This window comes from Haliotis rufescens, unplaced genomic scaffold (assembly GCF_023055435.1).
Source record: "Haliotis rufescens isolate VD_foot unplaced genomic scaffold, xgHalRufe1.0.p SCAF_78, whole genome shotgun sequence".
Classification (NCBI taxonomy): Eukaryota; Metazoa; Mollusca; class Gastropoda; order Lepetellida; family Haliotidae; genus Haliotis; species Haliotis rufescens.
In genome coordinates, this window is record NW_025964370.1 from 136,409 (window position 1) to 197,356 (window position 60,948).

At 42.1% G+C, this 60,948-nt stretch overlaps 2 protein-coding genes across 2 annotated transcripts; both read left to right on the plus strand.

The window, feature by feature from the left end:
• Nucleotides 1-33,299: 33,299 nt before the first annotated feature.
• On the plus strand, nucleotides 33,300-36,222 carry LOC124121587 (cytochrome P450 3A19-like). The gene is made up of 6 exons (XM_046484605.1): nucleotides 33,300-33,497; nucleotides 34,125-34,253; nucleotides 34,540-34,628; nucleotides 35,062-35,199; nucleotides 35,592-35,742; nucleotides 36,094-36,222. The coding sequence occupies exons 1-6, from the start codon at nucleotides 33,300-33,302 to the stop codon at nucleotides 36,220-36,222; spliced, it is 834 nt and encodes a 277-aa protein (XP_046340561.1).
• A 22,108-nt stretch (nucleotides 36,223-58,330) lies between these two features.
• LOC124121588 (NFX1-type zinc finger-containing protein 1-like) lies at nucleotides 58,331-59,194 on the plus strand. The gene has a single exon (XM_046484607.2). It carries the CDS (start codon nucleotides 58,331-58,333, stop codon nucleotides 59,192-59,194), a length of 864 nt encoding a protein of 287 aa, XP_046340563.2.
• The last annotated feature ends 1,754 nt before the right edge of the window (nucleotides 59,195-60,948 follow it).

The window sequence follows — 60,948 nt, forward strand, 5'->3', positions numbered from 1 at the left end:
TCAGTAAATCTGGTAGGCTCGGTTATGATATTGTGTAGAATTTTCCTATTTTGTAATTCATTTACGTTTAAGCTCCCAGGCGATAACATATTTTCATTCATGTCACCAACACAGTAATCTTGCACGAAATATCCAGGGCATTTCCAATGCTATCATCTAAGCGGGTCCAAATATTCACTGAATTATGTTCCGGTCTGTTGACAGAGCACAATGAAATTGAGCTTTGAGGTACATGTAAGCATATTTGAATCCAAATCGATTCATCTTGCATGTTTTCTAATTCATGTCTTCTTTTAAAAGATAACAGCTTATTTACATATATCATGACACCACCTCCGAACATATTTCTGTCTTTTCGTACCGGGTTGTCAAAATTTTCCCAGCTCAAGTCTTCATTTTTAATACTGTCATCTAGGTGTGTCTCAGTAAAACAAACGACGCTGTAATCTGAAAGGTGTTCACTCAAATAAGAGAGTTTGTTACGTATACTTCTAGCATTTAGGTAAAATATAGACAGTGACTGGTCAGCGTTGTCACGGTTCGGTGGTCCAGGATTTGGATGTACGTTCCGGCTAGCATCAGCAACAATAACAATACAATTGTTACATTAGCGCTTCTGATCTGAGCTTGCATGAAACAAAGAAATACAAACACACTGCACGCTCTGCATTCGACATGCAATATATCACACGATTTGTAAAATTCGCTGAGAAAAGATACAATGAATGATGCACTACTTAGGCTGACTTTATGTGCGCAACGCAGACTCTTTTGCCACAAAATACAATTGAAAACCCCGATCACCACACGGTGTTGAATTATATCATTACCCATTGGGTAAGATGAATATATACATACTTCTCATAGGTGTGTGGTTGTGTGATCGGGAACACTAACAATAGTAAGATAACTGCGAGAACAAACTATCGTGCATATTTAACAAAACCGGCAATGTAGATCTCGACAAGGAACTATGGCAAGGATAGTTAGTCATCATAAAACTGTGTACACCAGAAAGCAGTAGGGAAAGGATACAGGAAGGTTTCAGAAGGAATACATAGGAAAGCTGGCAGAAAGCAGAGACAAAAGTAAGCTTGTATACAAATATAGTACATGACTTAACTAACAGCAACAACAGATACATGGAGTGTTTCCCGTTGTGTTGACATGTGTCAGTAGTTAGTTTTGATGACATTACTTTAAATATGCTTTGGCGTATCCTTATGTATCACTGTTGCATCGCAGTATGAATCACTTGGAACTCAAGCTATAAAGTACAGGGTACAAATCTGATGTAATGTAAGTTCTCTTTAACATCAACGATATCTGTCCAGGTCAAACTCGCACTGAATCACACTCATAACACCCTCGGGTTGTTCCTCAACATACACTCGGCCATCATAAGTCTACGTGGAAGAGATTAGTTGTTTTGCTTTTAAGTCTCGGGTCAGTTTGAACAGTTTTCTTTGATGCTTGGAAATGTCCTCGTTTATAGAGACTGAACTTCTATTTTGTCTCAGCATTCTTCTCTTAGAAATCACGTTGTTCCTGTTTCTATAGCTGACGAATTTTACGATGACCTGTCTGTTGTTATCCATGTTTTGCTTACCGACTCGGTGGCATCTGTCGATGTCCGATGCTGTAAGGTCAGGATGTAAGTATATGAGGACCCCCATCACTAATGCCTCTGTGTTTTCTAACTTTGATCCAGGTAGGTCACTAATTCGTAGAGAGTTTCTTCTACTGTACTGTTCAAGATCATCAGTTTTCGTCTCAAGTTCATGTCGAGGATGAATGATTTCTTGCTTTAGCGGTTGTACAATATCTCTGGCTAGGCATTCGATAAGATCCTTTGCTATACTCTCAAATAACTTGGCAAACTTGTCTTGGAGTTGGGGCAACATGAGATCTCTGCTGAGTTTAGTTGTGAGAATGTCAATGGAAGCATCATTAATAAAGTTAAATATTGTTGATGGATATGAGATATCCTTCTGATTAGCCGACACTTTCATAGAAAAACTGTCCTGTGAGAGATTTTGATTTTGATCACAGTGTTGTTTCCCCCTTACCAGTTCAGGGGTCCAGGTTTTCAGCTGTATGTTCAGGTGTACTGGCTTCAAATGTAAAAACGGAAGGCATCTGTATAGAAGACTGTACTATCTGCCCTGGTGTTTTCGGTGGAAGAGAATCTGTAGGTGACCCCGAAGGCTTCTGTTTCTCACTTGTGCTTGCCTGCTTGCCGGATTTCCTCCTATATCTATTTCGAGTTGGCATTTTCTCCGCTGTACCACAAAATACAAATGTACAACAGCCCGTATCTATTATGTTTATCTTTAGTTCTTGGGAAAGACGTATCTGCTTCTTCTCATGTTTGCTTTGTCAAAGATTTACGAAAAATCCGCACATTTGGGAGAGCGCTCTCATGCGTCCAGCTTGGGCCGCCATATTGAGTGCTTGTCAACGACATGTACCGAGGCTTAACTGAAAACCTCACTCACTAACTCACTCATTAATTATTTCCCCTAGAAGCGGAAAACCATGACAGGCACAGTCAGCCCAGCTGGACGTAATTGATGGCACTCCGACATGCGTATGTCGGCCCAGTGAAGTCTTGCAACATTGACCTAATGAATGCCGAGCGTGTCATTCTACCTGACACGGTCCACACATAGGAATAGCATAATTTAAATTCAACATTCAACGAACATTAAGAACCCAAATCAGCACTAAATTTAAACTGAAAGCGTGAATGAGTGAGAGTTTTTATGATGCTTGTAGTAATATCACATTATTTTGACGAAGACAGCCCCCACTATGAACAAAAGAGGTTTATGCCACTGGTGACAATATTTTATGAATACCATTAAGGAGCTAGTAACCATTTTCTTCGTGGAATCAATTTAAGGACAATTGAATATCCAAAATGTAATTGTAAATAAAGAGTCCTATGTCTCCAGTCTTGACATTTCCTTGCCACGCCCATTGTGTCACGTTCACTCTCGATGGGCTTCACATGGTTTCAAAACAAGCTCACGATCAGTGTCTAAACATGTTCTCCGGTTTGGAAATCGGTGCTGAGTGAGGGAACTTGGGTTTATTCAAAACGTAAGGGTCAGAGAATAATCGATGTCGTATATGGGCTAAAAATCAAACCAGTGATTATATGAATGGATCACTGAAAATCGATGATGACACCATTTGTTGGCGACAAAAGTAAACATGTCCTTCCTACCGGTACGACCCTCACTCACACTGTGTTCATTAAAAAAGAAAAAGAAAGAACCCTTTATTAATGGTTCATGAAAACTCCCTATAAAGATCATAGAATGGGATAGCATCGCACACCATGATGACAAGCGACGTGTTCCATTTAGTAAATTCATCTGAATGAATGTCCCCAAATTTCTGCAATAACTTAACCAGACTTTGATGGTGAAACATTGAACAAAAAGCTCTGTGTGTCTTCCCTGAAATTTGACTGTAATGAAATGTAGACACAATAAGCTGGAGCTGATAGTATATTGCTAGACAAGAAAGGGAGAATGGCGATAGGATTATCGAAATCCTCCCGTTTGTCATACAGCTTGAGGCACCAACACTGACCAATCAACAGCCACACTCTCTTTGATGACTCAAGAATTCACGACGGACATCTGCCCACTTGGATTATCTGGCGAGCAACATCACCTTCGGGTTGTTTTCTTGACCACAGAATAATACATGAATGTTTGCTTTAGTGTATGTAATTTTGTATTAATGTGCATACAAACAATGTGTCATATGCAAGCCATACGCATGTAGGTGTATGCGTAATGAAGCGTCTCTACATTCCCTACGGATATATCACCCAAACTGTAACTCTAAGCCATGTTGTCGTTAAACCGGTTCCTCATTAACACGCCCTATGCAGCAGTGAGAGGAATGACACCCGGCGTTAACTACACATACCACGCCCAACCCACAGAACACCTCATATGAGCAGGCACGTCCCGACATATTGTACTGGTGGTTTTACGCAGCTGTCAGTAATATCAGATGTCAGAGGGACATACCAACAACATACTGTACATATTGTACCCATATTGGAAATATAGTTTTCGTAATGCAAGTTTAGAATTTCTTCTTTGGCTGAGTGAATGTTGTTGGTGGCTTCAGTGAGCAATATTTCAGCTACGAACTCCTGTCAATATATCAATGCTATTATCAAAAAGAACACAACGTTGATATCATTGTTTCTCTGTAGCCCTGTGTAGTTGAACTATCATGTTTCTGAATGGCTTGTGTACCAGGTGCCGTCGCACAATACAAACATTCACACATCGTGAATCTGGATCTGACGCAGTATCATGTAACGTATGGCACAACATTAATATGAACATTCCCTGCACATACCGACAGTAAAATGTGTTGGTGTTTTTTTAAGTTATACTGTATTAGGAAGAGCATCAACTGTCCTAGCAGAGAAATGTAAGATATTCTGTATATAAATATACACGTACATCTGCAGTGTAGACCGACGCACGCTCTACCAATGCAAACATAATATAGTCACGTGACGTTACGTAATTACAACAATCAACACCTGGTGGTATCGACACATGTTGGTGTCGTTTCTTTTGCCCGTCAGTTTACTCTGATGTTGCGCCAGAATCCGTATGAACACAGTGACCTAATATTGTGAATCTGCGACTAACGCAATGATATATGGGAAAACATATTACACAACATTAATATTTCCACTCTACACAGTCAATGAATAGATTGTTTGTTTGGTATCATACAATAGCGTCTTTGTTAGGAACCGTTTAAACTGTCATGACAGATACACAATTTACTACACTATGGCTATGTAAAACTTCAACGCCAGAGAATAATCACTCTTGATTATCCAGTGGGCGTCAAAGGCAAAACCGAAGTGAAAATTATATGAATGGATCATTGAAAATTGACGATGACACCAGGGCCTAGATTTTCGAAACGATCTTAGCTAAGATAAGTTTTAACAACTTACGTTCAAAGATAAGATATCTTAAGGTTAAGATAAGAGAGATTTTCGAAACTGTCGTAAACCTGTCGCAGATCGTTCAGAGTTACGATACTTATCGTAAGTCTGACAAGGAACTCATTTGTGTTAGAGATTGAAAAAGCGGGGTGTTTCCCAATGACGTCACGGGGATTTCCCAGCTGCTGACAATAACAACAACATAGATAAATGACACGGAATTCATGATCACATTGTCAGGTCACATTGTTTACCATGCACATATTTGAGTGAAATTCTGTACAATCCTACATGAAGACGTTTTCTTCTTATGATAAATGATGCCATAACTATTGACTACCCGAACACAATTAGCATTCGTGTGTAATGCAATAGCATTTTTCAAAACCAATAAATGTTATGATCAATAAGTGTAGTGTTACCACACTTTAGCTACTAGCATTGAAATAATGTGCGAAAAGATACTTCACGATTTTCCCCGTCAAATGGTCCACTCGTGAGCGCGCAGAACTGTATGATATAAACACATCGCGTACAAAGTCAAGGACGAAAGTAAGGGACGTTATTCTTAATGACATTGACGAGTCCTTTGATCGAACTGCATATGCGTTCAACATTTAACATGCGTGTTCAAGTCTGATCTTAAGTGATGTATACTGTATATGTTTGTGTTTATGTCAAAAGCTAAGTTTATATTTGTGTAAACACCAACATTATACGTGGAAACACTCCAAACAAAAATTGTTCAGGAAGCAGCGCACCCACAAGCAAGTTTTTATAACAATCTAAGCTTGTTAAGTTTGTTTTGTTATTTATGTATCCAATATATTTCACGAATTAGCCAAGTACTTAAATACAATATCAAGCTACTAGTATTTAGATAATGAAATTATTTTTGTATCTATCTAGATCCATAATTATTTTCAAAATTTAAAAGTGACACTAATTTTTGTTCGCAAAGAGAGATAATTTAGGAATTGTCAAGTTTTTGTCTAATGGAACACGCCACAAGTTAACGTGAACATACATATAATGTAGTTATTTTCTATCCTTTTAAATTAAGTAGAGCTAATAAACTGATTTGTCTGATTTCATTTAAATCTGGCTGAGGAGCGAAATACTTTGTAATGTGTCAAATCTATTCCAGAACGTAGTTCAATAATGTTTGGCTTGTCTGACAGACTTGCTGATGATCATTTACTAGTATTTGTCCGTTGACACTAAACGTGACAACGATTTTATTGTTTGAATGGTCTCAAGTATATCTATATATTTTTTAAACATAAAACGGGAAGATGTAGACTTAAATATCAAAAACACCAAAATATTTTAAAACCGGTTTATTGAATGCAAAGATTATTGTGTTGAAAATGTGTATTTTATATTGATCAGTAAATTTCATTCAATAAACTTTTTTTTCTGCGAACATATATTCGAAAGTGATTTTGGACAATATGCTACATTTTGACGAGAACAAGAACGAGCATGGGAAGCCATTTTTTATTTGATTTGCCGATACGAAAGTCTGTGCTTAAATTTTACTGTCAAAATTTCAGTAAATTGTTATATTTAATTGAATACATCTATATGCCATTAATCAATGTTTTTTTAAATTTTACTGTCAAAATTTCAGTAAATTGTTATATTTAATTGAATACATCTATATGCCATTAATCAATGTTTTTTAAAGAATGCAATTGTTCATCAGACAGTTTTTAATATTTTTTAAATCAAATATTTGTCTTTCAAGATGAAATAGATAACATAGGTATTGAATTTAATACGAAACAAATTACAATTACTCTTGCAAGAATAATATTAGATATTATATACAAATATTTGATCACATGTATTTCCTTGTTAAGTCAATAAATACTACACTGTATAGTTAAAATTCAATTATTAAAACCACCCGTCCCACACGATTTTAGATGTAAAAACTTATGCGAAACCTTTAAGGTTTTTTTTAATGTAGATTGATATAATTTAATGAAATGCGAAAATAAAGACTAAAACATTGACACAAATGCGATCCAGAAAATATAACAGCGGAACTCTGCGCTTTATGAAAACTGTAACATTGAGCAAGGTGTCCCAGGCGAATACAAAGGGAAACCACTCTCAACTAGAGTTTGAACTAAGATTAGCTCCCCCTGAGTTATCAATAAGGACACTGTCATTACTGTAGCCTGCCGACACCTTCCGTTTTTATCCTTCCCAAATCATCGAAACGGTATGTTGTTTCACACTTCTTCAGCATGGACTCGGATAGAAATATATTGTAAGATATCGACTCCACAGTTATGTGGATCGCTGTCGCGATTAAGAACATTTTTGACGTGAAATCCTTGATGCGTTCTTCGTGTTTTCGAAGTGTCAATATGAATCACTCAGTTTTACAAAATGAAATGTCAATGTTTGAACGTAAAGCGGACTAATTGTTTGGCAAAATATCAATGGAAAAGTATGCCGCCATCTTGGATGAAGATAAAATAAACTTACGACAGGTATGGGGCTATCTTAGATTTACGACAATCTTAAGATATCTTAGGGCTACGATAGTTTCGAAAATATGCTACGATAGCCTACGATTTCCTTACGACAAATTTACGATAGTTTTAGGGCTACGATCGTTTCGAAAATCCAGGCCCAGGTGTTCGCGCGAAACGTCAACGTAGGATGCATGTCTCGATTATCTGTCATGCGGCGTGTAAAAGCAAAATAATAGTGAAATCAGTGATGACACCGGGTGCTCGCGAGAAGTGAGTGAGTCACCACTTTTGCGGCAAAAAATAATAAGTGTTTGTTTGTTGCATAAGGCCACAGCCATTTGGCTTCTCTACTCAACGATTTAGCATATTCTAAGGTGGCAGCATGATTCATGATAGGAAGAATGTGCGACTTTAAGATATCATTACAATAATAGTATCTCGCTTAATACCCATACATTTGTTTGTTCTCCAAGTGCGAGAGATCTGAGCACCACCTAATTATGCTGCCATCGTTAAATCTTTCGGTCTCGTTTACAGTCGGTTGTCTCGATCGGGACCGAACACTTGTCACGAGCAACATCTTTGAGCCCATCGATTTGGTGATGTACATGTGACTACTGACGTCACTGTCTTTGAGCCCATCAGTGTGGGGGATGTACATGTAACTGATGACGTCACTGTCTTTGAGCCCATTGCTGTGGTGGATGTAAATGTGACTACTGACGTCCCTGTCTTTGAGCCCATCGGTTTGGTGATGTACATGTGACTACTGACGTCACTGTCTTTGAGCCCATCGGTGTGGTGGATGTACATGTGACTACTGACGTCACTGTCTTTGAGCCCATCGGTGTGGTGGATGTAAATGTGACTACTGACGTCACTGTCTTTCAGCCCATCGGTTTGGTGATGTACATGTGACTACTGACGTCACTGTCTTTGAGCCCATCGGTGTGGTGGATGTACATGTGACTACTGACGTCACTGTCTCTGAGCCCATCGGTGTTGTGGATGTACATGTAACTGATGACGTCACTGTCTTTGAGCCAATTGGTGTGGGGGATCTACATGTGACTACTGACGTCACTGTCTTTGAGCCAATTGGTGTGGGGGATCTACATGTGACTACTGACGTCACTGTCTCTGAGCCCATTGGTGTGGTGGATGTGCATGTAACTGATGACGTCACTGTCTTTGAACCCATCGGTGTGGTTGATGTTCATGTAACTGACGACGTCCCTGTCTTTGAACCCATCGGTGTTGTGGATGTGCATGTAACTGATGACGTCACAGTCCATGAACCCATCGGTGTGGTGGATGTACATATAAATGATGACGTCCCTGTCTTTGAACCCTTCGGTGTGGTGATGTTCATGTGACTTATGACGTCACTGCCTTTGAACCCATTGGTGTGATGATGTAAATGTGACTAATGACGTCACTGTCTTTGAGCCAATTGGTGTGGTGGATGTTCATGTGACTAATGACGTCACTGCCTTTGAACCCATCGGTGTGGTGATGTACATGTGACTAATGACGTCCCTGTCTTTGAACACATCGGTGTTGTGGATGTACATGCAACTGATGACGTCACTGTCTTTCAGCCCATTGCTGTGTTGGATGTATATGTAACTGATGACGTCACTGTCTTTGAACCCACATGTGTAATGATGTACATGTGACTAATGACGTCACTGTCTTTACACCCATCGATGTGGTGCATGTACATGTAACTGATGACGTCCCTGTCTTTGAACCCATCGGTGAGGTGGATGTGCATGTAACTGATGACGTCACTGTCTTTGAACCCATCGGTGTTGTGGATGTACATGTAACTGATGACGTCACTCTCTTTGAGCCCATTGCTGTGGTGGATGTACATGTGACTACTGACGTCACTGTCTTTGAGCCAATCGGTGTGGGGGATGTACATATGACTGATAACATCACTGTCTTTGAACCCATCGGTGTGGTGGATGCACATGTGACTAATGACGTCCCTGTCTTTGAACCCAACGGTGTGGTGGATGTGCATGTAACTGATGACGTCACTGTCTTTGAACCCACCTGTGTAATGATGTACATGTGACTAATGACGTCACTGTCTTTACACCCATCGGTGTGGTGCATGTACATGTAACTGATGACGTCCCTGTCTTTGAACCCATCGGTGAGGTGGATGTACATGTGACTAATGACGTCACTGTCTTTGAACCCATCGGTGTGGTGATGTTCATGTAACTGATGACGTCACTGTCTTTGAAACCATCGGTGTGATGATTTACATGTGACTAATGACGTCACTGTCTTTTAACCCATCGGTGTGGTGATGTTCATGTGACTAACGACGTCACTGTCTTTTAACCCATCGGTGTGGTTGATCTACATGTAACTGATGACGTCACTGTCTTTGAGCCCATCGGTGTGGAGATGTACATGTGACTAATGACGTCCCTGCCTTTCAACCAATCAGTGTGATCGATGTGCATGTGACTAATGACGTCCCTGTCTTTGAGCCCATCGGTGTGGTGGATGTTCATGTAACTGATGACGTCCCTGTGTTCGAGCCCAGCGGTGAGGTGGATGTACATGTAACTGATGACGTCCCTGTCTTTGAACCCATCGGTGAGGTGGATGTACATGTGACTAATGACGTCACTGTCTTTGAACCCATCGGTGTGTTGATGTTCATGTAACTGATGACGTCACTGTCTTTGAAACCATCGGTCCGGTGATTTACATGTGACTAATGACGTCACTGTCTTTTAACCCATCGGTGTGGTGATGTTCATGTGACTAACGACGTCACTGTCTTTTAACCCATCGGTGTGGTTGATCTACATGTAACTGATGACGTCACTGTCTTTGAGCCCATCGGTGTGGAGATGTACATGTGACTAATGACGTCCCTGCCTTTCAACCAATCAGTGTGATCGATGTGCATGTGACTAATGACGTCCCTGTCTTTGAGCCCATCGGTGTGGTGGATGTTCATGTAACTGATGACGTCCCTGTGTTCGAGCCCAGCGGTGAGGTGGATGTACATGTAACTGATGACGTCCCTGTCTTTGAACCAATCGGTGAGGTGGATGTACATGTGACTAATGACGTCACTGTCTTTGAACCCATCGGTGTGTTGATGTTCATGTAACTGATGACGTCACTGTCTTTGAAACCATCGGTGTGGTGATTTACATGTGATTAATGACGTCACTGTCTTTTAACCCATCGGTGTGGTGATGTTCATGTGACTAACGACGTCACTGTCTTTTAACCCATCGTTGTGGTTGATCTACATGTAACTGATGACGTCACTGTCTTTGAGCCCATCGGTGTGGAGATGTACATGTGACTAATGACGTCCCTGCCTTTCAACCAATCAGTGTGATCGATGTGCATGTGACTAATGACGTCCCTGTCTTTGAGCCCATCGGTGTGGTGGATGTTCATGTAACTGATGACGTCCCTGTGTTCGAGCCCAGCGGTGTGATGGATGTACATGTAACTGATGACGTCACTGTCTTTGAACCCATCGGTGTTGTGGATGTGCATGTAACTGATGACGTCACAGTCCAAGAACCCATCGGTGTCGTGATGTATATGTAACTGATGTCGTCACTGTCTTTAAACCCATTGGTGTGGTGATGTTCATATAACTGATGACGTCCCTGTCCTTGAACCCATCGGTGTGGTGGATGTTCATGTAACTGACGACGTCCCTGTCTTTGAACCCATCGGTGTTGTGGATGTGCATGTAACTGATGACGTCACAGTCCATGAACCCATCGGTGTGGTGGATGTACATGTAAAGGATGACGTCCCTGTCTTTGAACCCATCGGTGTGGTGATGTTCATGTGACTGATGACGTCACTGTCTTTGAAGCCATCGGTGTGGTAATGTTCATGTGACTTATGACGTCACTGCCTTTGAACCCATTGGTGTGGTGATGTAAATGTGACTAATGACGTCACTGTCCTTGAACCCATCGGTGTGGTGATGTACATGTGACTGATGACGTCCCTGTCTTTGAACCCATCTGTCTGATCGATGTGCATGCAACTGATGACGTCCTTGTCTTTGAACCCATCGATGTGGTGGATGTGCATGTAACTGATGACGTCACTGTCTTTGTACCCATCAGTCTGATCGATGTGCATGTAACTGATGACGTCCCTGTCTTTGAACCCATCGATGTGGTGGATGTGCATGTAACTGATGACGTCACTGTCTTTGTACCCATCGGTGTGGTGGATGTACATGTGACTTATGACGTCCCTGTCTTTGAGCCCATCTGTCTGATCGATGTGCATGTAACTGATGACGTCCCTGTCTTTGAACCCATCGGTTTGGTGGATGTGCATGTAACTGATGACGTCCTTGTCTTTGAGCCCATCGGTGTGGTGGATGTGCATGTAACCAATGACGTCTCTGTCTTTGAGCCCATCGGTGTGGTGGATGTGCATGTAACTGATGACGTCCCTGTCTTTGAGCCCATCGGTGTGGTGGATGTGCATGTAACTGATGACGTCACTGTCTTTGAACCCATCGGTGTGGTGGATGTACATGTAACTGATGACGTCACTGTCTTCAAACCCATCGGTGTGGATATGTTCATGTAACTGATGACGTCACTGTCTTTGAACCCATCGGTGTGATAGATGTACATGTGACTGACCACGTGACTCTCTCAATTTGCTGATTTGGCAGCCACTTCAGGATATATAAACACGTGCGCGTTATCGAGGCGAAGAAATCAGTCACTGTTCCTGGTATGGACATTCTACGCTGTCTGGGCATACCACCTGTTGTCTGGTATGGAGCGAGCGTATGTTTGCTGATTTACCTGTGAGTATATTCTTGTCTGCAGAAAACTATAGCAATGGAAATTTGGTTCGATTTCTTGACCTTCTTCATATATAACCTAATCAGTGCTAACAAATATTAAGTTTGTTTCTGTGTTTTACACCATGACTCGAAAGTGCCATTCATCGTGCCAGCTTGGAACTACATGCCTTGACGTGAACAGGAAAATATTTGTTTAGTTTAAGTGACTATTGCGGCATAACCAGAGAAGTCCACACAACGGAAAAGAATAATATAGATATCAGATTTAATCCTTCTTCATTATGATATAACTAGAGAATCCTATAAAGAATTTTCTTCTAGAAACTCATGCAAGAAAGTAAACGTGATGTCAGACAACAGCAATATGTGGAATCTGTAGATCTGTAAACCCATGCATCCTTCTCTACAGGTACGGCAAATGGCGACTTCGCATGCTTCTCAACGCTGGGATACCGGGTCCATCTCCAACTATATTCCTTGGAAACTTGAAACAAATGTCCACATATGTAAAATATTTATCATAAAGCTTCAAAAGTGTTGTAAAAGCGAGATCAAAAATAATTGATAGCAGATCAGCTGCAGGATGTGTATCTACTAAGTATGGCATTTACTTGTTCGGTAAATAGAACAGTGTAACTGTTGATACTATTGTCGGCTCACAGAAGACCTACGACAACGGTCATAGAATTATGGTGAGCCCAGTTCCTGCAACGCTGCACAGTTCTAAAACAGAGTCAGGACAAACTAGAGTCGTACTTAAATGTCTTCACCCTCTGGCTTCGTTCAGCTGTAGGAAACTCAATGTCAAGCATATGAGTGATAACATATTACATTCTTGATTCTTCTCTAACAGGGCATTGTTGACCCACAACGCAGACACAGGAAAACCTACGGGAAGGTGTACGGGTGAGTCTAACAGCATAGTAGAACTCCAAACCACACACTACCCCCCCCCCCACCATCCACCCACCCTGCTGATGACTTCCCCTCCCATATTACACACATACACTCACTACATATAAAGATGCACAAACTGCCATTCCTACAATGCTCATAATGTCAATCACATGATTATCATATAACTGGAATACTGCTGATTGCGACGTTGAAGGTAAAAACAAAACAGATCGCAGCCATGTTACATTTATATGACTAAATGATTTCCCCTTTTGCTTTGTAGTCAGTACCTGGGCGCGCTGCCATACATTTTCGTGCATGATTTGGATATTTTGAAGGAAGTGTTAGTGAAGAACTTCGATAATTTCACAAATAGAATGGTAAGCATTGACGACAAGGGAAACAAAACTGTGTTTGAAATATTAACCTGTGAAGAATAATCGCCAAGCTATAGTTAAGGAGTGTCAGTCACTGAGCCGGTGTTCAGTAACGATAATTTCACACAGGGCTACATAGCTGTCACATAGCTACACTCACAGATAGACACACAGCAACACTCTCAGATAGACACACAGCAACACTCACAGATAGACACACGGCTACATTAACAGATAGACACACATCAACACTCACAGATAGACACACAGCAACACTCTCAGATAGACACACAGCAACACTCACAGATAGACACACAGCACCACTCACAGATAGACAAGCAGCAACATTAACAGTTGGACACACGGATACAATCACAGATAAATGTGAAATATGTGTATTTCAGGCCACGTGGCAGTCTCTCAACATGAACCCGTACCCTTTAGACATGGCACTCATCTTTGCCAGGGATGATACATGGTTTCGACTACGCAATATCATGAGCCCTACCTTCACTGGGGCTAAAGTCAAGCATGTAAGTGTATCCCTGTATACCCACAAAGACAGAACATGTGTCGTGTTACGCGGGTAGATCATTCTTCGGAGCAGACCTACCAGTTACTCGATAATTCACGCACCAGCCGACTAACAAGGGGTTGATGAGGAATTGGTCTAACCTGACTGTTTGATAAGCAAGTGCCTTGACGGCATGGAACGTTGCTCATACTATCAACCACTCGACTTCTTGGCGGTTTACGTCTGTGAATGCCAAATTATCGCCATCATACTGATACGGGCAACGACAGGGCAACTGGTGGTCAGCTGGTGCACTCACACATTGACTTGTGAGGGGAGATCCCTGTCAGTTGGATTGGACTGTTTCTTTTGTTGTTATATTTAAACTCCATGAGTTATGTTGCTAATACTCACATGTCTTTAACCCCTTTTCAGAATATAGAAAAGACAATAGAACGAGGTAACGTACAGTTAGCATTGTATGATTACAGATGTTTCCTCACATCAACACAGCGGCAGAGTCACTGGCCAGGAACCTAGCCGAGGCTGCAACACACACAGACGCCAGCTATGTGAAAGAGTAGGTGATAAGTTGATGATAACATACGGAATGGATGCAGGGAGAAAGATCCGTAAGAGCGAGTGTATTGATCTTGTTATCCGGTGAAAGACATTTTGAATTAAATCCTTGTTTATCCTGGATGTGGGACGCGTTTTAGGAAAATATAGAATTTAAAAATGATATCAGCATTTCATAAAAAAATTCAATTTGTAATTTAATATCTATGCAAATATTTTAGATTTTTTGTAGCATTCGCTTTGGACACGATTGCCGGAACAGCTTTTGGAATTCAAATAGACTCTCAGATTGAATTTACCAACCCGTTTGTTGTCAATGCGAAGAAACTTTTTCCAACTGGATTCTTCAATACTATTTGTTTGCTATTTTCTGGTAAGGAAAACCATGGGTGTTTGGATTTTAAGGATAGGATATGTAATGGTAAGGTCTGAATTGCTTGGCACTGTAAATGTGCTCCTCAACCAAAACGTATTGTAAATCCCTGTGAATCTGAACTGTGCAGTTTCAACTGAAATCCTTCTGACCAACCGTGCCTGTGTGGATGAATTGGCTTTCACGCCGCAATTTGTCATCTGATATGGCGACGAGAAACACTAAGAAGTGGGCTCAGACATGGTTTTCATTGGTCTTCAGAATGGGGTTCATACATTGTCTCCATGTGGCGGACAACGGTTTTCAGAATTAGGTTCATACATTGTCACCATGTAGAGAACATTGGTCTTCAGAATGGCGTCCATGTCGACATGTAGAGAACATTGGTCTCCAGAATGGCGTCCATGTCACCATATAGAGAACATTGGTCTTCAGAATGGCGTCCATGTCACCATGTAGAGAACATTGGTCTTCAGAATGGCGTCCATGTCACCATGTAGGGAACATTGGTCTTCAGAATGGCGTCCATGTCACCATGTAGAGAACATTGGTCTTCAGAATGGAGTCCATAGCTCCATGTCGGGACATTGGTCTTCAGAATGGGGTCCATGTCTCAATGTGGAGAACATTGGTCTTCAGAATGACGTCCATGTCTTCATGTTGGGAACATTGGTCTTCAGAATGGCGTCCATGTCTCCATGTAGAGAACATTGGTCTTCAGAATGGGATCCATGTCACCATGTAGAGAACATTGGTCTTCAGAATGGGGTCCATGTCACCATGTAGAGAACATTGGTCTTCAGAATGGGATCCATGTCACCATGTAGAGAGCATTGGTCTTCAGAATGGAGTCCATAGCTCCATATGGGGAACATTGGTCTTCAGAATGGGATCCATGTCTCCATGTGAACAACATTGGTCTTCAGAATGGGATCCATGCCACCATGTAGAGAACATTGGTCTTCAGAATGGGATCCATGTCACCATGTAGAGAACATTGGTCTTCAGAATGGAGTCCATAGCTCCATGTGGGGAACATTGGTCTTAAGAATGGGATCCATGTCACCATGTAGAGAACATTGGTTTCCAGAATGGGATCCTTGTCACCATGTAGAGAACATTGGTCTTCAGAATGGGATCCATATCAACATGTAGAGAACATTGGTCTTCAGAATGGGGTCCATATCACCATGTAGAGAACATTGGTCTTCAGAATGGGGTCCATGTCTCCATGTGGAGAACAGTGGTCTTCAGAATAGGGTCCATGTCTCTATGTGGGGAACATTGGTCTTCAGAATGGGGTCCATGTCTTCATGTGGGGAACATTGGTCTTCAGAATGGGGTCCATGTCTCCATGTGGGGAACATTGTTCTTCAGAATGGGGTCCATGTCTCCATGTGGGGAACATTGGTCTTCAGAATGGGCTCCATGTCTCCTTGTGGGGAACATTAGTCTTCAGGATGGGGTTCATGTCTCAATGTGGGGAACATTGGTCTCCAGAATGGGGTCCATGTTTTCATTTGGGATACATTGTTCTTCAGAATGGGATCCATGTCTCCATGTGGAGAACATTGGTCTTCAGAATGGGCTCAATGTCTCCATGTGGGGAACATTGGTCTTCAGAATGGGCTCCATGTCTCCATGTGGGGAACATTGGTCCTCAGAATGGGCTTCATGTCTCCTTACGGGGAACATTGGTCTTCAGAATGGGGTCCATGTCTCCATATGGGGAACATTGGTCTTCAGAATGGGGTCCATGTCACCATGTAGAGAACATTGGTCTTCAGAATGGCGTCCATGTCTCCATGTAGAGAACATTGGTCTTCAGAATGGGGTCCATATCACCATGTAGAGAACATTGGTCTTCAGAATGGGGTCCATGTTTTCATTTGGGATACATTGTTCTTCAGAATGGGCTCCATGTCTCCATGTGGAGAACATTGGTCTTCAGAATGGGCTCCATGTCTCCATGGGGGGAACATTGGTCCTCAGAATGGGCTCCATGTCTCCTTACGGTGACATTGGTCTTCAGAATGGGGTCCATGTCTCCATTATGGGAACATTGGTCTTCAGAATGGGGTCCATGTTTTCATTTGGGATACATTGTTCTTCAGAATGGGATCCATGTCTCCATGTGGAGAACATTGGTCTTCAGAATGGGGTCCATGTCTCCTTGTGGGGAACATTGGTCTTCAGAATGGGGTCCATGTCTCCATGTGGGGAACATTGGTCCTCAGAATGGGCTCCATGTCTCCTTACGGGGAACATTGGTCTTCAGAATGGGGTCCATGTCTCCATATGGGGAACATTGGTCTTCAGAATGGGGTCCATAGCTCCATGTTGGGACATTGGTCTTCAGAATGGGGTCCATGTCTCCATGTGGAGAACATTGGTCTTCAGAATGGCGTCCATGTCTTCATGTTGGGAACATTGGTCTTCAGAATGGCGTCCATGTCTCCATGTAGATACATTGGTCTTCAGAATGGGATCCATGTCACCATGTAGAGACTATTGGTCTTCAGAATGGGGTCCATGTCACCATGTAGAGAACATTGGTCTTCAGAATGGGATCCATGTCACCATGTAGAGAACATTGGTCTTCAGAATGGAGTCCATAGCTCCATATGGGGAACATTGGTCTTCAGAATGGGATCCATGTCTCCATGTGAACAACATTGGTCTTCAGAATGGGATCAATGCCACCATGTAGAGAACATTGGTCTTCAGAATGGGGTCCATGTCTCCATGTGGGGAACATTGGTCTTCAGAATGGGCTCCATGTCTCCTTACGGGGAACATTGGTCTTCAGAATGGGGTCCATGTCTCCATATGGGGAACATTGGTCTTCAGAATGGGGTCCATGTCTCCATGTGGGGACAGTCTTCAGAATGGGGTCCATGTCTCCATGTGGAGAACATTGGTCTTCAGAATGGCGTCCATGTCACCATGTTGGGAACATTGATCTTCAGAATGGCGTCCATGTCTCCATGTAGAGAACATTGGTCTTCAGAATGGGATCCATATCACCATGTAGAGAACATTGGTCTTCAGAATGGGGTCCATATCACTATGTAGAGAACATTGGTCTTCAGAATGGGGTCCATGTTTTCATTTGGGATACATTGTTCTTCAGAATGGGATCCATGTCTCCATGTGGAGAACATTGGTCTTCAGAATGGGGTCCATGTCTCCATGTGGGGAACATTGGTCTTCAGAATGGGGTCCATGTCTCCATGTGGGGAACATTGGTCCTCAGAATGGGCTCCATGTCTCCTTACGGGGAACATTGGTCTTCAGAATGGGTTCCATGTCTCCATATGGGGAACATTGGTCTTCAGAATGGGGTCCATGTTTTCATTTGGGATACATTGTTCTTCAGAATGGGATCCATGTCTCCATGTGGAGAACATTGGTCTTCAGAATGTGCTCCATGTCTCCTTGTGGGGAACATTGGTCTTCAGAATGGGGTCCATGTCTCCATGTGGGGAACATTGGTCCTCAGAATGGTCTCCATGTCTCCTTACGGGGAACATTGGTCTTCAGAATGGAGTCCATGTCTCCATATGGGGAACATTGGTCTTCAGAATGGGGTCCATAGCTCCATGTGGGGACATTGGTCTTCAGAATGGGGTCCATGTCTCCATGTGGAGAACAGTGTTCTTCAGAATAGGAACCATGTCTCCTTACGGGGAACATTGGTCTTCAGAATGGGGTCCATGTCTCCATATGGGGAACATTGGTCTTCAGAATGGGATCCATGCCACCATGTAGAGAACATTGGTCTTCAGAATGGGATCCATGTCACCATGTGGAGAACATTGGTCTTCAGAATGGGATCCATGTCACCATGTAGAGAACATTCGTCTTCAGAATGGGGTCCATATCACCATGTAGAGAACATTGGTCTTCAGAATGGGGTCCATGTCTCCATGTGGAGAACAGTGTTCTTCAGAATAGGGTCCATGTCTCTATGTGGGGAACATTGGTCTTCAGAATGGGGTCCATGTCTTCATGTTGGGAACATTGGTCTTCAGAATGGGGTCCATGTCTCCATGTGGGGAACATTGTTCTTCAGAATGGGGTCCATGTCTCCATGTGGGGAACATTGGTCTTCAGAATGGGCTCCATGTCTCCTTTCGGGGAACATTGGTCTTCAGGATGGGGTCCATGTCTCAATGTGGGGAACATTGGTCTCCAGAATGGGGTCCATGTTTTCATTTCGGATACATTGTTCTTCAGAATAGGATCCATGTCTCCATGTGGAGAACATTGGTCTTCAGAATGGGCTCCATGTCTCCATGTGGGGAACATTGGTCTTCAGAATGGGGTCCATGTCTCCATGTGGGGAACATTCGTCTTCAGAATGGGCTCCATGTCTCCTTACGGGGAACATTGGTCTTCAGAATGGGGTCCATGTCTCCATATGGGGAACATTGGTCTTCAGAATGGGGTCCATGTCTCCATGTGGAGAACATTGGTCTTCAGAATGGGATCCTTGTCACCATGTAGAGAACATTGGTCTTCAGAATGGGATCCATATCACCATGTAGAGAACATTGGTCTTCAGAATGGGGTCCATATCACCATGTAGAGAACATTGGTCTTCAGAATGGGGTCCATGTCTCCATGTGGAGAACAGTGGTCTTCAGAATGGGGTCCATGTCTCTATGTGGGGAACATTGGTCTTCAGAATGGGGTCCATGTCTTCATGTGGGGAACATTGGTCTTCAGAATGGGGTCCATGTCTCCATGTGGGGAACATTGTTCTTCAGAATGGGGTCCATGTCTCCATGTGGGGAACATTGGTCTTCAGAATGGGCTCCATGTCTCCATGTTGAGAACATTGCTCTTCAGGATGGGGTCCATGCCTCAATGTGGGGAACATTGGTCTCCAGAATGGGGTCCATGTTTTCATTTGGGATACATTGTTCTTCAGAATGGGATCCATGTCTCCATGTGGAGAACATTGGTCTTCAGAATGGGGTCCATGTCTCCATGTGGGGAACATTGGTCTTCAGAATGGGGTCCGTGTCTCCATGTGGGGAACATTGGTCCTCAGAATGGGCTCCATGTCTCCTTACGGGGAACATTGGTCTTCAGAATGGAGTCCATGTCTCCATATGGGAAACATTGGTCTTCAGAATGGGGTCCATGTCTCCATGTGGGGACAGTCTTCAGAATGGGGTCCATGTCTCCATGTGGAGAACATTGGTCTTCAGAATGGCGTCCATGTCTTCATGTTGGGAACATTGGTCTTCAGAATGGCATCCATGTCTCCATGTAGAGAACATTGGTCTTCAGAATGGGATCCATATCACCATGTAGAGAACATTGGTCTTCAGAATGGGGTCCATATCACCATGTAGAGAACATTGGTCTTCAGAATGGGGTCCATGTTGTCATTTGGGATACATTGTTCTTCAGAATGGGATCCATGTCTCCATGTGGAGAACATTGGTCTTCAGAATGGGCTCCATGTCTCCATGTGGGGAACATTGGTCTTCAGAATGGGGTCCATGTCTCCATGTGGGGAACATTGGTCCTCAGAATGGGCTCCATGTCTCCTTACGGGGAACATTGGTCTTCAGAATGGGGTCCATGTCTCCATATGGGAAACATTGGTCTTCAGAATGGGGTCCATGTCTCCATGTGGGGACAGTCTTCAGAATGGGGTCCATGTCTCCATGTGGAGAACATTGGTCTTCAGAATGGCGTCCATGTCTTCATGTTGGGAACATTGGTCTTCAGAATGGCGTCCATGTCTCCATGTAGAGAACATTGGTCTTCAGAATGGGATCCATATCACCATGTAGAGAACATTGGTCTTCAGAATGGGGTCCATATCACCATGTAGAGAACATTGGTCTTCAGAATGGGGTCCATGTTTTCATTTGGGATACATTGTTCTTCAGAATGGGATCCATGTCTCCATGTGGAGAACATTGGTCTTCAGAATGGGCTCCATGTCTCCATGTGGGGAACATTGGTCTTCAGAATGGGGTCCATGTCTCCATGTGGGGAACATTGGTCCTCAGAATGGGCTCCATGTCTCCTTACGGGGAACATTGGTCTTCAGAATGGGTTCCATGTCTCCATATGGGGAACATTGGTCTTCAGAATGGGGTCCATGTTTTCATTTGGGATACATTGTTCTTCAGAATGGGATCCATGTCTCCATGTGGAGAACATTGATCTTCAGAATGTGCTCCATGTCTCCTTGTGGGGAACATTGGTCTTCAGAATGGGGTCCATGTCTCCATGTGGGGAACATTGGTCCTCAGAATGGGCTCCATGTCTCCTTACGGGGAACATTGGTCTTCAGAATGGAGTCCATGTCTCCATATGGGGAACATTGGTCTTCAGAATGGGGTCCATAGCTCCATGTGGGGACATTGGTCTTCAGAATGGGGTCCAAGTCTCCATGTGGAGAACATTGGTCTTCAGAATGGCGTCCATGTCTTCATGTTGGGAACATTGGTCTTCAGAATGGTGTCCATGTCTCCATGTAGAGAACATTGGTCTTCAGAATGGGATCTATGTCACCATGTAGAGAACATTGGTCTTCAGAAAGGGGTCCATGTCACCATGTAGAGAACATTGGTCTTCAGAATGGGATCCATGTCACCATGTAGAGAACATTGGTCTTCAGAATGGAGTCCATAGCTCCATATGGGGAACATTGGTCTTCAGAATGGGATCCATGTCTCCATGTGAACAATATTGGTCTTCAGAATGGGATCCATGCCACCATGTAGAGAACATTGGTCTTCAGAATGGGATCCATGTCACCATGTAGAGAACATTGGTCTTCAGAATGGAGTCCATAGCTCCATGTGGGGAACATTGGTCTTCAGAATGGGATCCATGTCACCATGTAGAGAACATTGGTTTTCAGAATGTGATCCTTGTCACCATGTAGAGAACATTGGTCTTCAGAATGGGATCCATATCACCATGTAGAGAACATTGGTCTTCAGAATGGGGTCCATATCACCATGTAGAGAACATTGGTCTTCAGAATGGGGTCCATGTCTCCATGTGGAGAACAGTGGTCTTCAGAATAGGGTCCATGTCTCTATGTGGGGAACATTGGTCTTCAGAATGGGGTCCATGTCTTCATGTGGGGAACATTGGTCTTCAGAATGGGGTCCATGTCTCCATGTGGAGAACATTGTTCTTCAGAATGGGGTCCATGTCTCCATGTGGGGAACATTGGTCTTCAGAATGGGCTCCATGTCTCCTTGTGGGGAACATTGGTCTTCAGGATGGGGTCCATGTCTCAATGTGGGGAACATTGGTCTCCAGAATGGGGTCCATGTTTTCATTTGGGATACATTTTCTTCAGAATAGGATCAATGTCTCCATGTGGAGAACATTTGTCTTCAGAATGGGCTCCATGTCTCCATATGGGGAACATTGGTCTTCAGAATGGGGTCCATGTCTCCATGTGGGGAACATTGGTCCTCAGAATGGGCTCCATGTCTCCTTATGGGGAACATTGGTCTTCAGAATGGGGTCCATGTCTCAATATGGGGAACATTGGTCTTCAGAATGGGGTCCATGTCTCCATGTGGAGAACATTGGTCTTCAGAATGGGATCCTTGTCACCATGTAGAGAACATTGGTCTTCAGAATGGGATCCATATCACCATGTAGAGAACATTGGTCTTCAGAATGGGGTCCATGTTTTCATTTGGGATACATTGTTCTTCAGAATGGGATCCATGTCTCCATGTGGAGAACATTGGTCTTCAGAATGGGCTCCATGTCTCCATGTGGGGAACATTGGTCTTCAGAATGGGGTCCATGTCTCCATGTGGGGAACAATGGTCCTCAGAATGGGCTCCATGTCTCCTTACGGGGAACATTGGTCTTCAGAATGGGGTCCATGTTTTCATTTGGGATACATTGTTCTTCAGAATGGGATCCATGTCTCCATGTGGAGAACATTGGTCTTCAGAATGGGCTCCATGTCTCCATGTGGGGAACATTGGTCTTCAGAATGGGGTCCATGTCTCCATGTGGGGAACATTGGTCCTCAGAATGGGCTCCATGTCTCCTTACGGGGAACATTGGTCTTCAGAATGGGTTCCATGTCTCCATATGGGGAACATTGGTCTTCAGAATGGGGTCCATGTTTTCATTTGGGATACATTGTTCTTCAGAATGGGATCCATGTCTCCATGTGGAGAACATTGATCTTCAGAATGTGCTCCATGTCTCCTTGTGGGGAACATTGGTCTTCAGAATGGGGTCCATGTCTCCATGTGGGGAACATTGGTCCTCAGAATGGGCTCCATGTCTCCTTACGGGGAACATTGGTCTTCAGAATGGAGTCCATGTCTCCATATGGGGAACATTGGTCTTCAGAATGGGGTCCATAGCTCCATGTGGGGACATTGGTCTTCAGAATGGGGTCCAAGTCTCCATGTGGAGAACATTGGTCTTCAGAATGGCGTCCATGTCTTCATGTTGGGAACATTGGTCTTCAGAATGGTGTCCATGTCTCCATGTAGAGAACATTGGTCTTCAGAATGGGATCTATGTCACCATGTAGAGAACATTGGTCTTCAGAAAGGGGTCCATGTCACCATGTAGAGAACATTGGTCTTCAGAATGGGATCCATGTCACCATGTAGAGAACATTGGTCTTCAGAATGGAGTCCATAGCTCCATATGGGGAACATTGGTCTTCAGAATGGGATCCATGTCTCCATGTGAACAACATTGGCCTTCAGAATGGGATCCATGCCACCATGTAGAGAACATTGGTCCTCAGAATGGGCTCCATGTCTCCTTACGGGGAACATTAGTCTTCAGAATGGAGTCCATGTCTCCATATGGGGAACATTGGTCTTCAGAATGGGGTCCATAGCACCATGTGGGGACATTGGTCTTCAGAATGGGGTCCAAGTCTCCATGTGGAGAACATTGGTCTTCAGAATGGCGTCCATGTCTTCATGTTGGGAACATTGGTCTTCAGAATGGTGTCCATGTCTCCATGTAGAGAACATTGGTCTTCAGAATGGGATCTATGTCACCATGTAGAGAACATTGGTCTTCAGAAAGGGGTCCATGTCACCATGTAGAGAACATTGGTCTTCAGAATGGGATCCATGTCACCATGTAGAGAACATTGGTCTTCAGAATGGAGTCCATAGCTCCATATGGGGAACATTGGTCTTCAGAATGGGATCCATGTCTCCATGTGAACAACATTGGTCTTCAGAATGGGATCCATATCACCATGTAGAGAACATTGGTCTTCAGAATGGGGTCCATGTTTTCATTTGGGATACATTGTTCTTCAGAATGGGATCCATGTCTCCATGTGGAGAACATTGGTCTTCAGAATGGGCTCCATGTCTCCATGTGGGGAACATTGGTCTTCAGAATGGGGTCCATGTCTCCATGTGGGGAACATTGGTCCTCAGAATGGGCTCCATGTCTCCTTACGGGGAACATTGGTCTTCAGAATGGGTTCCATGTCTCCATATGGGGAACATTGGTCTTCAGAATGGGGTCCATGTTTTCATTTGGGATACATTGTTCTTCAGAATGGGATCCATGTCTCCATGTGGAGAACATTGGTCTTCAGACTGGGCTCCATGTCTCCTTGTGGGGAACATTGGTCTTCAGAATGGGGTCCATGTCTCCATGTGGGGAACATTGGTCCTCAGAATGGGCTCCATGTCTCCTTACGGGGAACATTAGTCTTCAGAATGGGGTCCATGTCTCCATATGGGGAACATTGGTCTTCAGAATGGGGTCCATAGCTCCATGTGGGGACATTGGTCTTCAGGATGGGGTCCATGCCTCAATGTGGGGAACATTGGTCTCCAGAATCGGGTCCATGTTTTCATTTGGGATACATTGTTCTTCAGAATGGGATCCATGTCTCCATGTGGAGAACATTGGTCTTCAGAATGGGCTCCATGTCTCCATGTTGGGAACATTGGTCCTCAGAATGGGCTCCATGTCTCCTTACGGGGAACATTGGTCTTCAGAATGGGGTCCATGTCTCCATATGGGGAACATTGGTCTTCAGAATGGGGACCATGTTTTCATTTGGGATACATTGTTCTTCAGAATGGGATCCATGTCTCCATGTGGAGAACATTGGTCTTCAGAATGGGCTCCATGTCTCCATGTGGGGAACATTGGTCCTCAGAATGGGCTCCATGTCTCCTTACGGGGAACATTGGTCTTCAGAATGGGGTCATAGTCTCCATATGGGGAACATTGGTCTTCAGAATGGGGTCCATGTCTCCATGTGGGGACATTGGTCTTCAGAATGGGGTCCATGTCTCCATGTGGAGAACATTGGTCTTCAGAATGGCGTCCATGTCTTCATGTTGGGAACATTGGTCTTCAGAATGGCGTCCATGTCTCCATGTAGAGAACATTGGTCTTCAGAATGGGATCCATGTCACCATGTAGAGAACATTGGTCTTCAGAATGGGCTCCATAGCTCCATGTGGAGAACATTGGTCTTCAGAATGGGGTCCATGTCTTCATGTGGGGAACATTGGTCTTCAGAATGGGGTCCATGTGTCCATGTGGGGAACATTGGTCTTCAGAATTGGCTCCATGTCTCCATGTGGGGAACATTGGTCTTCAGAATGGGCTCCATATCTCCATGTGGAGAACATTGGTCTTCAGAATAGGGTCCATGTCTCCATGTGGGGAACATTGGTCTTCAGAATGGGGTCCATGTCTCCATATGGGGAACATTGGTCTTCAGAATGGGGTCCATGTTTTCATTTGGGATACATTGTTCTTCAGAATGGGATCCATGTCTCCATGTGGAGAACATTGGTCTTCAGAATGGGCTCCATGTCTCCATGTGGGGAACATTGGTCTTCAGAATGGGGTCCATGTCTCCGTGTGGGGAACATTGGTCCTCAGAATGGGCTCCATGTCTCATTACGGGGAACATTGGTCTTCAGAATGGGGTCCATGTCTCCATATGGGGAACATTGGTCTTCAGAATGGGGTCCATGTCTCCATGTGGGGACATTGGTCTTCAGAATGGGGTCCTTGTCTCCATGTGGAGAACATTGGTCTTCAGAATGGCGTCCATGTCTTCATGTTGCGAACATTGGTCTTCAGAATGGCGTCCATGTCTCCACGTAGAGAACATTGGTCTTCAGAATGGCATCCATGTCACCATGTAGAGAACATTGGTCTTCAGAATGGGCTCGATAGCTCCATGTGGAGAACATTCGTCTTCAGAATGGGGTCCATGTCTTCATGTGGGGAACATTGGTCTTCAGAATGGGGTCCATGTCTCCATGTGGGGCACATTGGTCTTCAGAATGGGCTCCATGTCTCCATGTGGGGAACATTGGTCTTCAGAATGGGCTCCATATCTCCATGTGGAGAACATTGGTCTTCAGAATAGGGTCCATGTCTCCATGTGGGGAACATTGGTCTTCAGAATGGGGTCCATGTATCCATGTGGGGAACATTGGTCTTCAGAATGGGGTCCATGTCTCCATGTCGGGAACATTGGTCTTCAGAATGGGGTCCATGTCTCCATGTGGGGAACATTGGTCTTCAGAATGGGCTCCATGTCTCCATGTGGGGAACACTGGTCTTCAGAATGGGGTCCATGTCTCCATGTGGGGAACATTGGTCTTCAGAATGGGCTCCATGTCTTCATGTAGGGAACATTGGTCTTCAGAATGGGATCCATGTCTCCATGTGGAGAACATTGGTCTTCAGAATGGGCTCCATGTCTCCATGTTGGGAACATTGGTCCTCAGAATGGGCTCCATGTCTCCTTACGGGGAACATTGGTCTTCAGAATGGGGTCCATGTCTCCATATGGGGAACATTGGTCTTCAGAATGGGGACCATGTTTTCATTTGGGATACATTGTTCTTCAGAATGGGATCCATGTCTCCATGTGGAGAACATTGGTCTTCAGAATGGGCTCCATGTCTCCATGTGGGGAACATTGGTCTTCAGAATGGGGTCCATGTCTCCGTGTGGGGAACATTGGTCCTCAGAATGGGCTCCATGTCTCCTTACGGGGAACATTGGTCTTCAGAATGGGGTCCATGTCTCCATATGGGGAACATTGGTCTTCAGAATGGGGTCCATGTCTCCATGTGGGGACATTGGTCTTCAGAATGGGGTCCATGTCTCCATGTGGAGAACATTGGTCTTCAGAATGGCGTCCATGTCTTCATGTTGGGAACATTGGTCTTCAGAATGGGATCCATGTCACCATGTAGAGAATATTGGTCTTCAGAATGGGCTCGATAGCTCCATGTGGAGAACATTGGTCTTCAGAATGGGGTCCATGTCTTCATGTGGGGAACATTGGTCTTCAGAATGGGGTCCATGTGTCCATGTGGGGAACATTGGTCTTCAGAATGGGCTCAATGTCTCCATGTGGGGAACATTGGTCTTCAGAATGGGCTCCATATCTCCATGTGGAGAACATTGGTCTTCAGAATAGGGTCCATGTCTCCATGTGGGGAACATTGGTCTTCAGAATGGGGTCCATGTCTCCATATGGGGAACATTGGTCTTCAGAATGGGGTCCATGTTTTCATTTGGGATACATTGTTCTTCAGAATGGGATCCATGTCTCCATGTGGAGAACATTGGTCTTCAGAATGGGCTCCATGTCTCCATGTGGGGAACATTGGTCTTCAGAATGGGGTCCATGTCTCCGTGTGGGGAACATTGGTCCTCAGAATGGGCTCCATGTCTCATTACGGGGAACATTGGTCTTCAGAATGGGGTCCATGTCTCCATATGGGGAACATTGGTCTTCAGAATGGGGTCTATGTCTCCATGTGGGGACATTGGTCTTCAGAATGGGGTCCTTGTCTCCATGTGGAGAACATTGGTCTTCAGAATGGCGTCCATGTCTTCATGTTAGGAACATTGGTCTTCAGAATGGCGTCCATGTCTCCACGTAGAGAACATTGGTCTTCAGAATGGCATCCATGTCACCATGTAGAGAACATTGGTCTTCAGAATGGGCTCGATAGCTCCATGTGGAGAACATTCGTCTTCAGAATGGGGTCCATGTCTTCATGTGGGGAACATTGGTCTTCAGAATGGGGTCCATGTCTCCATGTGGGGCACATTGGTCTTCAGAATGGGCTCCATGTCTCCATGTGGGGAACATTGGTCTTCAGAATGGGCTCCATATCTCCATGTGGAGAACATTGGTCTTCAGAATAGGGTCCATGTCTCCATGTGGGGAACATTGGTCTTCAGAATGGGGTCCATGTATCCATGTGGGGAACATTGGTCTTCAGAATGGGCTCCATGTCTCCATGTCGGGAACATTGGTCTTCAGAATGGGGTCCATGTCTCCATGTGGGGAACATTGGTCTTCAGAATGGGCTCCATGTCTCCATGTGGGGAACACTGGTCTTCAGAATGGGGTCCATGTCTCCATGTGGGGAACATTGGTCTTCAGAATGGGCTCCATGTCTTCATGTAGGGAACATTGGTCTTCAGAATGGGGTTCATGTTTTCATATTGGGAACATTGGTCTTCAGAATTGGGTCCATGTCTCCATGTGGGGAACATTGGTCTTCAGAATGGGGTCCATGTCTCCATGTGGGGAACATTGGTATTCAGAATGGGGTTCATGTCTCCTTACGGGGAACATTGGTCTTCAGAATGGAGTCCATGTCTCCATGTGGGGAACATAGGTCTTCAGAATGGGGTCCATGTCTCCATGTGGGGAACATTGGTCTTCAGAATGAGGTCCATGTCTCCACGTGGGGAGCATTGGTCTTCAGAATGGGGTCCATGTCTCTATGTGGGAAACATTGGTCTTCAGAATCGGCTCCATGTCTCCATGTCGGGAACATTGGTCTCCAGAATGGGGTCCATGTCTCCATGAGGGGAACATTGGTCTTCAGAATGGGCTCTATGTCACCATGTGCGGAACATTGGTCTTCAGAATGGGCTCCATGTCTCCATGTGGGGAACATTGGTCTTCAGAATGGGGTTAATGTCTCCATGTGGGGAACATTGGTCTTTAGAATGGGCCCCATGTCACCATGTGCAGAACATTGGTCTTCAGAATGGGCTCCATGTGGGGAACATTGGTCTTCAGAATGGGGTCCATGTCTCCTTACGGGGAACATTGGTCTTCAGAATGGGGTCCATGTCTCCATATGCGGAACATTGGTCTTCAGAATGGGGTCCATGTCTCCATGTGGGGACATTGGTCTTCAGAATGGGGTCCATGTCTCCATGTGGAGAACATTGGTCTTCAGAATGGCGTCCATGTCTTCATGTTGGGAACATTGGTCTTCAGAATGGCGTCCATGTCTCCATGTAGAGAACATTGGTCTTCAGAATGGGATCCATATCACCATGTAGAGAACATTGGTCTTCAGAATGGGGTCCATATCACCATGTAGAGAACATTGGTCTTCAGAGTGGGGTCCATGTTTTCATTTGGGATACATTGTTCTTCAGAATGGGATCCATGTCTCCATGTGGGGAACATTGGTCTTCAGAATGGGCTCCATGTCTCCATGTGGGGAACATTGGTCCTCAGAATGGGCTCCATGTCTCCATTATGGGAACATTGGTCTTCAGAATGGGGTCCATGTCTCCATATGGGGAACATTGGTCTTCAGAATGGGGTCCATAGCTCCATGTGGGGACATTGGTCTTCAGAATGGGGTCCATGTCTCCATGTGGGGAACATTGGTCTTCAGAATGGGGTCCATGTCTCCATGTGGGGAACATTGGTCTTCAGAATGGGCTCCATGTCTTCATGTAGGGAACATTGGTCTTCAGAATGGGGTTCATGTCTTCATGTGGAGAACATTGGTCTTCAGAATTGGGTCCATGTCTCCATGTGGGGAACATTGGTGTTCAGAATGGGGTCCATGTCTCCATGTGGGGAACATTGGTATTCAGAATGGGGTCCATGTCTCCATGTGGGGAACATTGGTCTTCAGAATGGGGTTCATGTCTTCATGTGGGGAACATTGGTCTTCAGAATTGGGTCCATGTCTCCATGTGGGGAACATTGGTCTTCAGAATGGGGTCCATGTCTCCATGTGGGGAACATTTGTATTCAGAATGGGGTCCATGTCTCCTTACGGGGAACATTGGTGTTTAGAATGGAGTCCATGTCTCCATGTGGGGAACATAGGTCTTCAGAATGGGGTCCATGTCTCCATGTGGAGAACATTGGTCTTCAGAACGAGGTCCATGTCTCCACGTGGGGAGCATTGGTCTTCAGAATGGGGTCCATGTCTCTATGTGGGGAACATTGGTCTTCAGAATCGGCTCCATGTCTCCATGTGGGGAACATTGGTCTTCAGAATGGGGTTCATGTCTTCATGTAGGGAACATTGGTCTTCAGAATTGGGTCCATGTCTCCATGTGGGGAACATTGGTGTTCAGAATGGGGTCCATGTCTCCATGTGGGGAACATTGGTATTCAGAATGGGGTCCATGTCTCAATGTGGGGAACATTGGTCTTCAGAATGGGGTTCATGTCTTCATGTGGGGAACATTGGTCTTCAGAATGGGGTCCATGTCTCCATGTGGGGAACATTGGTCTTCAGAATGGGGTCCATGTCTCCATGTGGGGAACATTTGTATTCAGAATGGGGTCCATGTCTCCTTACGGGGAACATTGGTGTTTAGAATGGAGTCCATGTCTCCATGTGGGGAACATAGGTCTTCAGAATGGGGTCCATGTCTCCATGTGGAGAACATTGGTCTTCAGAACGAGGTCCATGTCTCCACGTGGGGAGCATTGGTCTTCAGAATGGGGTCCATGTCTCTATGTGGGGAACATTGGTCTTCAGAATCGGCTCCATGTCTCCATGTGGGGAACATTGGTCTCCAGAATGGGGTCCATGTCTCCATGTGGGGAACATTGGTCTTCAGAATGGGCTCTATGTCACCATGTGCGGAACATTGGTCTTCAGAATGGGCTCCATGTCTCCATGTGGGGAACATTGGTCTTCAGAATGGGGTTAATGTCTCCATGTGGGGAACATTGGTCTTTAAAATGGGCCCCATGTCACCATGTGCAGAACATTGGTCTTCAGAATGGGCTCCATGTGGGGAACATTGGTCTTCAGAATGGGCTCTATGTCTCCATGTGGAGAACATTGGTCTTCAGAATGAGGTCCATGTCTCCATGTGGGGAACATTGGTCTTCAGAATGGGGTCCATGTCTCCATGTGGGGAACATTGGTCCTCAGAATGGGCTCCATGTCTGCTTACGGGGAACATTGGTCTTCAGAATGGGCTCCATGTCTCCATATGGGGAACATTGGTCTTCAGAATGGGGTCCATGTCTCCATGTGGGGAACATTGGTCTTCAGAATGGGGTCCATGTCTCCATGTGGGGAACATTGGTCTTCAGAATAAACTCCATGTCTTCATGTAGGGAACATTGGTCTTCAGAATGGGGTTCATGTCTTCATGTAGGGAACATTGGTCTTCAGAATTGGGTCCATGTCTCCATGTGGGGAACATTGGTCTTGAGAATGGGGTCCATGTCTCCATGTGGGGAACATTGGTATTCAGAATGGGGTCCATGTCTCCATGTGGGGAACATTGGTCTTCAGAATGGGGTTCATGTCTTCATGTAGGGAACATTGGTCTTCAGAATTGGGTCCATGTCTCCATGTGGGGAACATTTGTCTTCAGAATGGGGTCCATGTCTCCATGTGGGGAACATTGGTATTCAGAATGGGGTCCATGTCTCCTTACGGGGAACATTGGTCTTCAGAATGGAGTCCATGTCTCCATGTGGGGAACATAGGTCTTCAGAATGGGGTCCATGTCTCCATGTGGGGAACATTGGTCTTCAGAATGAGGTCCATGGCTCCACGTGGGGAGCATTGGTCTTCAGAATGGGGTCCATGTCTCTATGTGGGGAACATTGGTCTTCAGTATCGGGTCCATGTCTCCATGTGGGGAACATTGGTCTCCAGAATGGGGTCCATGTCTCCATGTGGGGAACATTGGTCTTCAGAATGGGCTCTATGTCACCATGTGCGGAACATTGGTCTTCAGAATGGGGTCCATGTCTCCATGTTGGGAACACTGGTCTTCAGAATGGGGTCAATGTCTCCATGTTGGGGGAGATTGATTCACACATTGTCTCATTATTGGGAACATTGGTTTATAGTATGGCTTCATGTTCCCCATGGCTTCAGCGGGACGAGACATCGCGTTTACGACAAGGCTAATGGATAGACATTTTCAGCAGCAACTGTCACAAAGTCAGGGTTTCCGCACTGACATTAACCAAATAACGGTACCGGTGCTTTAATCTCAGCGATACAGCTGAATATGGCTGACGTTAAGGATAGGACAAGAACATGTACAAATATAGCAATCAAAACTAACACTTTTGCAAGCACTTTGTAATAAATACGAAAAACGTATTGTCAATGCATAGTATTATATTGTAATGCATTGTGGGCGTAGAGTCTGATACACGTAGGCAGACAATGAGTAAGTGAGTGTGTGGCTGCTGTTAGCAATATTCCAACAATATTACGGCAGACACAGTAATGGGTTTCACACATTGTGACCATGTGGAGAATCAAACTCAGGCCTTTAGGGTGACGAGGGAAAGCTTTCAGCACTGGACTACCTATAACCGGCTCTGGCGGACAGTGATGCCATGAACTCTCTCCTATATGGATGTACGGAAAGCCCTCTTGTCTGAGGTGTACAGCCAGTGTGATGAACTGTGTCCCTTATCCCCTGGAATACAAGGGCTGTAATTTCAAATGTCATTCAGTGGTAAAGGAAGATATGTGTAGATCCTTAATTGGACGTTCAGTGAAAACTCATTCAGTGTATTCCGTGTAAAACATTTTTAATTTACTGTTTTCGTAGTGTCACTTTTTCCGTGTTGCAAAACGAACCTATTTCGTAAAAGTTTTTCTATACTTCATTATTAAATACCTACTTTGTATGCACATTGTGTGAAGGGCGGGTGCTACCGGTTGGACAGGACATGTACATGTTTACCCTTGGTTCCAACATCTGCTGTCATCACTGCTTTTCAGTGGTCAATTTCCACAGCTTTTTGGCCCTTTACGCCAAACGGAATCTGTTTGGGTAGATAATCAAGACCGGATTTCCTCTTTCATTGACAATGTATATTTACAATATCGCAATGAAGACATACTAGATATATAGGCCATGGTCAATACGTCAGTATTTATGATATACAAGTATGTCAACATGATGCTAAAAGGCAACCTAAACCATTTCTCCATCCCGCCTTCTAATCCTGTTAACCCTCACTCTCCAGTGATGTTCCCTGCCATTAAACCTCTGCTCAAACTGTGTGGGGTCTACACATTCACCAGCAGTGTCGTCAACTTCTACAGAGAGATAGCTGAACGTATCATTGTACAGCGGAGACGGCTGCCTGATGAAGTAGGTGTTGTCATTTACTGTTGAAAGATAGCTTGTCTCTGTTATTTCCGTTGAGGACTGAACATGCATATAGTGCTACACAAACTGAAGGCGATCGTTCCTGTTGTAGAAGAAGATGGATTTTCTGCAACTTCTGATTGACGCTGAAGACGACACGGCTGGACAAGGAAAGGCACATGCTAAACGTGAGTATACATCCTAAGGACATAATAATTTCATCATTACATATGTAAACATGTTTATTCATCACGTAATATAGGCCATGCGCCAGGTAACAAAATCACCATTTTAAGTGAGCAACTATAGCATTACAACAGAGATTGCCTCAGTGACACTGTCAGATATACACAAAATGATCATAGCTTGATTACGGTTTCAGCTGAACATGCAACAAATATTCTGTTGTTTTCATAGATTCCGATTCGTATCATATAGGCTGTTACCCATCTGCAGTTCCATGCTAGCCAAGGTTCCTACACTATATCCTGCATACTGTTTCAAATGTACTTCCTTGTTGATATTCATCATTCTACCGTAATCTAATTGATGTCAACATCTTCCCGACGACTGACAGGATTGTGTCGTGTCTGTGTTAAAGGTTTGTCGTCAGATGAAATCTGTGCTCAGGTTTGTCTCTTCTTCGGTGCTGGCTTCGAGGCAGTCTCCACGTCCCTCCAGTTCATGGCCTATGTCCTGGCTACTCATCCCACTGTTCAGAGGAAACTTGTGGAGGCAATCGACTCAGAGATTGGTGATGTATGAGAATTTTCGAGTTTTCGGCAGAATTTTCGTCACCTATTTCATGCGGCTCACCACCCTAGCATTAAACATTATCAGCTTATTTGTCAGACCTGGTATCTTTATTTGATATGCCTAAGTTTATTAAAGTACAGGTATATATAAGGCGGTATCACTGAAAACCATGTTTAATGCTATGCCAGAACCCAGACTTTGTGGTCATAACCCTCCACAAGCATACCGAGGAGACTGACCCTTCTCAGTGAAGGTGCACCACACTCAGTTGCATGTACCTTTGTTGCAGGAGGAGCCGACCTATGACAACATACAGAAGATAGAGTATCTTGAACACTTCATCCGGGAAACGCTCCGCCTCTACCCTTCAGTACCCCTGTAACTTGTATTGTTCTTGTGGAGTACATTTTACATACGCTTCATTTAGGTTTTTGCTATTTTAGTTTCTATTTCATAAACTCTGTCATGATATCAAACATTCATAGAACAGGCAAAACACATCCATTTATGATACACAGAAAGATTAAAGATGAAAATTCTAACCAGTCTGTAAGAAGGCCTGTGAAGAATAGTATGACGTATGTGGTTTATAACTGAATAGCTTTATCATTTAAACACCCATGAGCCTCGCTCTGTTGTACATAAATACACACATTTCTCCTCAACGTTTCATGTTTTGTTCCATCAACAATGACTTCTGTTCTGTTGTTCATCATATACACATGTTTCATTTACTCCCAACATTTGATATTTAGTTCAATCTTGTCACGACTGGTTGAGGAAATAACTATATCTGATGTTTTTGTTTCAGGATAGCCAGGGGAACTGCAAACACGGTGGAAATCAAGGGCTACACTTTCCCTAAAGGTTCCGTGGTTGTAGTCCCAACCCTGGAGATTCACAGAGACCCAGAATATTTTGATCGTCCAGATTCGTTTAATCCTGATCGGTAGGTGCACAATAGGCAGTTGTCTCAAGATAAGGATAATTGTACTTAAACTGATAGAATTGGATTTTCAAGACTTTCTGTTCCGGTTAAAGAGGCAAATCATAGCAGAGGAAGCAGAACAGTAGTAGTAGTAGCAGTAGCTGTAGTAGTAGTTGTTGTAGGAGATCTAGTAATAGTAGTAGTAGTAGTGGTAGCTGTAGTAACAGAAATAGTTGTAGTAGTAGTAGTAGTAACAGTAGTATTGGAAGTAGATGTAGTACTAATAGTATCAGTAGTGGTAGTAGGAGGAGGAGGAGTGGTAGGGGTTGAGTTGGCGCAAGGGGAAGTTCATGCCAATAAGGTGTATCAGCACTCATAAGGTGATTCAGAATCCGGATGTGTTATTACTTCAGATGGAAAGAGACTATTAATCCTCTGTCGTGGCTTCCTTTTGGCTACGGTCCACGCCAGTGTATCGCAATGAGACTGGCCATGATTGAGATGAAGATTGCGCTGATCCATGTCCTTAGAAGGGTGAAGTTTGCCAGACTGCCTGACACTCCTGTAAGTACCTGAACCCCTCGATTGAGAGCGTAATAGGCGCATATTACTCCTAATCAATATTGTACTGCACTTGCAGATGGGCAGAATGTTTGACCACTGCATCTCTCCTTACCAAACTGGAGACAAGACATCCACACACCCTTTAAGCAGAATGCAGAGACTCACATCCTCACCTGCACACACAAACCAAGACGTACACCCACACACGCCCAAACCTATGATAGCGTGTCCATTACATACGATAGGACATGTGTGGTGACTAACATGGTAAGTCGTGACAGGTATACGGTTAAACCATTATCCCAGGGTAACAGATGTGACTCATATATACCTGTGTGACCTTTGTTACAGGCAGTGATTGAATTCAACCCACAAGCTTATGGTCGGCTGGCTCCAAAGGAGGAAATCAGACTTAAGATTGAACCCCGGAGAGGTCGCATGAATAACGCCAGTGTCTCGTGCAGCTCACTGAACAGTTAAAGATACGTATGCACTTCCTGGTTATGAAGAGTTACTGTCCTGGTGTAATGGGGCCTAATCGGAGCAACCTGGCTTCAGACACCAGAATCAACTTATCCAGTGGAAAGAGTATTTCAATAAATGAAAACATACAAGAACTGTTCTTGATTTGTATCGATGCTTTAGGCTGCTCATATCTATCAGAGAACTGAAGTCATGCATTTTCTACATTAACATTAAACTGAAACTCAACAGTTTGACTTTGGATACTGTTCAACCAACTAATGGCTGACTCTTGGATGGCAGAATGGGTATACTTTCTGCTGATTGATTCCATGTATTCTCAACACACATATTGTGTAGCTTTGTTTGTGTAAGTTATGGCCGCACTCATCAACCAAGTCAGGGAACCTGACAACCCGATACCGTTACGATCTCCTCTTACGACAAGAATGAAGACGAACACTTACCCGGATCTTCGAGGGGTTCTTTTGTAGGTAACAAGGTGACATATATCGACATCATGGCTTCACTTGGGATGGTCCTTCAATGCTCTATCAGTAACAAGGACACTTATATTGACATATACAGAATATAATAAATATGTAGCCCAATATATATGTGGAACAAATGGATTTGCATGGGTCTTGACACATTCAAAATCAGTTTATTTATAACACAATCAAAACCAACAATCAAAAACAACAAAATGTCTGTTATGAAGCCATCAATTTTGGCTTTCCTCCTCGACCCACAGTAAGTTGACATGCGGGTGCTATATACTCAGAGTATTTTTTTAGGAATCAGGCACTTAATAAGAGATAAAAGTATTAATAAAAACGTCGTATTTTCAACTTTCAAGAGTTCAAATCAGTTGCATTAGGAATGAACCATTTTACACCCACATTGACTGTTACCTGGTATGTATTGCAGGTCCATTGGCTGAACTACTGGCTGTGTTACTTAGATGCTCCTTCAATAATGGCGCTTCGTAACAATATTCAAACTGGCTTACCACACCAAGCTGTATGACAAACGGGATGATTTTCGATATTCCATTCTCCCTTTCATGTCGAGCAATGACCCATCAGCTCCAGCTCATGGTGTCTACATCTCATTACAGTTTAATTTCTTGGGAAGACACAACTGAGCTTTTTATTCAAGGTTTCACCATCAAAGGTCTGGTTAAGTTATTGCAGGAATTTGGGGACATGCATTCAGATGAATTTACTAAATGGAACATGTCGCTTGTCATCATGGTGTGCGATGCTATCCCATTCAATGATCTTTATAAGGAGTTTTTATGAACCATTAGCAAAGGGTTCTTTCTTTTTTAATGAGCGCAGTGTGAGTGAGGGTCGTAATGGTGTATCATTTGTTTGATTTTAAGCCCATATTGGACATCGATTATTCTCTGGCCTTGACGTTTTGAATAAACCCCAGTTCACTCACTTACACTCTCAGCATGTTTAAACACTGATGGTGAGCTTGTTTTGAAACCGTGAGAAGCCCATTGCGAGTGCACGTGACACAATGGGTCAGGCGTGGCAAGGAAATGTCAAGACTGGACACGTTGGATTTTAAGGAGAGACGAGTAGAAATCAGAAAGTTGAACCTGTAAACGTACTACACGTGCACAGGAAATTAAGCAAAAGTAAGTAGCAATGTTGTGTCGTGAATAGTATTTCTTTATTTACGACATTTTTTATATTCAATGTTGTCCTTCAAATGGTTTGACGAAGAACTGGCTCCTTAATGGTATGGTATTTCACTTCAAGGGGAAATAATTAATGAGTGAGTTAGTGAGTGAGTGAGGTGTTCAGTTAAGCCACGGTAGATGTCGTTGACATTTACCAGATGCGAGCGCATGTTTGATGTAGATAAACAAATGCTTGTCGGGGACAGGGAGACAATCATATACTGAAACTGTCTACTGTCTTGCTCTAGAATTAGACTTGTAAAAGCTAACAATGCCATTGTGGGGATTCCGGCCCAGAATGGTACCCAAGGATCTCATGGTTGTCACAGGAGTAGACGTCTACAGTGGGTATCGGGTGGTCAGTGACGTGGCTGAATCACTTATGTCCTGGATCGTTGCTCATGTTTTCAGTCTGGTTTCCCTGGTCTCGACTAGGTTATTCGTAGACTGCATCGACGGCTGAATCCCTGTATAAATACTACTCATAACATTCATGATATAATAATCCTACATGAAACCTAACTTGCTTCTTTGGACTACATCATTGCACGCAGGAGATGTCCACATGGGATCACATTTGTTTCACCCTGACTACGCCCACCCGCTGGTGTTTGACCCTGTGTTTTACGTCAACGCGTACACCTACCTTGGTCAGCTGGCCACACCCCAGATCGACAAGGATCACTGGCTGAACCATGGCATTGATGAGGGAAGACAGGGGTCCGGGCAGTTCCACTCCAAGCAGTATCTGAAGAGGTACAACCCTCTCACCTCACTCTGACCGTGCCAGATGACTCTTCTCTAAGAAGAGTACAAATATGTTCATATTTCGAAAAAACACCTCTTAGGCAAAGGTTCAGTTTATCATGAAGTTATGGAAAGAAGAATACCAAAGAAGTCAGACAGATATTTCATTCAACCTTGAATGGTTTAACTGTGTGTCTCGCTTCCAGGTACTGCTGGTCTAAGCGTGTATGGGCGATGGTGTAGCGTATGGATTAAACCTTCGTTCATCACGGGTAACACCCAAGTTCAATTCCACAGATGGGTACAATATGTGAAGATCATTTCTCGAGTCCCCAAACGATGTATTGTTAGGATGTGACTAAAACGTGGTACAAACATCCTCACTGAACCACTCACTCACTCACTCTACGCATGCTGAGATCTCCCGGGCTTTTGGACAGGATTACAAAACAGCCATCAAACACTTCCTGGAGTTTGGGCAGTACGAGCACCTGCTGGAATACGTTTTGGGCGCCTACAACGGACGCTACACCATGTCAGTGGGCCAACTCTTCATCAGCGCATCTGCACGCATGCCAAGCGCAATAGACAGTCTGGTCTGGGGCAAAAAGGAATTCATCAATGCATGGGACCACGGGCGAGAGATTCAGACTACCATCAATGCTATACCATACGGTGAATGTTTCAATCCAACCGAGGCTGGAAGGGCTGGCGATTATAAGTCACCTACCACGAGGTCTGTCCTGAAAAATATACAGTCAACGTCATCAACGGTGAGACATCAAACACCACATTGTATGTATAGTCTGATAGCACATAAACCACAATAGTGGCTGGGTTGCCAGGTAGGACATAAACCATCATATTATCTGGGTTGTACGGTGAGACACTGGTTCTTAAAAGCTTGTTAGACGAATATGTAGTGGTAGAAACATATGCACACAAGGGATGTCAGTTCCGTTGTTGTGTGAAGCCCATTTCTGGTGTCCCCCGCCGTGATATTGCTGGAATATTGCTAAGAGCGGCATAAAACCATACACACTCACTGACTCAGTCAGTTCCGCTCTTTACAGAGATAGCTGGTGTTATTCTACAACCAAGGATTGTTTCTGTGTCCATAGACTTCAGTGTTAACACACAAGATCTATCTAATGAGGCCTGATTACACAAAGCGTGTAAATTATAGTGATCATCTACTTCATAGGACAAACATACCCAAACAATAAGTTAACAGTTAAAGAACATGCAATCGCGATTCGGTTGGTTTTCTGGTCACACTGAGGTCAGCAAGTCGACAGCCAGAATATTCCTTCCAGCACTTGTCTCACATTGTCTTGAAGGTGACATAATGCTCTGACCTCCAGGTCAATGCTCTTGGTGTTAGTCTATGTGCGGGACAAAGGCTATTGTTACCATTTGACCACAATGTGCATGTGGGATTGTTATCATTTCACTTTACACATGTGTCACTGATGCAGAGGAAAATAAATCAGAGACTCTACAATTAAATGTACAGGTTGTTATGTGTAAATAATGTTAGCGGCTGTAAAATCTGTTGTACACACATCAGGAACAAACAAGGTCGGGGCATCATACAAATGTAAGTTGTATGAGTGTAACAGACTGGTTCATGAAATGGGTAGGTTCATTTATGAATTGTTCCAAACAATTAACTGTCTTTACATGTCCAATATTAAGTTGTTTAAACTTTAATCACGATCACATTAAAATCTTTTAAATACAATAGTTTTGATGTTCGAAAATGTTGGTCACACCACATACTTCCTTTTCAGTGATCCATTGATATAATTGTCACGACTAGTTTTCCTTTTATTGAATTAGTGTTATTAGTAAAACGAGAATGATTATTCTCTGGCGTTGACGTATATTAAATAATGACCCAGAACTGCATGTGTGATTATATTCATTAAACATTTCACACAGCTATCAATGATGCAGATGGATATAATACAGAGACTCTTTAATGAAGATAGAAGTTGTTATGTGTTAAAAATGTTCCCTGTTGTGGAATCTGTTGTACAAGTTTGCAGAATGGTGAGTGGCAGCAAATGATTGACTCGCTGCCGTGGCCAGATTTTAGTGATTTGCAACAGCAAGAGTAATACAGAGATACTCCACTTTAGTGTAAAAATGAAAATAAAGACTTTATCGTTCGAGAGGTTTCAGCTAGCTTTACCTGTAAGAGCAACAAGGTCTTTTACGACCTGACTTGCAGTGTATCTACTTGCCAAGTGCAGATTGGATACACCGAATGCCTGCCAGCTTCCAATTTCATTCTGGAATCAAACACAGAGGACAACCTCGTCCAATACATACGACAGTGACACAACCTGGACATTGGTTGGGGCACGGCCATGTAGCAATGGCTTTGTTAATTATTGCAGATGCCACTTTTTTCACCTATAGATGTATTATATTCCTTTATTATTGCATTACTGTGTGTTTGAATAAAAAAATTAGTTCTGTGCGATATGATTTATGGTTTAACATCTGCATTTCAATTTAGAAATCATTTATACAGCAAGCTTCAGGGTGCATTGTGCATTGTTACATGTCAAACAATGATGCCTAGAAAAAAATCAAAAGAACTATAAGTGTCACCCAGTACATCAAAAAAGTCAGACTGTGTTTATGGGCTCAGCAAAGTGTTGTGTCACTTTTATTTAACAGGTTAAGGGTGTTTCCTTAACATAGTGCACATTGTGATCAAATCTCAAGAAACACCCTGACACGAAGCTCGGGCCTACAAGGATTCAGACAAGTCATTTCTTTTGTGATGTCGTTTCCGTTGCACTTTCCTGTTTTTCTTCAAGGACGGCCACCATATATCCGTGGGCCTGCAACTCGCCTTCAGTCTGTGGAATATATAATGCAATGATTGACATGATTTAAGATTATCTGGTTGAAGAAAATCATGTTATCATAACTCGTCTTATAAACCTATTCAATTGGATCTCTATTAAGTAAGAGAGTTCTTTCTATAGGCATTAAAACCTATTGTGAGGTTTTACTTTCAAAGTAAAACCTATTAAGAGGTTTTACTTTCAAAAGTAAAACCTATTGTGAGGTTTTACTTTCAAAGTAAAACCTATTGTGAGGTTTTACTTTCAAAATAAAACCTATTATGAGGTTTTCTTTTCGTTCTGGACGTTTTACTTTGAATGTAAAACCTCAAATCCCAGGTTTAACCAAGTAACTGAAAAAATGACTACAAGTAGCAATTCAAAATTTTAATTCATTTAAAATTGAATGTCATAAGCTTCATAAGCGTTGAGTTCACAATAATATTTACCCAAACATAACACTTTTTGGTAATTGTCACCCTCATCGATGAACAACCCTTTGGCTCTGTACAATGTGACCGACATAACAGGTACAGGGATGACAGACATGGCGCAAATATCCACCCTGATATGTGATACACCCAGGGGTACTGATAGTCGCCATAGGTCGGCGGTGGGAACTGCCACAGAACCAGGAACAAGGGATCTGGAATGTCAACAGAATCAGATAATATGTCAAATTGAACACAAAATAATTATTATTGCAAAAGCAAAACTGTTATTCCTGTCACTTATTCAGAGCTGTGGAAGAGTTGATACTCTTTGAATCACATTAAATTTCTTCAGCAAGAATAAATGGGGAGTCTTCCCTACGGTAAGAAAGCCAGGCGTGACATAGCCCAGCATGATGTGGAAGGACCCAGGGACTCTCCTGCCCAGCATCTGCTCCACATCATCACTGAGTCTCCTTGAACCTGAGAAAGGGATACCGTATGTGTTCGTATAATAGTATGTAGGTATAGCTAGATTTCACTTTTTCCACGAAATCGGTCATCGTTTTGTATCAGTCAAATAATTTGAGCACATTTATAACTAATTTCTCAGAGATGGTCAGAATGTTTATTGTCCTATAAATGAAGAAACATAAAATAAACAGACACAATATTAATATAAGACACCTGCCATAAATCCAAATGAAAGTTATGCACTCCAAAATTCCAAATAGAAATCCTCACAAAGCACTTGAGTACCAGTCAGCGAGTTGAAAATAAAATATCCCTCCCTGTAAAGTTAAATTTAAGTAATATAAGACTGTTTGAAATGTTACATACAAAGATTTCTGTTGCATAATTCCTCGTCTAACGATTTATTGCACATAATATTTCATTATCTAACGAACAGTTTTTCAAAAGTATTATTAATACTGTAAGTGAACCATACTAGGATCAAGTCGGTTGTCCATGGAGTTTAGCAATTGGAAGAACATTGAAGACTTTAAACTTTAATGAATAACTTCTTTGATGTTATATGACGTCTCTGGGTCATTTCTTCCACTTTCATCACATGACTGCTGAATAAATACATGTTGAGTCCATACATTTTCATAAAAAAAGACTTTGAAGGAAAACATAGTAATGCTCACATTTGTTGTGAAGAGCAGACCCAGAAGAAAGTAGGCTGTACAGAACACCGCTGTGACCATTATCCTCTGCTTCCGTAGCACTGCTGGGAACTGGTGAATGACATTTGATATCACCGCCTCCATCGATGAAAACTGGAAAATATACAACAACACTTAAGTATGTGCGCTGGAATGTTATTGTTCTCACTGCGCAACCCGAACTGGCATGTATCGAGAGTAATTAAATATGTCAACATCAGAAAATAATCAGACACGATGACAGGCTATAATTATCATACATCAGAGCCTAGGTACTTTTGCCGTTTTTCAGTTCAGTACTGTTCGACTTCAAGATGTACATAGTCATAAAGTTATTTTGTGATGAACAGTCACAAGACAGACGTGCCTGGCATGAGTATCCAAGTATCCTAAAACAGTAAGAAGTGCAAACAGGAACTGAGAGTCAATGCATTCTGTCATCTTCCCGAGGCATGGAAGTTAACTAACTATAAAAGTGGAGTTCCACCCTTGCCGAACTAGACTTGAATTTCAGAGTTTTGCTTTGGCTGGACTAAAGAGTCTGCATAGTCCAATCAAAATCGCGTAACGAAATCGACATCCGGTTCGTAAACTGCCATTCAGATTTTGGTCGAGTGCAGGATTTGTAAAGCATGTGTCAACTCGGCGCCGACAGATATGCTTTTCAATCTGTTCATGCCTTTAATCAAGGTGGTCAAATATTTTGAAGCACCTCAAGTGATAAGCCATCTTGATTATCGATCAGACCGTCTAAACTAACTAGGCGCCGCCATTTTCTTGGAAGGACATAGAAGGGACATAACTCGAAATAGCCACGCTACGATGAAGCCACGAAATTCCAGCATAGTTCGGTGAACTCCCTTCCCCTAGGAAGATGGCATTCTGTGGGACGTATATGGAAGGCCCTCGACTGTGTCAGTATCTATAAGCATTTCTTAATAGATTATGTATTATCTTAATCATTTTGATATAAATGCAAAGAAAATGTCTGAAAAATTGGAGGCCTATGAAATCATTTTCAACATGGAATTTGCATGTGTCACAGGAGTGGCCACCTTACATGGATAACGTAATATTAATATAAAATGACTTAGCTTATACCAGCAGTGCAAAATATATATTTGATAGATACGTAGGACATAGGTAGAAACTCCTTAATGCGAATGACTCATAAAAACACTAACCTCAGTAAGAGGACTGTACAAGGATTGATTGATTCTTTGTTGTTTACCTTCGCACTAAGCAATATTCCAGCCATATGACGGTGGTCTGTAAATAATCTAGGCCTGACCAGACAATTAAAAGTAGGTTTCCCATGTTGGGTTAAAATGTTATATATATATATATATTTATGTAAACACCATGTATATCGGCCAGTGGCTTTCATACTAACTAAAGACATGACTTGACCATGATAGTTCCCTGGATCATGTGAATGCCATCAACATTTAAAACGCCAGAGAATAATCAGTCTCGAATATCTCCCGAAACAGTTTCCATAAGGCGTAAAGTGCAAAATAGTGGTGACAAGTGTAGTAATGGTTCATTGAAAATCAGTGATGATACCAAATTATCGCAAACTGCGTCAGAATATCCTGTTCTACCGATAGCGCTCGCCACTCCCGCAATTTGCGTTAAAGTGCCTGCAAGGAGGTGTAAGTGTACTGTCATCTGTTAATGACTTTTATACAACTTGGCCTTCTGATTGACAAGCTTGGAGCCGATGTTGAACTCTACTGGCTAAGATAGTCTGGGTTGCTAAGTCATAATCAGGTGTCTGTGAGGATTCGTAGAGTTTCGCCTCATTTCGCCTTACCTCGTTTATACATATTATCAGACATGAGTTGCTGTATCACCAGAAGATGTTTCTGCCTTGAATCAATCTTTAGCAGTGATATCCCTTCTGACTGACAAGTTGTAAAGGCTTCGTGCTAGTTTCTCTTTTCTGGGTGCTTCTTGACATACATAACTGTCTCCCCATGCTGAATATGTCGGTAGTCTTTGGGTTTACCTGGCCAAAGGTGAGAAATAACACGGTAATAGAACTGGTGTGTGCGAGAATGAATTTTTTAACTTTAAATCCTCCAACACTTAAGCTTATTTTGTTGGAAGGTATAGCGTGCCTTTCTTGAAAGGAAGGCCAGTTGGCCTTAGTAAAGTTCTACCTTGATGTGGGTGGAACATCAGATGGATTATTTGCAGCTTTCAGAAAAATCATCGCTTTCACACAAGTCACCATGAACCGACCATGTAAATTAGTTTACCAGATTAGAATCTCATAGTGACAAATCTAGAGCAGAATAGTTTCCAGTATGTAAATATGTTTTGGATCCATCATTGAAAATGCATAAGTTGTATCCGATATAAAATCTTCTAGGACTACCTCAGGATTAACATAAACCCTTTCCCATAATTGATTATGGTTGTTTAAGTCACCCATGATCATGCATGGCTTAGGTAGCTGGTCATATAAAGATTGAAGATCCGATCGCTGAAGCACAGAAGAAGGAGAAATATACAGAGAGCACAGAGTAAAGGTTATGTGTATAGTCAATCCTACTGCAACAGCTTGAAGATTGGTTTTGCCTCACCAAAACAGAAGCTCCGCCAGTAGCTTTAACACCTGGTGGATAATATGTTTGTTTGTTTGTTGTTTTACGCCGCACTCAGCAATATTCCAGCTATATATGGCGGCGGTCTGTAAATAATCGAGTCAGACCATCCAGTGATTGGAATACGAATGGTAGGAACTGTACCGATGCAAATAAAAAACTGTCAGTCTGTTTGAGATTATGTCTCCTGGAGAGAGATTGCCGACGGCATATAATCTTGAATTAAAAGATGTAACTCCCTTCTGATAACCTGTTATGCGAAAATATTGTCTTCTTAATTATATCTTATATCAGAAACCTGAAGATTGCATCCATCTCAAGATGTCCATGACAGATTTTGGAATGATATCCTGAGACCAAGTAGGTCGGTACCTGATATCGTTTCTCATGGCACATTGGGTGTATTCTTAGGAGGTCAATCTGAATCTCAGTATAATTAAGTATTGGTTACGTTTGATAAGAAACATGATGATATTATAGTTAATGAGGTCTATTCCTGTCACAATAATATTGTGGAAAAGGGCATAAAGTATATTTGGCATTAAATGTTAAATTTGATATTTAAATATGGTTTTGGCTGCCTTGCACAATCAAGACGTAATTACTCAAGAGTTTGTTGTAACTTTTACACAGAGACACATTGATATTGACAATCAAGGATTGTGTTTTAAAATATTCTCATATTCAAAACTTGTTCCTACAGAGTGGTTGAAGTTGGCGTTACTCGTGAAATGTATGTATCTTGTCTAAGAAGAAACGCTTATTGCAACACTTTAAGTCATTGTCAGTGCTCAAGTCACACTCTAATGATCGATTTTGGATTACGAATGCATATTCCTTGTAATGAAAGACATTATCCTCTTTGCATTGATGGAAACTGAGCATGGAGTGTTTGGAGCGCCTTTATGAAAGGTTAAGAGAATATGTCCTCCACGCTACTATGAGAATCCATCACAAAGTAAATCGATAAGACTTTGTATATTATCACATCCTATTGTAATGAACTATCTGGCCGAATATATATTTGTAGCACATAATAAATGACAAAAGCAATTCGACTGTCAATGTGCTTATGCTGCCATGATTTGCCCTTTATTGTAGATGAGGCGGTTGGATAGCCTAGTGTTTAAAGCGTTCGCTCGTCACGCTGAAGACCCTTGTTTGATTCCCCTTTTGGGAACAGTGTGTGAAGCCCATTTCTGGTGTCCCCCACCGTGATATTGCTGGAATATTGCTTAAAGCGGCGTAAAACCACACTCACTGACTGTTAAGGTGCTCCGATGTGACTGAATGTGACATGTGCTTTGTATAATGGGCCGATGGCCGCTTTACTGAATAACTCGATCTTCAGTGAGCCATTCATATACTTTTTATATATCAGAAGGCAATCTACACTGATTATTATCTGGCGTTGACATTAAAGTATATTGTTAAAGGACTCTCAATAAATGACAGTTCGAGTTGCGCCGTGAGCACAATACCATTCCAGCGCACATCCTTATAGGTGTTGTTGTATGTATTGCAGTTTGCATGGATGGAGACGGTGATTGACCAGTTCCCAGCAGTGCTAAGGAAGCGGCGGATTATGGTCACAGCGGTGTTCTGTACAACCTACTTTCTTCTTGGTCTGCTCTTCACAACAAATGTGAGCATTAGTTTATGTTTTCTTTCAAAGTCTCTTCTATTAAAAAGCATTGACTCAAGATGTATTTATTCAGTAGTCATGTGGTGAAGGGGGAACAAATAGCCCTGAAACGTCTTGCAAACATGAAATAAGTTATTCATTAAAGTTTTAAGTCTTCATGTTCTTCCAACCACAAAACCCCATGGGAAACCGACTTGATCTTTGAGCAGATGCCGTGCAGGAGAGTCCCTGAGTTCTTCAACATCATTCTGGACTATGTTACGCCTTGCTTTCTTACTGTGAGGAAAACTCCCCATTAATTCTTGCTTAAGAAATTTAATGTGATCCTTCAAAGAGTACAAACTCACTGCATTGAATAAGTGACAGGGGCAATAGATTTGCATTTGACAAGATAGACACAATTTTATGGATAACAACTTCTTTGATACTGTAAAAACATCATATCAAACAAGTTAGATTTGCATTTGCAATAATAATTATTGTAACTGTGTTCAACTTGACATATTATCTGATCCTGTCGACATTTCATATTGCCTTGTCCCTGGTTCTGTGGCAGTTCCCATCCCCGACCTAGGGCGACTATCAGTACCCCTGGGTGTGTCTGATAGCAGGGTGGATCTTCGCCGCATACATATTGATAATGCCGGATATATCTGACAAATTCATTTGTTTGACCCAAACACCATGCAACAACATTTCTTTCTGTTTTCTGTCATTTTCTAAAAATAATTTGAATTCCAAATGAGTAATGGTACTGATACCATTGCACTTGAATAGGTCTGGGTCAAGCGAAATTTATGCCTAAGATGGCAAAGATGAATCTTGCTTACCACAATTATTACATGACCTATTATACCTGTGTTACGTGTCATGAAAATGAAACAATATGGTAAGTTTAAACATAATTTATAGAATGGTTGTTCAACTTAGGACACCCTCTCCTTGCTATTTACATACATTGCTTTATTATGTACAAAAGATGACTTAGGATGACAAGTACAATAAGGAATGCTGAAAATAGTAAGCAAAACATATGAAAGGAAACAGATAAATTAGACAAAGCGTTTTATCTGATTCATGTGAGATTGCACTGCCTTGATACACATGTATTAATGACTTATTGATCGGTCTGCACTTCCCTCCAACATTAATTTTACATTAATTGGTTTACTTGTTATTTCTTAGAATGATGCATCTTACTGTTAATATAAGTTGTTCTCTTTGACCAGTATATAATGAACATTCACACATATAATGGAAAGAGTTTTCTATGAAGCTGCCGCGGGTGCAATTCTGGTCTTTTTTATGCCTATTTAGATCAATCAAAATTGTGCAACATGTTAAATAAGAGTGAATGATGTTAAGTTCCATTTGGCCATTCCAGAAATAGGATGGCGCAAACGAATGTTGTTTTACGATACAAGATTTGAAAATTACACGAGCATGAATACGAACATTTAAGGATGGGTTATTCCACGATTATATTGGTGAAGAAAAGAAGGATTCGTTTGAATATTGAAGCTTCGAACGAAGAATTAATATGTTATATAATTTCTCAAATTTTAATCATTTTTTGTACCATCGTTGTGCGGAATACGTTCTTTTAAAACTTAACGGTCCATTACGTTTTGAATTGTATATAATAGACACAATTTTCGTTTTCTGATGCGTTCATGTTTCCCAAACCATTTCGTAGTAATGATATTTATTTGATGTAAACTTCGGTAAACCCGCAACTCCTCGCTGCTTCTAGTTGAATCTGTTCACGCTTATTTATCTGCTCTGTTGTGCCCCCATCCCAGACTCCACATGTGTATTCAAGCTGTGGTCTTATGAACATGAAATGTCATTTACTAAGCGTCTCTTTACTTCATAAAATAATTCCAAGATGTTTTGGCCTTCAACTATCCTTATTTTAACACCATCAACACATACAGTTAACATTTCTGTATTATTTCTAAACGCAAACAGTGCTGCTTCAGTCTTATCTGGATTGTGCTTAACCAGCCACTGTCTACCCTATACACTTAATTGACTCCAATTTGCATTTACTTTATTTCAATGTAATTGTTATCAGCTGCAGAAGTGCCCAGTGACGAATCATCAGCAAATAGTCTAGTCAAACACTGTAATTCATCAGCTATCAGATTAATGTATACAATGAAAACAAAAGGACCAATCACTGAGACGCCAGCGCTGGGTGCTCTTGGCTTGAAAGTAGCTCCATTAACAAGGACGCTTGGACTACGACCGCTTGTATAACTGGCTTACCATACCAACAATTACCCCTCTGTACCATACTTTTCAAGTTTTAACAAAAGACCTCTATCCCAACACGATCTAAAATGTTTGAAACATCACAATAGATCTAACAATAACAATACTGGTATATCTGAGTTCAACTGATGTACAGTCGAATGTCCTGCCTGAAAATAAATAAACAAGTGATTGCACACAACTCTTTCAAATACTTTACCAACGCAACTGATGAGTGATGTAGCTCTATTATTTGATACCAATGTATGATCACCTTTCGTAAAAAGTGACATGACATCAGCAACTTTCCACTTTGAGGGGTATACGCATGTTTGCAAAGACATCAAATAATATTCATAAGATGTCACTTATTGCATGTGCTAAGTTTTCGAAAAGGCGATGATTAATTCTGTCGGGACCAGATGATTTTTTTAAATGTAAACATTTTATGACATGTGATTTCACTTTTATTTACAGTAAAATGTTCGAAGACAGCACTTGTTCGCTTATTAAATTCATTTTCATCATCCAGTGTTGATACATATGTAACTAGATTCAGCAGTGAATTTATATGTGTCACTGCTGAATCTAGTTACACAACATAGTGACACATATATATATTCACTGCTGAATCTAGTTACACAACATAGTGACACATATATATATTCACTGCTGAATCTAGTTACACAACATAGTGACACATATATATATTCACTGCTGAATCTAGTTACACAACATAGTGACACATATATATATTCACTGCTGAATCTAGTTACCCAACATAGTGACACATATATATATTCACTGCTGAATCTAGTTACACAACAAAGTGACACATATATATATATTCACTGCTGAATCTAGTTACACAACATAGTGACACATATATAAATTCACTGCTGAATCTAGTTACACAAGATAGTGACACATCGATACCCAGTCCCGAATCTAGTTACGCAACATAATGACACATCGATACCCAGTCCCGAATCTAGTTACACAACATTGTGACACGCCTATGTCTAGTACTGAATCTAGTTACACAACATTGTGACACGCCTGTGTCTAGTACTGAATCTAGTTACACAACATTGTGACACGCCTGTGTCTAGTACTGAATCTAGTTACACAACATTGTGACACGCCTGTGTCTAGTACTGAATCTAGTTACACAACATTGTGACACGCCTGTGTCTAGTACTGAATCTAGTTACACAACATTGTGACACGCCTGTGTCTAGTACTGAATCTAGTTACACGACATTGTGACACGCCTGTGTCTAGTACTGAATGTGGTTACACAATATTGTGACACGCCTGTGTCTAGTACTGAATCTAGTTTCACGACATTGTGACACGCCTGTGTCTAGTACTGAAGCTGGTTATTGGCTTCTTCATCGTGTGTTCTCCGTCCATTATGTTATTAGTCTTATCCTTCTGATGTTATTACTTAACCTCCTTATTTACTCTCGTGTATGCAATTTCTGTTACTCCTCTGCCTACCATATATATTCTGTACCATGTTCATTATTCAGCCTTGATTGAAAACGGTATTTGGATCTATAGCGAAACGTCGTCGTTACAGTAAAATAAAGAAGTTGGAGAAGTGCCTATCAAACAATGTATTGTTATCACGTCGCTCATGTCATAACGTGAACACTTCTCATGCTGTAGGATGCACAAAACAAGGGAGTACTACCAGCAAAGGCTGGCCGCTGGTCGGCCTTGTGACACTCTGCACCTGTTAGTCCAGGCCCCATGAAGCGTTCCCACCACAAGGTCACAGCTTATTGATGAATGCCCATGCAAGTAAATGAGAACACCGCAAACGTAATTAACATTAAATGTGGCACAAGCGAATAAACGCTCGTCCATTATTTCTCACAACACCCAATACGAAACTTGGTGCTAGCTGGTTGGAATGAATCCCGGGCCTTATCATCAACATCAACAGTCGATGTCGGCGGCTAGATGGAACAAGTTGATACTCGAAATGTAAAAATGCGAGATATCGTTTAATATTTAACTTAACATTTTGTCAATATACTTAAGAGTGAGTGAGTGAGTATGATTTTACGCCGCTTCTAGCAATATTCAAGCAATATCACGGCGGGGGACACCAGAAATGGGCTTCACATATTGTACCCATATCGGGAATCGAACCCGGGTCTTCAGCGTGACGAGCAAACGCTTTAACCACCAGGCTACCCGACCGCCCCAATATACTTAAGAGGTTATACAATCTACTGCAGGCGATCAGTAGATGGTATATGGCAAAGTAGGCAGACACATCCACAAAATACTTATCAAACTTCGAACATTATCTTATTGGTGTGAACAAATCTTTTCATATCATAGATACTCATGTACTTAAAATACAACGAAAACCCAAATTTGAAATTACCTTTTGTACCGAAATCAGACAATAAAAAAACAGCTAGCTTAATTAATAATCTCATACCTCAGGGTAACTGGGGAAAATATGTTAACTGAATTCTTTGGTAACTGTTTCACGGAAGGTGAATTGGATAAAACCGATGTCTCATTTTTAGATGTGGTTTTGTTGGAAAATATAAGTACTGTTGTGCCTTTTACATAATGTTTTGCGAAGGCGTTAAGAGAATACAGGATCCTGTTAAATGTTATTGCTATTCAAATGTTGTTGTTTTTTGTGATTTGACATTAAACGTCTGTAGGACGACTTTCAATGATCATGTTTATGAGGTTTGGCGGACCATTGTTCTTATTGGACCCTAATTACTTTATGATGGTTGTGTCTCTTTGTCTCAGCTCTATAGCCGTGACGCTGGGTAACGGCAGAATTTAATTAATGAGAGTAGGTTATATCATGTAGGCTGCACTTGAAGAAGAGGGTACTGCTAATTACCGTACCACAGGAAGAGACCTGTAGACGTGAGCGCGTGGTTGTGCGTAAGATGGCCGTTGCATAATGGCCGCCAGGGGAGGTAAACATTGAGCTAAAGCAGTGTTGTTTTCACGGGCTTGTTGAATAAATTCCCAGCGCTGTTGTCAATATGTCTTCTGCTTGATCCTAGATACAGTAGAACACGGATATAACGAACATGGAAAGAGCGAACAAACGGATACAACGAACTGTTAAAAAATCCCAAATTTATCTCCTTTTTATCACCATATAAAATGTACGTACATAACGAACTCTCTACAGCGAACTAACGTACAAAAAGAACTCTCTAGATCTACAGCGAACTGACGTACATAACGAACTCTCTACAGCGAACTAACGTACATAATGAACTCTCTACAGCGAACTAACGTAAATAACAAACTCTCTACAGCGAACTAACGTAGTACATAACGAACTCTCTACAGCGAACTAACGTAGTACATAACGAACTCTCTACAGCGAACTAACGTAATACATAACGAACTCTCTACAGCGAACTAACGTAGTACATAACGAGCTCTCTACAGCGAACTAACGTAGTACATAACGAACTCTCTACAGCGAACTAACGTAGTACATAACGAACTCTCTACAGCGAACTAACGTAGTACATAACGAACTCTCTACAGCGAACTAACGTACATAACAAACTCTCTACAGCGAACTAACGTAATACATAACGAACTCTCTACAGCGAACTAACGTAATACATAACGAACTCTCTACAGCGAACTAACGTAATACATAACGAACTCTCTACAGCGAACTAACGTAGTACATAACGAACTCTCTACAGCGAACTAACGTAATACATAACGAACTCTCTACAGCGAACTAACGTAGTACATAACGAACTCTCTACAGCGAACTAACGTAGTACATAACGAACTCTCTACAGCGAACTTACGTAGTACATAACGAACTCTCTACAGCGAACTAACGTAGTACATAACGAACTCTCTACAGCGAACTAACGTACATAACAAACTCTCTACAGCGAACTAACGTAATACATAACGAACTCTCTACAGCGAACTAACGTAATACATAACGAACTCTCTACAGCGAACTAACGTAATACATAACGAACTCTCTACAGCGAACTAACGTAGTACATAACGAACTCTCTACAGCAAACTAACGTAGAACTTAACGAACTCTCTACAGCGAACTAACGTACATAACAAACTCTCTACAGCGAACTAACGTAATACATAACGAACTCTCTACAGCGAACTTACGAACATAACAAACTCTCTACAGCGAACTAACGTAGTACATAACGAACTCTCTACAGCGAACTAACGTAGTACATAACAAACTCTCTACAGCGAACTAACGTACATAACAAACTCTCTACAGCGAACTAACGTAGTACATAACGAACTCTCTACAGCGAACTGACGTAGTACATAACAAACTCTCTACAGCGAACTAACGTACATAACAAACTGTCTACACCGAACTAACGTAGTACATAACGAACTCTCTACAGCGAACTAACGTACATAACGAACTCTCTACAGCGAACTAACGTAGTACATAACGAACTCTCTACAGCGAACTAACGTAGTACATAACGAACTCTCTACAGCAAAATAACTTAGTACATAACGAACTCTCTACAGCGAACTAACGTAGTACATAACGAACTCTCTACAGCGAACTAACGTAGTACATAACGAACTCTCTACAGCAAAATAACTTAGTACATAACGAACTCTCTACAGCAAACTAACGTAGTACATAACCAACTCTCTACAGCGAACTAACGTAGTACATAGCAAACTGATATCTGATCCCCGACAAGCCCAAATACCACTAATTATTGATGTGTATAGCGAACTGAGAAATCTCACACTGCCAAATGTCACTGATAATTGGCTGTACGCAATCAGTGGCGATTCAACCTTGTTAAACTTGCATCATGTTAATCTGACCCGTCCGTGTAATTTGACTAATCTTGTCTGTAAAATCGTGTCTGTAAAACAAACATTGCTAATACAATTCAATGCAGCAATTACCCTCGCTATTGCGCTCTTCAATATATAACTCGGTTATAGTGCGCGGCAAAGCATAGCTACAAAAATTCACTTGCATTTATAATAAACCTAAGTTTTCCAATGACACGATGTCTTCCCCATCTCAAAATACATTATCAGCTAATCATTCAATAATGTTAACATTAATTTCGATGAAGTCGTGTATGAAGTGACCGGGAGATCGCACAACTCATCGTTATTTATTTACGGATAAAGTAATAATTTTAGCTACAATTTCTTCCGAATATTGAATCATTTTTTTTTAAGTTGTATGATGAGGTACTTTTTAACACAGGTAGATGCGGGGGAAATGTGTATGTGTATTGTGTTTTGTTTTATCCAAGATGGCGGACGTAGCCAAAACGTATATTACAAATAACGTATATAATGAACTGACTTCTCCGGTCCCTTGTAGTTTGTTATATCCATGTTCTACTGTACATCATTTTAGCATTTACAATATACATTTTGTCAACGTACATTTGAATTGTGATGACATGTAAATATAAAATGTCTCGTGTAAAACATAAAGTCAGTACGACAGTAAATAATACTATTGTAATCGCATTAAAATACAATAATAGCAAGATACATATGTCATTCTAAAGCTTGTGTTCCACATTTAGAACCAGGAGGAAAACTGATTAAACAAAGGGAAGAAGCTTGCTCTTACATATATGTAGAGACATATGACTATTTATCATATAATGGGTAGGTTTCTCGGAAGGATAAAGCCAACGGATAAAAACGATATCCGTTGGGGTCATATGCGGATAGAGATGCAAATATCAAAGGTCAAGTAGGGACTACTTTCAGTGTTTACAAACAAACATGGCGTCGCCCTTGTCATTCGGCGATCGAGTCAGAATTAACCATCGTGAATCTGGATAAACTAAAGGGATAATTGCTATCATTATCAAAAGAACAGTCTAACATACTGAAAATCAGTGTCTAACTGTGATGTAGCTAAGGCATTTTATAACTTTTGGCAACTTTTGAGATATAAATTTCGAAACAATTTTGCAAGGGCACTAGGCCCAGCCAAGCGGGATCAGAAGCCATATCTGTGCTTGTCGACCTCTGCGACTTGAAACCTTTTCCACAAATTAAAATAGTTGGATTTGGCCGAAATATGTTTGAATGGTTACCTTGTTTCGTTTTGTCGCTCTGTGTGCATCTGACTGTACTTGACGTTATGACAGGACAGACCGACTGTCAACAACGTCTGAACGTGGCCGTGACGTCTCATAGACTAGGGTTAGAGTAGCTTCCCTTTGACAAAGGGCAGTTACTCTAGCGGACAGACCGATGGATTGCCGCGAAATGCAAGTAAAAACAATTGTTGTTTTGCGAATACGTTGCTTCGCCACTGTATAAGAAACAGATTTTAGTTGGAGCTATGTTGGCTACTGTCACAGTCCGACTGACGCATCACTTACCCTGTGACGTAATAAATATTAATGCGCGCATTCCAGGAAAACTCACAATGTTTCGGTAATGATTGTGAGAGAGGGAGAGCTATTTTCAAGCACAGTATTAAAGAATGACATTATATGATAAAGAGGTTATCACGCTTGTGTGTTTAGGGATGGTAAATATCCTGTATTAGGAATAAACACTATGTATTTAGCTCGCCAAGGCTCGCTAAATGCAATGTTTATTCCTAATGCAGGATATTTACCATCCCCAAACACACTCGCGTGATAACCTCTATATATGTAAATGTTACGATGTTGTACCTATCTTCACGAATTGGGCAAAATGGGCAACCCCAACTGCCCCGTGGACGAAATACAGGACTGTGACGTCAAACCTAAATATTGATGATGATAATGATGGCAATATATGAGCTTCGTGTGATGATAAATTTAAATACGTTTGGCACATTAACATATTTCAACACATTTTTTAACGGTAAAATTAGATGTCAAAGGTAACATTTTATTATTAGAGGAAATTGGTAGTGAATACTTAATACCATGTATACAGGATATCTTCAGGATTTTTAGTCCTTTCTTTCTCTGTGTGTAATTCCACTGCTGACATTTTAGTGAACTTGGCAAGTGGTTATGAATTTTGATATTCATAGTATTATAATCTGTCAGACAGTACATAAATGTATGTGTTAAATCTTAAAATTCAAAAGGGACTGTTCCCTACCCCCATCAGTATATTAATGAATGAACATTAGTTTATTGTATGGATTATATAAAGCTCTCACTACGTATATGTATTGCATTTTGCATGCACGAAAGATGGGATTAAGGGAGAAAGGAAATATTTTCCTGAACGTTTCCATTAACTTGTGGAGGAAATTGGAAAGGGCTGAACCTGTAGATGGCATCAAATCGGCGATAGATTTGACAGATCACACAGGGTAACATTCAACAGGCTCATTACCTTGTGATCATGTTAACGTTTTTCTTAACAGTTTAGAAAAAGAGAAGAAATTTGAAGTGAACTACATTTGAAAATGATAGAAGAAGTTAATAGTCAACGTTTTTATCATAAAAAAAATCTCTGTTCAGTAAACAACAGTTGTTATTTTAGTAGAGGAATCCAAAACCTTCTCTTACTCTGTAATGGTATATTATGTCAAAGTGAAAACAAAAAAAAACATTAACGTGCAACAAAGCATTTTCCATGGACTTGTTTATTTGCATATTGTTGATAAACATGTGTTCAAATTAATTAAAACATATACTATGTCAACTGTAAATTTCTTCCGCGTGTGAGTGCGTGTAATGCATGCTTATTGGCCTCCCAGATCTCAAAATGCTTTATATGAAAGCAAAATTGTGTGTTTAATTAACCTCATCTCTCATGCCAGTGACTGATTTCAAGACGCATGTCTTTGTGTTACACAGCCAGTGTCCCAACTCTCATGTCAGTGACTGATTTCAAGACGCATGTCTTGGTGTTACACAGCCAGTGTCCGAACTCTCGTGTCAGTGAATGATTTCAAGACGCATGTCTTGGTGTTACACAGCCAGTGTCCCAACTCTCGTGTCAGTGAATGATTTCAAGACGCATGTCTCGGTGTTACACAGCCAGTGTCCCAACTCTCGTGTCAGTGAATGATTTCAAGACGCATGTCTTGGTGTTACACAGCCAGTGTCCCAGCTCTCGTGTCAGTGACTGATTTCAAGACGCATGTCTTGGTGTTACACAGCCAGTGGCCCAACTCTCGTGTCAGTGAATGATTTCAAGACGCATGTCTTGGTGTTACACAGCCAGTGTCCCAACTCCCGTGTATCTACTTTAATGTTTCGCCCTCGCGATCTAACGTTATAACATTTCAGGGCATAGACATCCACTTATACACAACAGATGCGTTCTGGACATATTATCTTTCGGCTCCATAGCCCGCACTGTCTTCAAATTGACTTTATTTGTCTTCGGATGTTACGCCACATGCGTGTTACACGCGTTCTCAACACGTGTAAGGGGAACGAACTTTTAGGCAGTAGTGTACATGTAGTTTGTGATTTCCGAAAACTTCAATATTTGCTTACATCAGTGAATTGATTAGTATTATGACATATTCACTTACTTCTATCACATGACAAGGTGAGATAAGGCTAGTGCCCTTTCAGTTAAGAAATGAGCCAAACTATTTGCCAGTGAAGTGTTTATATGAATGAGAACTCGCCTGTTCATTTCAACGCTTGCTTTTAGGCTCAGATATGTGGAATATGATTGTCAAGAACTCTCAAGAACTGTGTCAAGAACTGTTTTATGACTGCCAAGAACTGTGTCAAGGACAGTGTCAAGAACTGTGTCAAGGATTGTGTCAAGAACTGTGTCAAGGATTGTGTCAAGAACTGTGTCAAGGATTGTGTCATTAACTGTCTCAAGAACCGTGTCATTTATTGTCTCAAGGACTGTGACAAGGATTGTGACAAGAACTTTGTCAAGGACTGTGACAAGAATTGTGACAAGAACTTTTTCAAGGATTGTGTCAAGAACTGTGTCAAGGATTGTGTCATTAACTGTCTCAAGAACCGTGTCATTTATTGTCTCAAGGACTGTGACAAGGATTGTGACAAGAACCTTTTCAAGGATTGTGTCAAGAACTGTGTCAAGGATTGTGTCATTTACTGTCTCAAGAACCGTGTCATTTATTGTCTCAAGAACTGTGACAAGGATTGTGTCAAGAACTGTGTCAAGGACTGTGACAAGGATTGTGACAAGAACTTTGTCAAGGACTGTGTCAAGAACTGTGTCAAGAATTGTGTCAATAACTGTGTCAAGGATTGTGTCAAGAACTGTGTCAAGAACCGTGTCATTTACTGTGTCAAGAACCGTGTCATTTACTGTCTCAAGGACTGTGACAAGGAATGTGTCAAGAACTATGTCAAGAACTGTTTCCAGAACTGTGTCAAGGTCTGTTATAAGCATTGTGTCAAGAACTCGTCAAGAACTGTTTCGAGGACTCTGTCGAGAGCTGTGTCAAGAACATTGTCAGGAACTGTGTCAGGAACTGTGTCAATAAAAACTGTGTCAAGAAAGACTGTGTCGAGAACTGTGTTCAGAACTGTGACAAGGACTGTGACAAGAACTGTGTCGAGACTGTGTCGAGAACTGCGTCTAGAACTGTGACAAGGACTGTGACAAGAACTGTGTCGAGACTGTGTCGAGAACTGCGTTTGGAACTGTAACAGGGACTGTGACAAGAACTGTGTCGAGACTGTGTCGAGACTGTGTCTAGAACTGCGTCTAGAAGTGTTACAAGGACTGTGTCGAGAATTTGTCGTGAACTGCGTCTAGAACTGTGACAAGGACTGTGACAAGAACTGTGACAAGGACTGTGACAAGAACTGTGTCGAGACTGTGTCGAGACTGTGTCGAGAACTGTGTTTAGAACTGTGACAAGGACTGTGACAAGAACTGTGTCGAGACTGTGTCGAGAACTGCGTCTAGAACTGTGACAAGGACTGTGACAAGAACTGTGTCGAGACTGTGTCGAGAACTGCGTTTGGAACTGTAACAGGGACTGTGACAAGAACCGTGTCGAGACTGTGTCGAGACTGTGTCGAGAACTGCGTCTAGAACTGTGACAAGGGCTGTGACAAGAACTGTGTCGAGACCTTGTCGAGAACTGCGTCTAGAAGTGTGACAAGGACTGTGACAAGAACTGTGTCGAGACTGTGTCGAGAACTGCGTCGAGAACTGTGACAAGGACTGTGACAAGAACTGTGTCGAGACTGTGTCGAGAACTGCGTCTAGAAGTGTGACAAGAACTGTGTCGAGACTGTGTCGAGAAGTGTGTAAAGGACTGTGACAAGAACTGCGTCTAGAACTGTGTCAAGGAATGTGACAAGAACTGCGTCTAGAACTGTGTCAAGGACTGTGACAAGAACTGCGTCTAGAACTGTGTCAAGGAATGTGACAAGAACTGCGTCTAGAACTGTGTCAAGGACTGTGACAAGAACTGCGTCTAGAACTACGTCTAGAAGTGTGACAAGAACTGTGTCGAGACTGTGTCGAGAAGTGTGTCAAGGACTGTGTCTGAGGATATAGATTTATTTTATAGATAGCCTATAGTCCACCGAGGCGGTGGGAAATGGACAGGACTGTATGAGCAAACGCAGCAGATAAAATGTGCACCGAAACGCACCCAAACGAACTTTGAAATAACCATGAAAATATTGATTGTCACGTGCACGATGAACGTTACATGTGATTCGACTGGTTTTGAGTTGGTTGTGTGCTCTAGTTGCCAGGTGGCAGCATGTCCCAAGGTTCTATTACGTGAATGTAGAACAGACACGTTGTTTTAAAGAACTTAGTTGATTACAAATATAATTTCACATATAAAAGCGGACTTATTCCACAATTGGTAGCTAAATTTGTTCAAATAGAAGAAAACAGTATAGTTTCATGAGGTACAATAGAAGTTTGATCTTGTTTCAAGAGTGTATTGTTTTGATTTAAGGGATTATCTTCACTCCAACTTCTACTTCACGACACCTCAACGTGCAGGTAATTCACTATAATTTCGTTATACCTCAACGTAACGGTAACTTCAAGACACCTTTACGGCATACCAGAACTTAACGATATCTCAACATCAGTAATTCATTCAACGCCATACTGGCTACAATAGATGAAAACTCGTGAAGATACGGTGCGAAAATGGGTACCCATCCACCTACGCTTGACGTACCAGGTGACTCAATGGATGGACGAGTGGTCGGGTGACTTGGTTGATGTCTTCCTTTCAAATTGCGTGGGTAGATGCTCATAACTGCAATCACTAGATTATCTGGCCATGACATGATTATTGATAGAATTCCGTAATATAAACGTAGTATTGTCCAACACTCGTCCAGAGAATATTTGAAATAAGCGTA

Excerpts from the sequence above, each read along its gene's own strand:
- LOC124121587 (XM_046484605.1), top strand. The coding sequence starts at position 33,300 with ATGATGCTAAAAGGCAACCTAAACCATTTCTCCATCCCGCCTTCTAAT. Across the intron at positions 34,629-35,061 it reads CTCTACCCTTCAGTACCCCT|GATAGCCAGGGGAACTGCAA; the intron begins GTAACTTGTATT and ends TTTTTGTTTCAG. Across the intron at positions 35,200-35,591 it reads GATTCGTTTAATCCTGATCG|ATGGAAAGAGACTATTAATC; the intron begins GTAGGTGCACAA and ends TTATTACTTCAG.
- LOC124121588 (XM_046484607.2), top strand. The coding sequence starts at position 58,331 with ATGACTGCCAAGAACTGTGTCAAGGACAGTGTCAAGAACTGTGTCAAG.